This window comes from Panthera onca, chromosome B4, assembly GCF_046562875.1.
Source record: "Panthera onca isolate mPanOnc1 chromosome B4, mPanOnc1 haplotype 2, whole genome shotgun sequence".
In the NCBI taxonomy this organism is placed as follows: Eukaryota; Metazoa; Chordata; class Mammalia; order Carnivora; family Felidae; genus Panthera; species Panthera onca.
Window position 1 is genome coordinate 7926996 of NC_138345.1, and position 72089 is coordinate 7999084.

The 72089-nt window shown below is 39.0% G+C and overlaps 1 pseudogene; it reads right to left on the reverse strand.

Moving 5' to 3' along the window:
• Positions 1–40253: 40253 nt before the first annotated feature.
• LOC132660410 (U4 spliceosomal RNA) lies at positions 40254–40434 on the reverse strand (annotated as a pseudogene).
• Positions 40435–72089: the final 31655 nt, after the last annotated feature.

Here is a 72089-nt window from a genome sequence, read left to right on the forward strand (position 1 = left end):
CTGTGAGAATATAGTGTTTTTGCAGAACTAAAACACTTGCAAATCAAGCAAGAGTGGTACTTATCCCAGAAATACCTTGGAATCACATCACTCCTCTTTACTGGAGAAGATTTCACTTTGAAATCTTTAATAGTCATTTATTTGGCATGAGATGACTTTTTTTTTTGCTTTGTGTAGCTTATAGCAGGAATTAATATTTCTCTAAAGAAAAGACAGCTCAGACCTTGTAACAGAAAATGATTTTTAACCAATTCTTCGTGTATTATAGTTCTAGAGGGAACATGTAAGACCAAGTACTATAGGAAATCCAAAATCGAGTTTACATATAGATTAAAATATATTAATATAAAATATTAATAAAAGTAACTTGCATTTATGAAGTCTTTCCTATCTTCTAGGTACCATTCCAGACTTTCCATTTATTAATGCATGTAATTCTCACAGCAATCTTGTAAGTGGTTACTCATTTTACAGATGAGGAATCGGAGGCGCTGACTGATTAAGAAACTTACCCCCGGTAATACAGCTAGTAAGAAGGAGCCAAGATTTGAACCTGTTCCACCTGGCTCCAGAGCCCATGCTCCTAACCTGCGTGCAAAAAGATTACCTTACAGCTTTCTTGTCTACAAATGGTAGGAGCTACTTCTGTGGTGGGTGAAATTCAGGGAATTTACTTGTAAGCAGGGCAACAGGAATAGGGGGCCTCCTTCACCAACAGGAGATGACAGCTCCTTTAAACATGATCTACTAATATCTCAGAAGTATTTTCAGATGGCACCCAGTGGGTTCACACCGATGGGTTAGATTTTTTAAATTACAATGCATTTTGTTTAGAAGAGGGATTAAAGTATTTGCCAAAATGATTTGTGTTGACAAAATGGCTTAGTACATTTGGCAGATTTATTTTGGAGAATGGAATAAATTAAGGTGTCTAGCAAAAGATGTGCTATAGCCACTGAAACAATTTCAAGTATTTCAGAAACTCTATTTTTATTCACTTTGCAAAATGTGCTTAGTTGAACTGCCAGTCCCTGTTACATTTCCATTTCTAAGCAATTAATTAAAATCCCAAATCAGTTTTTTCTTGATCATGCCAGCAGGAGTCGGTTACCATGGAAATAGGAAGATCAGTAGTATTTGGAAGAGAGAGAGAAAAAATGGCATGCATCGGTCTTTTATTTTGGAAGCTAAGTGATGGTCTCCAGTAGCTTGTTGGCTCAGCAGTGGGAAGCCCTGCGCGCCCCCCCCCCCCCCCCATTCCCCCAGTAGCGGGAGTGTGGCAGCAACAACTGGAAATTACTGACAGTCTGAGGATTACATTTCGCCCCCAGGGATATCATTTGGCCAGTTGAAAAAGTCATTAACTCGGGTTTTTCATGTCTTCTATCTATAGGTTAGACCCCCCAATGTAATTGATGACAGAGTATTCTGTTGTGGCTAAGCAGGATTTCAGATCAATAATTGGTTATAGTTTTGCAAAGACCCATCAAAACCTATTTATGATTTTTTTTTTTGGTATGTCAAGCCTGTGTACTTTATTTATTTATTTATTTATTTATTTATTTATTTATTTATTTTTTAATGTTTATTTGTTTTTGAGAGAGACAGAGACAGAATGAGAGTGGGTTAGGGGCAGAGAGAGAGGGAGACACAGAAGCAGAAGCAGGCTCCAGGCCCTGAGCTGTCAGCGCAGAGCCCGACACGGGGCTCGAACTCACTAGCTATGAGATCATGACCTGAGCCAAAGTCAGACGCTCAACCGACTGAACCACCCAGGCGCCCCAAGCCCGAGTACTTTAGATAGAAAGCTTATTTCCAGGCAATAGTGCAAACTAAGAATGACCATGATGGAAATGCTCCTTCTTTACATTTTGGAGAATGGAAACTTAGGATAGATATCTGCAGGTATGTAATTAAAATGTAATTCACCAGCACTAACTTAAAGACAGTCCTTAAGGAAGAAAATATAATGAATAATACTAATATGCCTATATTAAAACAAACAGTTGTACAGAAAATCATCTAAGCCTCTTTAAAGACATGACTTTAATGATGTAGATGGTAATAATCACAATAATTTCCAGCATTTATTAAGAATTAACCATGTGCCACACACTGTTCTTAGTGTTTTAGAAGTAAAAATGCAGTGATCTCAGTCATGCCATAAGAGAGATGTAATATTCATAGATAAGGTGATTACCTTAAATCGTTGGAATTTATCTGTGTGAAGAGATTCCATACTCCCCAGTAAAACTAGATGAGTAACAACACTGCACCATACGAGGTCCTGCACAAAAATGTATCTTGGTCTGTTAGCTAATCTTTTTCTCAAAATCATTATGAAAAGTTCCGATTGTCTTAAAAAGAAAGAGGAAGGTCTTCATGTCTTGCTCCAGCATTAAACACCAGTGTGGAAATGTGTCTAACAAGATCTGGGAGAAGCCCTGGTCAGTACAGAGTGATAATAATTAGGGAAACGGGAATTTTTCAGTCAAGTTTTTCCTTATTGCTGTAGGCAATCGGTACAAAGTTGCCATTTGTGTCTATTAAACACTATTGTGTTTTCTTCATAATGAAGTCTTCAAAGGATCTACATGTCTTCTGCCTATAAATATTTTATAGTGATAATGATTTAACATGGGTGTAGTTTTTGTTAAACATTGGAAGAAGATAACATAGCCCCAATTCCCTCTAGTTCACTGTCAGATGAATAGAAGGTTTCTGGCCAACTGTAGCACCTTTGGCAGGACAAATTGTACGGGTGTTTAGAATTCAAGTGCCAAAGCACATGCCACATACCATGTATGCTTTACATCTCAAGCTGCTGGCTGGGTAGCCAGAATATATTTCAAAACATATTTGCACAGTAGGACAGGTAACTTAGTATGTTGATATCTGTTGCTATTAAACACCATCGACATCAAGCTAAACTCTGCCACCACAATAGCCTGGAAGTCTGTACCCATACTTCCCAGGCTTCCTTGACTGTAGGATTCTGTTAGACTTCTTTTTATATCTTTCAAAATTCTACATATTTATCAAGCACACACTAAATACATACTCCTCTACTCAGTAAAGAGCAATCCAAGAAGACTAAGACCCGAGTATTGATTTCAAGCAGCATAAAAACTTACAATGTTAGGGATGCCCAGGTGGCTCAGTCAGTTAAGCATCCAGCTCTTGACTTGGGCTCAGGCCATGATCGCATGGTTCGTGAGTTCGAGCCCTGCATCAGGCTCTGTGCTTGCAGCATGGAACCTGCTTGGGATTCTCTCTCTCCTTCTCTCCTTTTCCCCTGTGCTCTCTCTCTCTCTCTCAAAATAAATAAATAAACTTAAAAAAAAGCTTATAATGTTCCCTGAAGTACACTATTATGTGATTTGAAGGTCTTGAGGACTTAGGTATTTTTGTTGCACTGTTCTCACAATGAAAATCTCATACACTGTAGACAAAGATAAACAGATTGTACAAACCAGCATCTAGTCCTTTAGTTTGCAAGCATCATGGAGCACATGTTATGTTCTAGGCACAATATTAGGTATTGTGGTCTATCCATGCAATTGGCTATTTTTCAGGAAAAAAAGAAAACTTTTTAAAAACACTAGGTGTTGGGGAATGCAAAAATATGTAAGATATTAGGATGAAAAGCAACATACCACAGTTATTAAGTATATGGTTTATTTTTTAAAAAATTTAATGTTTATCATTATTTTTTTTTTGAGATACAGATAGACAGAGCATGAGCAGGGGAGGGGAAGAGAGAGAGGGAGACACAGAACCTGAAGCAGGCTCCAGGCTCAGAGCCCGACGCGGGGCTCGAACTCACAAATAGGAAGGTCATGACCTGAGCCCAAGTCAGATGCTTAACCGACTGAGCCACCCAGGCGCCCCTTAAATAGATGGTTTCTGACACTGATTTAAATTCTTACTCTACTACTTACTATAGAAATGCATCTCCAAAGACAGATTGTCCATAAACCGTTCTACCAGGCTCCCAGGGTACATGTCCCCTCCCGCTGAATCTGCGCTAGCCCGGAGACTCAACTTTTTGAGCAACAAAATGTGACAGAAGTGACTTCTGAGACTAAATCCTAAGAAATCTTGCAGCCTCCACGCAGAACCCTTGGGATATTTTCTCTGGGGAAACCAGGCACTCTCTAACAACTCAGTCACCATGAGACTTCCATGCTATATGGAAGCCTAAACAAGCCCAACAGAAAGCCACATGGAGGGAGAGAGAGCGAAATCTGTCAAGAACCCAGCTTTTGTAGCCATCCCAGCCGAGGCACCGCACATGTGACTGAAGCAGCTAACATCCTTCTCCATCCAGCTGGGCCCTTACATGACTCCAGCCCCAGCTGTAATTTTACAGGCACGGTAAGGGACCTCTCAGCTGAGCCAGGTCAACCCATAAGACAGGATGAAATAATAAATCATTGTCTTAAGCAACCAAGTTTTGGGGTGGTTTGCTGTGTAGAAATAGACCACTGAAGCACTTGAATGCTGTGTGACCTTAGACAAGTTAAATTCTTGTTGCTCAACTACCTTATTGATAAAATGGGGATCATCACAGTACTATATCTTGTAAGGCTGTTGATTCTGGCCCTCAATAAAACATTATCTCTTTTTGGTCTACAGAACTCATATGCCTAGTATGATAGCCATCAGCCATTTGTGGCTGGTGGGCATTTGAAATATGGCTAGTCTAAATCGAAGGTACCCCAAGTATAAATTACATGATGGGTTTTAAGTAGTTAGTGTGAAAAGATATAAAGTATCTCACTAATATTTTAAAATTTTATTTACATGTTGAAATGATAATATTTTAAATAAACTGCATTAAAGGAAATCTTTTGTTAAAATTAATTTCTTACAACTTTTTAAAATCTCTTTCTAAAAAAATCTACCAGTACAGATGTAGCTTGAGTTTGTGGCTCTCACTGTATTTCTATGGGACCGTGATACCCTAAATATCAGTAGCAAGGGGATTTAGCCCTGTAATTTCAGTGCCTCAGTGTCTGGCATATAGAAGGTATGGAAAAAATATTTACTAAATAAATGAATGATGTCTGCCTGCAACAGATATATCCTACTTTACTTACTTACTAATATTTTTACTTTAAATAATTTTAAATAATTACTTACTTTAAATAATTTTGTGGTAGTGAACCCATCTACTCATAGGTAATATGTAAGTGTTTGAGAATTCCCAAGGTATGAATCTATTTTCTTTTTTTGTTCATTCAAATTTATTTTTTTATTCTGAGAGAGAGCATTCATGAGTGGGGGAGGGGCAGAGAAAGAGGGAGAGAGAATCCCAAGCAGGTTCCCCACTGTTAGCACTGAGAGCCCGACGTGGGGCTCGATCCCACGAACCATGAGATCAAGACCCGAGCTGAAACCAAGAGTCAGACGCTTAACTGACTGAGCCACCCAGATGCCCCTGCCAGATATTAATCTATTTGCAAATGCTAGACAGTTGTGTTGTTGTTGCAAATCTTAGGGTCACCCAATAACCCTTCCACCGGAATATGTTCAGATAAACTCTGTTTTCTCATGTGAACGGACATGCAAACATCATAAGAATTCATCAAAAGTCTTGGTCTGATCTGCTTAAACTTAGGAAAACTGCTGAATAAAGACATTATATTTACATTCTTTTAGAAGGCCTTTGATGTTAACTCAAATAGGGCTAGAAGGGGTGACTGTTCTGTGAAATAAAATTGAGTGGTGGTTTTCCATGAAATTCTGCAGCACAATGATCATACAGCCTCTCTCTTGAGCCAGCATGCCGTTTATGTTGAAAAATAGAAGTGAATTTATTGTTACCTATTTATATAGCTCCTGTGTGCTTTGTAGGTGACACAGACCTTTTTATTGCAACTGACAACATGCATGAACTTAAACAGAGACAGGGTGTGTGAGTGTGTAGAGCTACTGGGGACAGTTAGCAGGATTATGGGAATAACTAAACCACCAAATCTGGGAAGGTAGAAATGAATTCTGGAGACTCTAGGGACTGGGATCCCACCTTCAATTCCCATCCTGGCTGTCTCCCGGGATGTTTTCTCAGCTCATCCTTTGTGTCTGCATCATCCTCTGAGACCGACTGCTGCATGAACCTCGAATATGTACCAGCAGGTACCTGGGGCCACAGCTTCCCAAATTCCCTATCAGAGAATAAAAGGTCACTCTCCTGATACACGCATTTTGAAATATCCTGGGAAATAACCTAGCGTGGATTCTACATCCACTGCTGGATTGTCACTGTGGGCAGGGACACAGTTTCCACCAGAATCACGATATTGGAAGGACCAGGCGGGAGGCAGTTCCTTCAAAAGTGGGATGCAACTTGGGGAAGAAGGGAAGGGGACAGGTGCTCAGTAGATGAAACATGACAAGTGCACCGTAGTATTAGCAGTAGTCATTATATTACTTGGTTTCACATTTTAGTGCTGATACACGAATTCATCCCCATGGCGAACAGCTTACCAGTGGGAAAGTAGCTACACCTCTCTTACAGAGAAACATTTTTCATTTGAAATGTGTGCATTTTAATATCCTATTTAGTTTTGGATATTTACCAATGAGGAAGGGAAGCAAGGATGTTTTCTGTTCCTGACATCGGGTTTAGCAGGGCAGGAATAATGTTATCTATTAATGAGCAGAGATGTTAGCTGAAGAGGTTCTGGCCATGTTCCAGTTTGGTTAATTAAATCCTACCTGCTTAAATTCTGTCTTTATTTTCAAATGAATATTCACTGTTATTCCTCATTTGAAAAATTATTTGATGTTAGGAGTCTTGGACCACTAGCTTATTTGTGAGGTAAAGAATTTCCGTTTACTCTGAGTTCAAAATGTCCTAGCTCCTGTTCAATATTACCTTCCTTTTGTGGTGACTTTGAGACATTTCTCTCAGGGCTATAAAGGCGGAACTATGTATTTTCCCAACGATAGCACACCTTTTCAAATCATTTCTCTACTTCTCATACTGATGGCAAACACTGAAACACCATGCTTTTGCAAACCAAACTTGATCTGCCCCATTAGATGCAGTAAATGTATACGGTAATACCTAGAGTAACCGGCGATGTCTGAAATAAGCATGTTGCCAGGTGACAAAGCATCAGATCAAAATGACATTGCCTCTAATTAGTATTACTGTGTGAGGACCTGTTTCACGGAATCTATCGTACAGCGTGCCAAGTCAATACAAATTGCAGTGTAAATAAAAGATACGAGTCGTGAGTTATTTTTCTCTTTTGTCATTGTGATAAGAACGTTCAACGTGAGATCCGCTGTGCCAAAATTTTAAGTGTGCCATGTTGTCAACCATAGGTTCAGTGTTGTACAGGAGATCTCGAGAACTTACTTAGCTTGCTTAACTGACATTTACGCCTGTTGATTTAGCAAACCATCCCCTCCGCCCCAGCTTTTGGCATCCACCATTCTACGCCGTTTCTCTGAGGGTGGCTATTCACATTCTTCATGTAAGTGGAATCGTACACTATTTGTCTTTCTGTGACTGGCTCGTTGCACTCAGCGTAATGTCCTCCAGGGTCATCCATATTGTCATGTATGGCAGAATTTGTTTTTTAAAGCTGAATAATATCCCATGGTATGGCTCTATAAATATATGTATGTGTTGTATATATACACATATCTATATATACACACTGTATAGGTAAACACATGTATACACATATATACATTATATGCTCATACTTATAAATGTCTTAATTTGGATGAGCCACATTTCAAGAGCTTAATAGCAGAGTATCAGACAGCAGAACTATAGATATTTACCTTTAACAGCTAGGAATATGGCAGTGTTACTGAAAGGAAAAAAAACTAGAAGAACAGAATTGTAGGGGCTTGAGTGAAAAATTCTCTTTTAATCCTGTAGGTTTATGATGCATATTAGATATCCTTGAAGAGCTGGAAATTTACAGTTCAGTAGTCTTAACAGTTGGTCGGTATTCATTTATACAGATATAATATAATTCATGTAAATAGTTCCTTACCAACAGAAAGTTTAGAAAATTATGCGGATGTAAACTACAGCATGATGAAAACTCATGGACGTGTTAGCTTTGCTAACTTTCCAAAATATTCCTTGAGATATTATTCCTAGATGTGGAATTCATGGGTCTTAGCATTTCCTAACTAATTGCTTTTGGTAGGTTTACCAAGTTTCCTCCACAAATGGTAAACACATTTATTTTCCCATTTGCAGTATAGAGCAAAGCTATATTCTACACTTTCTCCTTACCCGTATTATCGGATTTTAAGCCTGCATAATATCTTGCAAAGCCCGATTACTCTGATAAAGAATCTTTGGGCCGGTGTTAGCAACACATAATGAGTAGGAAAGTGTCATTCCATAAGAGGCTCTGGTTCTAGCAGGGCAAGTCCCATAAGAGGTATTTTCAGTGAAACATACGAAGTTTTGCTTGTTTTAATACTTTAATTTTTTCTTGAAAGCCCACGTTAGCTATCAATGATACAAAAATTTCACAGGAAATTAGCTCTTTTTGTGTAGATAGACGTGGGTCTATAAAAAATACTTTTTAAATAGTTATTTATGTGATATTTGCCTCTGAAAATGATTTTTCTTCATATACAGGGCACTGAGTTAAAACAAAAACAGATCTATAAATTACTGTTTCCAACAAACTATATGACCAACTTTTGTAAACCCAGAGGTCTACTTTTATTATACTTGTGTATATCCCTGAGTTTTCACCTTTTGAATCCTTTGCAATTACACTTTCCCTCAATTCATTAAGGGCTTTCTGTTGAATACTCAGAAATCAAATAAGCTAGGATTATCAAAAGCACCAAATTTTGATATTTGGGAATATAAGAAAGACCAAAAATATTCTATCTACTTGGAGAGACTGCTGAAGCCAGCCAACACAAAAACAAAAACAAACAAACAAACAAAAAAACAACCACCACCAAAGATTGAATTAGTGAATAAATGAAACTTAGGCTATAACAAATCAAGAAAAGCTTTTCTATGCTCGGACTATCATGGATAAAACTCACAATAATCTAAACATTGCAAGTATTTTGACGGAAAGAATCTATGACACTTCTAAATATTCCCATAGTAAAGGGAACTTGGAGATCCAGCTACCTTTGCTGGTCAAGTATCTCAGCTAAAACAAAACAAAACAAATAACGCTATTGAAACACAAATGGTCGTTGTAGTGTCAATGATGCAGACAGAGACAGGATATACATAACTGTTGTACTAGGATCACTAAGGCACCAGTCCCCCATTCAGTAACACAACAGACACATGTAATTCCAAAGTCCAAGGGGATTTTAATCTATGTACTGGGGGAGTATAGGGGCTGACAGATGCCAAACGGGCTATATTCTAACCACAGGGATTATTCTTACCCCATGTTGTTGATTCATCTCTTCTCTTTTATCTGAGTATATTTTAAAAACAATGACATTGAGAACTTTATTTTGTAATTATGTCAAATATATGTCAGTAGACTGCAGCAAAATAAAGTCCTACTTCCATTATTCGTAAAATAGCCAGCACATCTTACTGGTCTTGGATAAGAATCATGTTAGGATAGTGAGTATTAGACATGTTGTTTATTTTTAAAACTTAGAAATATTATGTGAATATTATTGAAACTTTCCATCAATGTCTACATATCAATCGCTTCTTTGCTCCTGGGTTACATTTGATGCTTACTGCTAAAGAAGAAACATGCAGAACGAAACTAATTTCTGCAGAAGTGTAGTCATGTATTTTGACAAGTTGTAATAAAGAAAGTTTCCAAAAGTTGGTGTAAGCCATCTGAGGACAGATTCAAATTCACCCATGATATGAAAGTAGGCACTCTAGAAACTAAAACTATTTTTGCACCCTGTCATATCCAGATACACATGCTATGGGGAAAGGGGGAGCATAAGTACATCTCCAAGCTGAGAAAAGAACCAACTCTCCTAGAGTTAGCTGAGTTTGAAATGTCCTGTTCTAGTGGCATCAACACGACGGAGGTGAAGGGACCAAGAAAACAGTGGAAAATGCACAGTGCGGAGCGATCACGGTGACATCTGGTGCCAGGAGTCACAGGAGTGACGAAACAGAGCCTCAGAGGAGAAAGGTCACTTGCTCGAATCCATTTACCGGACTGAACTGAGCTGGCGTAGGGACCCAGTTCCCTTGATACACAGAATATACTCTCCACTATTTCCTGATGAAGTTCAAATGGCTTTGATTTGTAGGAGTAACTTGATCATTTTCTTGGACCAAAGCACAGAAAATTGTGGCATACAACACTACCATTATATGCAAAGTAATTGGCCATATTTACACATACAGTGTTCAGCTTAACCGAATAGTCGTTCCAAGACTAGAAAGATCAGGTGCTGATGCCCAATATGAATGAGGAGGTGTAGATAGTTAGTGTGATCTACATCTTAGGATATATTTTAATAATGAGAAGCATATCTTCAGGGAACTGAAGGGTCTGAATATGTATACGTGCCGAAGAAGGAAATTTAAGCTTAGTCTAGGAAAGAATAGGCAGGGGATGGCTCATAATAATGATTTCCAACTATTTGCTGGGCTGAAATGAAAGAAAAAAAAAGTGAATTAAACATTTCCTGTGTATCTGCAGAGAACAGAAGTAGGGAAAATAGGTGAGGCAGAATTTAACTCATTAAAATTTTTTGGCAATTAATAGCTGTTCAGAAACGAAATCAACCATGGTGCCTGGACTCATTTAAATTCATGATTTTGAACCCCAAGAGAGTCATTTATACTGTCTTGATAATTTTCTTCTGAGTCTCTAGTTAATTATTCTCTCATTCTCCAAATGTCTTTTTCATTCTTCTCTCCAAACACCTAACACCTCTTCTCCCCTCTTCACTCTCGGCCAGTGTCCCTGCTTTTCACTTTTCTGAGATAATTAAAACATAAGAAGACAGCTTCCAGACACCCCCACTAACACATATATCTACCTACCACCGTCTATACTCAAACACTTTGCATTTTTTGTCTGTTATCATAGCTAGCTGTACTTTTGGTCAAATCCAATAGCTCTCTTTTGGCACTACAAAACATCTCCTTTTTCCTAGTGAGGGACATCACTCAGCAACTTCCCCTTTATCTCCTACATGTCATTTTGCCTCTGCTCTATCATTTACATAACAGTACAAAAATACCGTCTCATCTCTTTTATCAAACACACACACACACACACACACACACACACACACACACACACGATTATCTTTCCTGTAGTAGCGACTACTTATTTCTTTTCCTCTCCTTTGCTCCCCTAGAAAGCACTGCCTATACTTATTGAATCCAATTCATCTTTGCCCTTTCCCTCATAAACATATTTAAATCACTCTCCTACCCCGGCACCGGTGCAACCAAACTGCTATTGTCAAGGTTGGATGATCTCCATGATGCTAAATTCAATGACCGATTCTTCCTTTTCCTGGAGCCACCAGCAGCACTGACCACAGTGTATCACTTCCTCCTCACAGTTGTGCCTTCTTTACCTGGCTTCTGGTTGGCTTCCACTCCTTTACTTGGCTTGCCACACTGACGTGGGCTTTCCTCCTACCTCTCTAGTCTCATCTTTTCCATTTCTTCCCTTACTTTGTAGATTCAGCACACCCCAGGGCCCAGCCCACAGACCCTCAAATTCCAGTCTCCCTTCTCCGGCAGCCTGGCAGTGTCTTCATTTGCATGTCTCGTGGTCACCTGAAATGCAACACATTTGAAATGGAACCCCTGATTTCCAGATACAAACCCCTTGCCGCCAGCTTGTCAATTGACAGCATCTCCATTCTTCTAGATGGTTCCAACCCAAACTCTTGGAGTCATCCTTGATAACTCTCTTTCCCTCACATTGCATATATAATTGGTCTGAAAGTCCTGTTTGGTCTAATTTCAAGATATATCCCAAACCTAATGACCACTGCTCATCACTTTCATTGATACTACTCTGGTTTCAGTTACCATAATATCTCACCTGGATGTCTGCAACAGCCTCCCTAACTGGTCTGTCAGAATAGTCTATTCTCAACAGTCTAGCCAGAACGAGCCTGTAGAAAACATAGAGAGGGGGCTCTCAGTCCTGTGCTCAAGACACTGTCCTGGCTTCCATTTTCAGTGTAGAGGGCAAAGCTGTTTCTTCTGCTATAATGTTCTTTCTTCAATCTCCCTTTGCTAACTCTCATTCCTTCCTCCAGCTCTTAGTCAAATCTTATATTCTCAACAAGTCCCAATGTGACTCCACTATTTAAAATTGCAATCTATCCAGGCACCTGGGTGTTTCAGTCGGTTGAGGCACCGACTCAGGTCGACTCAGGTCACAATCTCACGGTTCATGAATTCAAGCCCCACATCAGACTCACTGCTGTCAGCATAGAGCCCACTTTGGATCCTCTGTACCCCCCTCTCTCTGCCCCTCTCCTACTCACGTGCTTTCTCTCTCTCAAAAATAAACAAACATTTAAAAATAAAATAAAATCAGGGTGCCTGGGTGGCTCAGTTCGTTGGGCATCCGACTTCAGCTCAGGTCATGACCTCACCACTCATGAGTTCAAGCCCCATGTTGGGCTCTGGGCTGACAGCTCAGAGCCTGGAGCCTGCTTTTGATTCTGGGTCTCCCTCTCTCTCTGCCCCTCTCCCACTCATGCTCTGTTTCTCTCAAAAATAAATAAATGTTAAAAAAATTTGTTTAAATAAAATAAAATAGGGACACCTAGGTGGATCAGTAAGTGTCCGAGTCTTGAATTTGGCTCAGGTCATGATCTTGCAATTTAGGAGCTGGAGCCCCAGGCAGGCTCTGTGCTGGCAGTGTGGAGCCTGCTTGGGAATCTGTCTCTCCTTCCCCCTCTGTCCCTCCCCCACTTGTGTATGCATTCTCTCTTAAAATAAATTAACATAAAATAAAATAAAATAAAAATAAAATAAAATTGCAATCTATCCCTGTACTTCAGATTCTCCCTACGTTGCATACTCTTCTTAACAAATTCCAGAGTATATTACCTACAAAAATAGGTGAAACACATCTCTTTATTGGCTTTACTTTTTATTGTCTGTCCTATCCAACCCCTCCACACACATAAGCTCCTCAGTGTAGGAATTATTATTTCACTGATATATTCCAGGTACCAATAATAGTAATAACTAAATAAATTGAATGAATAAATGAATAAATGAATGTAGAAAATGATATCGCTGCTATTAGAGAAGCAAAAAAAAATTCAAAGTGATAAAATTAGACTACATAAATCCGCAAGTTTTCTCAGTTGAAGTATTCTATGATGAGGTTTAGAATCATTATGAAATAGGAATCAACAAAACATATCTTATTTAAAAAAATACTTACTATCATAATACTGTCACCAGGTAAATGTATTCATAGTTTTAAAGACATATGCCCTTCAAGAAATGTATGCTCTCCTAGCTCCAGAAATATGGACTGAATATACTTTTTTCTATTCCTGCCACTAAGTATAACTGAAAACTCTGGACACAATACATGAAACAAACGGAAGAATATTCTGAAGGGCAGAGGAATGAAGGAAGCTTAAAATCTTGAGACACAAGGAAGAACACAGTAACGAGTTCCCTGGGTTTTCTTTTCCCTCAAAACAGCTGCAGCCAGAAACCCAGAAACACCAACAGATACAGGTGCAAAGCTCCAACAAAAATTACTCCTTATCCAAAGGGCCAGGAAAGAGGCAGCCTAGCAAGTGAGATAACTGCTGAGAGCAACTGTCCTACTCAAGGCAAACACCATAGAGAGCACCTGTGGCCCCTCCCCACCTCACTAGGAAAGGCTGAATGGGAAGCCCAGAAGTTCACCCTATCCACGTAGTTGCCTCAAGTCCCCTTCTGGGGTACAGTCAGAGAAGGGTAAGTAGGGAGCTGAATCTTTGATTCCTACCGGGTAGTAACGACCCTCCTACCTTGAGTCAGGGGAGACTATGAAGGAAGCAGTAACAAGACACTTCTACCAGACAGAGAGTGGAGGCTTACTGGGGAGCTGGGACCTCTGTTGTGCCCAGCAGTGACGTAGCATTAACTCAGGAGGAGTGAGGACCTGTACTTACACCCACAGCTGGCAGTAATGAGGCAGTACCCCTCCCTTGCACAAATGGAGTGATGTCAAAGGAAGCCAGCAGAAACAGAAGGCTTAAATGAAATACAGCTTCTCAAAACGTAATATGTAAAATTCTCAGATATCAAAAAGCAATCACTCATTGTACCAAGAACCAAAAAGGTTTCAAATGGAGACAAAGAAGACAACCAATGGATGTCAACATCAGGATGACAGGGATGTTAGAATTATCTGCAAAAGATGCTAGGGCAGCAATCATAAGATTGCTTCAATGAGTAACTACAAACACATTTGAAACAAAGAAAAAGAGAGATCGTCTCAGCAAAGAAATAGAAAATCTGAGCAATGAATTGGAAGTGTTAAGAACTAAAGATAATTTCTGTAAAATAAAATAACTAGAATAAAAACTGGAAGGGCTCAGCAGCAGACTGGAAGAGACAGAGGAAAGAAGGATTGAACTAGAAGACAGAATGAGAGAACTTAATAGGAATAACAAAGAGAAAATAGACTGGAAAAAAACAAAACTGAGAAAGCCTTAGGGACCCGAGGACCTATAACAAAATATCTACCACCCATTTCAATAGACTCCTGGAAGGAGATAAAGGGCAAAGATAGAAATGTACGTGAAGAAAAATGGTTGAAAATGTCTTGATTTTTGGCAAGATATATAAGATCACAGATTCAAGAAAAACTCACACAAACCCCAAACAAGATAAACCTAAAGAAATCCACCACAAGAAACATCAGAGTTGAAAAATTTTAAACTACAAAGAAGAAATCTTGAAAGCAACCAGAGAGAAACAAAACCTTATCTATACAGGAAAAACAATTCAAATGACAGAGGATTTCTGATAAGGAAATCATAAAGACCAGAGAAAAGTGACAGCATTTTTCAAATATTGAAAGAAAAGAAGAGTCAAGTCAGAATCCTATATCCAGTAATGAAACCAGTAATTCCTTCAGGAATAAATGGAAAAATCAAGACTTCCTCACATAAAGGAAAAGAAGAGACTATGTCACCAGAAACTTACCCTAGAATGGCTGAAGGAAGTTCTCCAAAAAAATAATATAAATAAGTAAGTAAGTAAGTAAAAGAAGGTAATTTGGGACATCAGAAAGGAAGAAAGAACACAGTAAGCAAAAATACAGGTAAATATACCATCTTTTCTTCTTCTCTTGAGTTTTACAAATATATTTGGCAACTGAAGCAAAAATTATCACACTGATATGGTTCTAAATTAATGTGGAGAAGATATTTAAGACACTTATATAAAAATAGTGTAAGGTAAAGAGACATGAAGGGAGATGAATTTTGTACACTTCACTCAAATTAGGTAAAATTATGCCACTATAAATAAAAACATTATAAATAAGTCAAATGGAATCTTCCCTTCCTTCCTTTTTATCTTCTTTGTTTTCTTTCTCTTTTTCTTTCTTTCTGGCTTGCTTGCTTCCTTGCTTGCTTTCTGCCTTCCTGCCTCCTCTCCTTTCCTTTCCTCTCCTCTCCTCTTCTCTTCTATATACTGGTATTACTTCTTTTTTAAAAAATTGCATCTCTAATATTCTCATTAACTTCTAAATTTATTATTGTACTCAAATTAGATACGGTTGATACAAATGTTCTTATTAGAATTACAAGTGACTTTCTCTCTTAGTATGCAGCTAATTTTTACATATGCTGTATGGATCAGTTATTGCTATAATGATTTAAAAATGGTGATTTTTCTCATTTTATTCCTTCTACACTTATTAACTGGCATTCTACTGTAGAAAAGAGCTTTCCTGTCTCCCTTATCTGGTCTATGTACCAATACATGTATAGGTTTACGTTTGTTTACTCATTGTCAGCTTAGGATCATGTGTTCTTATTTTAATTAACAGGTTACAACTCCTTATTGTCATTGTTATACTCAAACTTCCTACATTTGGCCAACAGCAGCCCTTTCAGACAGACGTTTTTGTCCCTTTCCTAGGTCTTCATTGTTTGAGCCATTCATTAGGTTTTGGCACAAAAAAAATACTTTAGAATCATCTTGTAATTTTCTTCTCACTGTCGTAGAATTTCCATTTCTTCAAGTTTCTGTTTGTGAGAAATGGTACATGATGATTCCATAGTGTCAAATGAAGTCTTTCAATGAAAGATGAATATATTAGTTCTCTCTCATTTCTTTTCCATCTGTAGAAATATTATTCCAGTGTCTCCATCACAACTCTACTCATGTCTATATCTATCTACCATATGCACATTTAGCTTATCAAGATGATAGCACTGATACTCTGTTCTCTGAAACAATTTCAATGGACATCTAGATAGATTTAGTGGTAATCACCGAAGTTTTAACACAGTGTCTGTATTTTCCTCTTTATCGGCTGCATTTGTTAACAAGTAGGCCTCTTGTTCTTTCATTTTAACACGGGGGCAATATGATTTTTCTATGTATCAAGAAGTGTGCCTTTGCTGACAGGTGAAGAATACACAGTAAGAAAAGGACAGGAACATTAGGCAGACCGGCCAGGAGGCTATTGTACCAGTCCAAGAGAGAAGTAAGAGACAAAAGAAGAAATCACAACTATCTCCCAGGTTTTGCTTGGGCAACCAGATGGACAGTGTTCCTCTGTGAATGATACGGAAACTCCCACTTCAGCATGTGAGATCTGTGAAGTTCAGTAGGCATGAAGGTAGTAATAAACAAACACTGTTGGTCAGGGTAGAATTCAGGGCACTCTAACTCCAGGCGTCAACAATAGGATGATGTGATTTAAAGCCATGAGACTTGGTGAGCTTCCCTAGACAGAAGTGTTGACAAGGAAGAGGATCCAGAGGCTAGATATATTTCACATAAGCAAACTAGAGTTATAAACAGTACATAAGACCAATTAAGTAAGGGGTGAGTATTTGTTTTCCAAGGATATTCACTTGATGAGCCTTTAAAACACTGATTTTGCTGAGAAGATTAAGTCATTTTTCTAAAAATCCAATTTACAGATCATTTTTCACGAGCACATCCAGATTAAAAAGAGGTTCAATGTCACTTAGGACTTAATGTGGGATGATAAAGACATCTTTCAGAATCCTCCCATTTCATTACCTGTTTTCTGAAATGCACAGCCATAATTTTGCATTTCCCCCCTCCTTTTCAAGCACAGGTACCTACCTAGGATTTCAAATAGAGGAACCTGACGAGTTCGCGTATTCTTGATTTCAGGCAATGTGCAAATCACTAAATTACATGGAATACAACAAAAGTTTTAAGGGATTTTGTATTTTGCTTAAAAAACAGTGATGGTGAGAAAAAGCGATTTTCCATTAAAGGCCACGTCTGGACACGTGAAACCATGAACGTCTTCAAAAGTCCACTAAAACCTGTGCAGACAGAAAATAAAGCAAGGGGAGTGGCTGTCTCATTCTAAAGATGGAGATGATGTGCAGCACCCTGAGGACATGTTCTACTGTTCCAAAAACTGCAGTTGACCTTGATCTGAATAGTGCCAACCAGTTCAGTTGAAAATTGGGATGGAGGGAAACATGATGTGATTACTGTATTAGAAGTGCTATTTTGATTTTCTAATAATTAACATAAGCCTGAAAATTGAATTCAGAACAATAACTGGGGAAAAACGACTTCACATTCACCCCAATCTATGAGAGCGAAAAGCCAACAGCAGTCAGGGGCACATATCATACCTGACCAGAAGAAAACAAATTGTTCCACCTACTCTATCGTGCTTCATTCAGATTTTCCAAATCCAGCACATCAGCTGGGATAGATTTATGTCTAGTGCAAACACATGACCATTCATACATTCTGCCTCTCTCGGGTTCCTTTATTTAGGCATATAACTTTGCGGTTTTTATCTCTGCCAAAGATCCATCTGATCTGATGTATCAGAACTTCGTATTTCACAACTGTAGCGGGGTGTGGGGGAAAGCTTTCATGGAGAGAGAGAAAATTTGAAACAAAGGTTTTTGTTATCAGAAAGATGCATACAAGAGGATTAAAGTTTTTCCTTCTAGATCCAATCTAGATGCAATATGCATCATGCAGCCTCAGGCAAACCACATTTCCATTGGAACAACCAGCAGGAATGGTGATGAGCTTATGATGGATGGAGGCCTGCTTGGGAAGCAAATGAAAGACCATGTTTTTACCAGTCAAATAAAGTATCTGAGAGTAGACTGCCTTATTTCCTTTACGTGGGTAACAGCAGTAAAATTCAAAAGGTTGGTAACGCTCTCAGCTTATGGTAAACTTGGTTCTCAGCCACTTATTCCCCAGTTATGAGGAAACACGCTACTATTAATTCAGATTAAGCCAGTCTTTGGCATCTGTCAAAGACATGAGTCAAGTTACAGGTAGCAATAGACTGCCGGAGTCCCCCAGAACTCAATAGGTCTACTATTAGATCTCGCTTCAGATCTTGAGAAACGTGTGTATTCTATTCTATTCTATTCTATTCTATTCTATTCTATTCTAGTCTATTCTATTCTAGTCTATGCATCCCAGTACAAGTGCTTCGACCTGTCTTTCAACTGGAGACCTCCATGAGTTGACAAAAACAAAGTATGAGTAAGGAGGTACATCAGGAAGATGAGTTAGGGTCAGATGGACAGTAAGGCAAATACTTGGGATACTCATATCAACCCAATCGGTTCCTACTTAAATTTTCTCTGAGCTCCCCACGTATCTTTATTTAGGATGTGAATTTATACTGAGTGCCACAGCCCTTGTTCGCTGACTAGGACTTCGTGACTCTGGTATTTACTACCTGTGTATTAAAGTAGGCTGATGATAAGTCCCAAGGTGCCTGACAGAGTCCTGGCTTTGTCCAGGTATAAGCATCACTAACATCCCGTTCATTCTCCAAAGTCCTCCCATTTGGATAATACATTTTATGGTCACCTTATTTACGGGGAAGTCTGTGGTAGGGGTGTTCTGCAGGGAACCGGATCATAAGATGTCAAGGGAAATATTGAAACAACTTCCTCTTATCATCATAGTACAAGTGGCGAAGAAGTCAAGCTTTCCTGAAGAGTAACGTTAGCTTGAAATTTTTTTTCTTTTTCTACAAGAAACCAATATGCTCAGGGCAAATGCAACAGGTTGGGAGGGCACTGGCCAGAAGGGAAGGTCTGCCTTTCTGGAGCCTGATGCTAACGAGTGGAGCAGCAGTGACGGGAGCAAAAGCAAAGCCAGGGCACAGCAATCTGAAATCACAGTGGGTGGTAACTGAAGGGCCAGGTAATGACATCATTTCTTCTTGCCTGGGTGTACATTTTTTAATGAGGCTTAAAACGGTCTCAGAAATTGCAGGGTAAATGCCAGGAAATAATCTAAATCTAGGATAAGGGTATTTGTAACATAAGCTGAAAGATCGTTAGAAACAAGTTCTGGGAAACACTCGGTCTCTTCTTAGAATGGCCCACCCGACAGCATCATGTAAAATTCAGCTTAGAAGAGCTTATTTAAAAAAACAAAATAAAATTACATTTGAGGTGGCTGGCTGGCTCAGTCGGTAGAGCATGCAACTCCTGATCTCAAGGTCGTGAGTTTAAGCCCCACGTTGCGTGTAGCGCTTACTTAAAAATAATTAAATAATTAATTAAATGAGAAATTTAATTTCTATCTACGGCCAGCGTCCATTAGAATTGAAGCTTTAAAAGTGTCGGAAGCAGCGGAGGGGAATATGTTGCACGACCTATGCCAAGCCAGGCTGTATTTATCTTAAGAGATAGCATTTCCTTTTAAAATATATTGGATTCTATAACTCTTTAATGAAAAAATCAGTTTCCCAGTAACAATGGCTTTAGAAAAGCTCCAATCTCATTTTAGCTTCATTAGAGAGAAGGGGTTGACCACATCTTCCAAAATGGCTGTATGTGTCCATAGTAGGTCCTGGCTGGGGTAGTTTGCTAAGGAATGCTGGGTAGCGCCTGACCTGAATCCTCAGCAAAGAAATATGCATCCTGGTCAGGTGAGCAGTAACGTGAATAACGAAACTCAGAGGAGGCCATCCAAGATTCCATTACATGTAAACCTTATTACAGAAAATTCTGACTCCACTGAAATAAGCAAACAAGGAAACAAATCAACAGAAGGCTCTTTTCTCTTTCTGTGAAGACCTAAATATGATCATCAAAACAGGTCAGGAGAATCCGTGAACTGAACCACCAGTATGAGAAATTAGAAGGCGCCTATTGAGCAGATGCAGACAGAGGGCGCTGCTTATGAAAGACTCGGACATCTTTAGGTCTCGCCTGTATGATCGATCGGTACTCAAAACACATCGTGCTTACAGCTTGGGCATCCTGAGTGGAAAGCTTTACATAAATTAGGAATTCATTTTGTGGCATGTTTTTGTTTTTGAAGATTTTATTTTTAAGTAATCTCTACATCCAGCGTGGGGCTCAAACCTACAATCCTGAGATCAGCAGTTGTATGCTTTACCGACTGAGCCAGCCAGGCACCCCGTTATTTTTTGTCATTATATTCTATGTTAGTTCACACGAATAAAATAAAATAACAGACTTGGGGAAGAGTCACACTTCCTCTTAGCCTGTTGACTAAGCCTATTGACTCCAACGAGTCCTGATTGAAAAGCATACTAATTTTAAGGAAACTGTCAATGTTTGACTATGTAAAACTTTTCAAATAAAATCTTACTAATAAAAAAAATACTCCTATGTAGAAAGAAAAAGTATAAGAAAAAAGATCCTTCCAGAAACACTGACCTAAGATATGGTAGACGACAGAATAAACAAACTCAGATCACAAAAAGTAACCAAAGAAAACAATGATGAACTACGTTTGGGTCATTTCAACAAGTACATATTTGTGTTTTCATTTTAGAAATCAAGGGTATGTCTCCTATAACATAGGCAGCACATTATAATTTGTACATGAATTTCCTCTGAAATTGAATTAGAAATTAGAAATTTATGCATTAACTACTACTCAAACATTTTTGTAATTTATAAAATGTCTTTTTCTTCCCCAAATTGATTATTTTAAGAGAATCAAATTGAGTCTTTTTGAAAAGAAGGGGTCAATTGTAAGGTCGATGGATGGTAAGTAGACTTTTGGGGGGTAATCATTTGGTAGTATATAAACTACACTTCACATGTCAAATTATAATGCTGTATGCTTACAACATATATAAAACAAAATAGTCTTTTTTATATATTTAGGTATTACGTATTACCCATGTACTCAGAGGCCCTATAGTTTTACTGTCTTATTGATTATTGGCTGTTCTTTCTGGCAAAAGAATATTGCATCTGGACTTGTTCCATGAATTCAAAAGACCTCACATTGAATTTGATATTTAGACCGCATTTGGTGACATTATAAAATACATCTGGCTATTGGATTTTTATAATATTTAATCTCCAAGGGAAGCATGAGAACGAAAATGTCAATCTGTAAGACATTTTGAAAGAGCTGTTCATTTTCTTTAAGCTTCATCATGATACAAAAGGCAGTAATCCTTAGAGAACCTATTTTTCTTCCACAATAAAAAGAATAACAATGATGTTACACTTATTTCTTTAACTCAAGTTGAAGCTGTCTAAAGAGAATTGCAGTGTGGAGAAGATACTATTAACTCTTTGATCTAGAGAATGGTTAGCCATAAATGTAATGGCATCATAAACTTGACCCAATTATCATTTTGTAGGCTGCGTAATTCTAGCACTGATAAATCCTAATTGTTGTTCTCAGCTTCACTGTCAACAGTTTCCTCTGTACGTCCAGCTTGGTCTTTGCCACATCAATATCTTCACCTTTGAAAATATACATATACACTATGTCATTCTCACCCCACGCTGAACTAGATCAATTCTCTCAATATCTTCCGGGTACTTCCTCATTTAGCTTTTTACTCAAGGTATGTCACCCACAGGTTACTACATTTTTCGTCCCCAACATAACAGGATGTTTCAGAATTTCCATATTGCTAAGTAAGCCTTCTCTGTGTCACGGAACAGTTAGGGTTTCCACTGATACGTGGGTCTAGAAATTGTTTCTCTGCTCTTCAAAAGCATTTGGTCTTTTGTTAAATGCGACGGCAATATTTAATTTCTTGACTATTTACTTTGATATGTTAATAGGTCAATCTGAATCAATGTTTTCATGGAGTTTACGTGGTCAGAAGATGAAGGCTATTTTAGTTTAACTGATTTTATAAAAAGACTGATGTAATACCATATCTTATTAGGTGTTTTATAAAAACATTTTAGGATTATATGTACTTACCATCAGATATCGGTGAGATGCTTCAAATAGTGGTAACTACTGTTATATATGCAAATAATGCAAGATTGGAAAAACACCAACATATTCAAGTTCGGATTCCACCAATTAAGATTTTTTGATTGTATAATATTTATAGACTCCTAGCTTAAGATGTTATCTTTATAGTCAGAAAGGTTGCATAGTAACATGGAAACTATTTCTGATATAATAGAAATAGCCACTCTTTTCTGAGCACCTACTATGTAACAGGAACTTTATACCCACCATTTCTTAGCTTTACCACAAAGCCTTCACGTATGTACTTCTGTCAGCCTCACGTTACAGATGAGGAAATAGACAACCACACAACTTGGAGAACCTTTCCAGTGTCACACAACCAGTACATGGTATGAAACGCTGAAACTAGGGCTTGTGAGTTTTCAACTCTGAGAGTTTTCACTGCAGCGTCCACTTTTAACGCCCCTGAAAAAAATTCGAAGGCAAAGCGTACGTGGGAAATGATGCATGCACATCGACACGGTTTAGAAAACAATGCAAAACTTAGCAAGTGAAGATGTGATGTCATAGCAAGTATGATTATCAAACATTTCCTTTCTTTTAAAAATTTTCTGAAAAAAATTTTTTTGCAACAGCTAACACTGGGGAAAACAAGTAAAAGCAAAAAAGCACTAGGGCAAGTTCAGTATTGAGGCATTCATTCCTTTTACACGATGGACTTGGATTAATTAGGTGAAGTTGGTTATCATTTAATTTTTCTTAGGCGAAGCATATAAAAACCTGCTCGGGACTAAGTAGGCATGGTTGTTCAAGGAAGCGGACTTCTCGATGACAACCTAAAAAAGGACCTGATAGGAAACGAGATGAGCCTCAAAAGACTGGTAATATTATGTTTTTAATAATGAAAGCATTAGCACCACAATTGTTAGAATTTTATCTGTTCTATCGTGAAATAAGGATCTAGATAGTATGCAGTAATTAAAGATTGACTTTGATTTAGATAATCCATTTTAATTGCATTTTTAATTGTAGGGAAAATTTTATGAAGTACCATCTGAAAATGCTGATGTAGAAAGCTCAACTAATCAAGATCATGCCGTTATATTTGAATTACCAGAAAGGGACCATGAGAAGTAAGAGTAAAATACATCCCTCAACTGCACACAAGTCCTTGTAATCTCATCTCACCTCCCGGAACAATGCAAAACAAATTAAAGCTGGTTCACAAAATGTCATACAATCTGGCAGCAAGATTTTAATTGATGAAGAAACGGCTTTTTAATGATTCTTTAACAACTACAGAAAATTTCTATTACTGGGAGTCATGAAAAAAACCACCTTAAGGGGACAAAATTATTTCTACCAGTTTTTTAATCTTTTTTTTTTTTTTTTTTAAATCAATTCAGAGGTCCCCTGGACACCTTCTGACCTATTCAAACTCTACTCTGTTTAATGTGGTTGAAAGGATGGGCACCCGACTTGTTACTGGGAATGTTTCCCCCACCTTTCCCAGACCCCCACTGCAAAAGTCTTTTAAAAAATATGTCTGAAATTAGGAAAACACAACTTGCAGTTACCAGGTTTACTTGACCTGTATCACCACTTCCCACTGGCACTGTCTTACCTAGTGTGGCTATTCTCATGAATCCAGTGATCAATGTTAGTCTTGAAATGAGTTTGGATATATGAAATTTGGTTTTACTGGTACCCTTTCCATCTGGTCTTCTTTTGTTTTCCAGTCTCCAATGTGGCACTTGCCACACTGTATTTTTAAAATATAAATTTATTTTCAGTCTTTCCCACTAAAGCAGGGGAACACAGTATGTGTTCTATACATATTTGGATGTTGAATAGATTATGATTTTCTTCTATCTGGATTCAAATTGGATTGATTTTCTTCTATTTGGATAGAATTAATATGAATTTGGATTCATATTAATAGCTCTCTATGCTTCCCACAAATACACACACACACGTGCGCACACACACACACACATAAGCACACTAATTAAAGGCAATACAAAAATATTATCTTTGCTTTGGATATTCCACATATATTAGAGTATATCTGGAATCTGACTATGATCCTGGCTCTATGACTAATCTATGTAAGAGAAATTCATTAATAATCTTTTAAACCTTTATATTTACAGTTTCCTTTCTTCAGAATTATGACAGCAGTAAAAATCAGGCTATTGTTAAAATAAAAGTTGCTATCAAATAAGTTTTGAAGGTTGCTAGAAAGAAAAACTAAAGGAAATGGAAAGAAGATATAATTCAACTGAAAATGAAAATGAAGTAATTCAGATAATGTTTAATAATGGTTATTGGATTGTCCTAAATTCTACATTTTCCATGGTTTGACTGGAGTTAAAATCATATTCTCAATCTATTTCCCATCTCACAGTTCCATCCAAAATAGGTATTAAACTTAAAAAAAAAAAAGCATACATTCACCTGGAAAATTTAGATTACAGGAAAGCAAACTCATAATAATCAAGAAATATTTAAGAAATTATTTCTCTAATCTCCTAATGTGTTTTTAATCACATATTCACTACTATAAATGAAAACTAAGAAGTAAGAGTGTCCAGATTGTTTTTTTTTACTTAAGTATTTACTTAGCAAATATTATAGTTTCAGCTTAGGGTTTTATGCAATGAGCGTTGGGCAATGATATTCTCACGTTAGTATAAGTGAGACCCACAGGCCACTGTTGAAGGTTCGTGTCTTTTTGTCCCACCCTTGGAAGGTCTGCAGCGAGGCTCAGCCATCTGGACAATAATAACATTATCTAACAATTATATAACAATAGAGAGGAAGTAGGTACCACTTGGTGTCACAGAAAACTCTCATTACAATTGTTTCACCTATCACCAAATTGACTACAATTAAAATTTCATCAAAACACATGGGTTAAGCTGAGTTTCTACCTAAAATCATCGCAGCAGCAGCAATGTTCTTCCGTCTACTGCTCAGTGAGATGAAACACTGGGTATTCAGAGAGTTTCCACTTGATGCTACTTTTGGAGGATGGTGTGGGGGAGGTGGTGTTTCTGAGCCCAAATTAGCCCTTAATGAAGTTGCATTCTGGAGGGCATTAGAGAAACATCTCTGGTACTATAATAAATCTTACGTGGAATTTAAGAAACAAACCAGATGAACGTAGGGGAAGGGGAAAAAAAAGAGGGAAGCAAACCACAAGAGACTCTCTTTTTTAAGTGTATTTATTTATTTATCTTGAGAGAGAGGGTGAGACAGCAAGCAAGTGCACGTGCATGAGTGGGGGGAGGGGAAGAAACAGAGGGAGAGAGAATCCCAAGCAGGCTACATGCTGTCAGCAGAGCCCCATGTGGGCCTCGAACCCGTGAACTGTGAGATCATGACCTGAGCTGAGACCAAGAGATGGACGCTTAACGGAATGAACCACCCCGGTGCCCCCAGAGACCCTTAACTATAAAGAACAAACTGAAGGTTGTTGGAGGGAGATGGGCAGGGGGTGGGCTAAATGGGTGATGGGTATGAAGGAGGGCCCTTGTGATGAGCACTGGGTGTTGTATGTAAGTGATGAATCACTAACTTCTACTCATGACACCAATGTTACACTACATGCTAAGTTAGAATCTAAATAAAAATTTGAAACAAAAAATTAAGTAAAACGTGGATTTAACTCTAAAAAATAACTTTAAGAAGAAGTTCTATAACTTGAGAAGGCAGTTTGTGTTTGGGAAGTATCAAGGCAAGAAACGCTACTTATGTTAATGTAGGAAACACATCAAAGCTCAAATAAAGTAAAACAGGATGCGTATTACACTTTCAGATTAAGGTATATCATTCTTAAGGAGTTCGATATAGTAAAGATGAGAGATTTTGATGAAAGGTGATGACGTGTTTTTTCCGTCACAAAAACTGAAAGAAATGTCAGAAAGAAAAAAAAAAAAAGGTAAAATCTCCATTAACATTGAAACTGAGGTATCGACATACCACAGATCTTTAAGCATTATCTCTTATAGCTTGTGTAGATGAGAATACTTTCTTCTTTATTTATTTCAATAAATATTTATTGAGTACTTATTGTGGGCATGCAGAGTAAACTCATCCATGTGCCAGAGATTTTTAAGGAATGTCTGCTACATTTTGCATACTTTGAGCCATATTACTTTCTTCAATAAATATTTATTGAGCATTTATTATGTGCAAGCAGAAATTCAGCACCCTCAGAAAGTGGTTATTGTCAGGGGAAACGAACGGAGATCAATATCCTTCATTATGGAAGAATGAAAGCTGCTATCTGCTTTGGGCCCAGAAAAGAGAGGGATGTTTCTACCTAAAGCTGCTTTTCGGGCCACAGGTGGCATCCTTCAGGATCCCTTTGTTTGGATGGAAAGGTAAAAGAGCAAAACAAACCTTGCCACTAGAGAGCCTTTTCCCTCTCCCTGACATGGGGGATCCGTACAACCCGAGGTTTCCTGGGTTGGGAACTGGAGAGTCTTGAGAATCACGTAGTGGGGCTGGGAAGTCCTACTTGTCAGGCAGTGATTCCCAGAAAGAAACACACACACACACACACACACACACGTTAGGGCTACTTTTCTTTCTTTTGTGAAAACAGGGTCAAAGTATATGTGATTTGGCTTCTTTCATTAAAATATATCATACAACTCCTTTGAGCTCAATATTCAATGTTATAAATATGTCAGTCCTTCCCCAAACTGACCCACAGTTTCAATGCAATCCCAGTATAAATTCCAAAACATGTCTCCTTCCCACCCAGGTCCTGACAAGCTCATTCACCGACAAGCTATAGATGGAAGAGGAGTGCCTGGGTGGCTCAGTCGGTTAAGCACCCAACATCAGCACAGGTCATGATCTCCTGGTTCGTGGGTTCCACCCCCACTCGGGCTCTGTGCTGACACCTCAGAGCCTGGAGCCTGCTTTGGATTCTGGGTCTCCCTCTTTGCCTCTCTCTCTCTCTCTCTCTCTGTTGCTCTCAAAGATCTCTCTCTCTCTCTCTCTCTGTTGCTCTCAAAGATAAATAAACATTAAAAATTTTTTAAATAAAATAATTCAAAAATAAATCAAATATAGATGGAAGAGCAAAGAACAAAAAATAACTAAGATATCTGAAGAACAAGGGAGAGCTGTGCTATGAAATGTCAAGGTTCATATCAAACTTTATTATTTTACAGACTGTGCTTTCAAGAGAGAGTGAGAAAATTAGACTCCTGAAACAATGTGAAACACAGATAGATGATAGATACATAGGTAGATAGACAGATTAATAGATAGGTCAGATATATGTCAGGGATGGCATTAAAAAGTAGCGGTAAAGGGGTGACTTTGGCTCAGTCATCCAACTCTTGATTGCGGCTCAGGTCATGATCCCTGGATGGTGGGATCAAACCCTGCGTCGGGCTCCGTGCTCCACACTGAGCGTGGAGCCTGCTAAGATTCTCTGTCTCACTCCCTCTGCCTCTGTCCCCTGCTCACTCTCTCTGTCTCTCTCTAAAACAAAAATAAATAAATAAATAAAATCAAAATGAATTTAAAAAGTACTAGGAAAAATATATGGTTCTGGGAAAACCAATTTTCCATCTGTAAGTGGCAGATACCATAAAATATTTCTATACCTTCCCAGTAGGGAATATTTTAAAAATATCAAACAAAATTGGAAAGTACAAAAGATATATTGATAGATGTGCCTGCATAAAATTTCAAAGCTTTTGTTTATTTATTTATTTTTTCTTTCTTTCTTTCTTTCTTTTTTTTAATCAAAGCTTTTGTTTAGAGACAGCATATAGAGAGTAAAAAGGGAAGCCACAAACCAGGGGAAGATCTTTTGATCACATAATCCCAGCAGATAAAAAATGTAGCAAATCACGGTAGTCAATAAGTAATAAGCAAAAAACTTGTAGAAAAATAGCAAAATATGTATGCAGGTATTTCCAGAAAAAGCAGTGCAAGGCAACCCATAAACCAGTGTAAAAATTCAGTCTCTCAGTAGCCTGAAAAGTGCAAATAAATATGGCAATGAGACACCATGTCAGTCCAACTAGACCGCGAAGACCAAAATTTAACAATACCAAGTGCTGGTAAAGATGGGGGGGGGGGCGGTTAATGGGAACACTTATAAAATGTTTATAATAGCAGAAAACTGCAACTTTTCTACATGCATCAACATAAAGATGGAAAAATAGATTGTGAATAGTCAATTAACAGAATTCTACAGACATCAGCACGGAGCCGTAGCTATAGTCAACACGCATGGCATTGGAGCCATAGTGTTGAGTGAAGAAACAAGCTACAAATAACACTAAAAAGTCACGTCATTTGTCTTAGTCTATAAAGGCTCCCATAACAAAATACCATAGACTGGGTGGCTTAAACACAGAAATTTATTTTCTCCCAATACTGGAGGCTGGAAAGTCCAAGGTCAAGGTGCCAGCTACTGAATTCGTTCCTGGGAAGAACACTCCTACTGGCTTGTAGTTTGTTGTTTTCATGCTGTGCTCTCACAGGGCAGAGAGAGAGAGAGAGAGAGAGAGAGAGAGAGAGAGAGAGAAGGAAAAGGAGATAGAGACAGAGAGATAGAGAGATTCCCCTCTCTTCTATATGGCTACAGTCCAATTGGATTAAGGCCCTAATTTTGTTAACTCAAAAATTCAACCTCTGGTCACACTGTGGTAGGGCTTCAACATATGATTTTGGAGAGACACAATTCATTCCATAGCATCATCTTTATGAAGTTTAAATACAAGCAAAAGCAGACCAATATATTATGTAGATACTCAAATATCTTTAGTAAAACAGAGGAAATAATACAACAAAGGAAAAAGAAATGCCAAATTCCTTGACGATGCAGGGGCCGGGGCTGGGAAAAGGCATTCATGTTGATTCATCATTACCGACGATGTTCTACATTTGAATGAGGCAATTTGTGTTTATTTGGCTATTATAATCTATAGTTCTTTTTATTTCTTAATAAAAATGGGAAAATATTTATAGACTATTCCCATTTGGTGAACAAATTGCATATTTGTGAAATGCATTTGGAATGATACACACAGAACCATGTTATTACAGCCCATACTAAATTGATAACTTTACTTTCCTCTGCATGGTGGGATTATGAGTCATTTTTCTTGCTAATTAGTTTTTTTTTCTATTTTTCCTAAAATCCATGTCTTGTGTTAAGCGCTGTTTAAAGAAAATCAAGGTAAAATGAGTTCACGTGGAAAGACCAGACAGCACGCAAAAGGAACCTTTCAGTACCACATTTTCCAGGGAAACTCTACCTGTGGTGCACCAAGGTAGAGTGAGGGTGAGTGGTACAGACAATGCCGAGGGCTGCAGGGGCTTAGGGCTGTAGTCCTCTCTGCCAAGGCTCTTCCCACGCATTTAAATAAAACTGGATTTTACTGCTAAATAGCTCAGTTATTAGATGGGAAATTTAGGCAGTTTTCGCTGCAGGTATTTCTTCATTTTGAGGCGTGACTGCTTTTTGAGTACCTGTCAGATTAAAGGAACCAGCTTCCTAGGTTGGGTTTTATTTACTGTCATTATTAACGATCCAACGGATGGAGTAAACACAGAGCCATTTAAGCCGGGAGGGATTGCTAACACCTGGGAAAACAAAAGAAGTCAGAAATTTCAGTCCTGTTGCCCGACTTCTGAGCAACAGCTCAATTTAAAATCAGTCATTAAAATTCGACAACTCTCAAATTCATTATTATTTTTTTTTTTAGGGCGCACAACACTTTTCACCACTGTTGTTTTGCTTTTAAAAGATTACAGAAAAAAAAACAATCTCTTTATTTATAACTTTTCTCTAAGGAAAGGGCTTCACCGTACCTTACAAGATATATATTGAGGGTGATGATGTATTGCTTAGTAGGGGGAACTTTTTGACCTCAATGAAATGCATTCTAAGTAATTACATTGCCTGAAGGCTGCCTCTAACTTTGAAGTCCCAGCAACCTGGAAGGAAACGTCAGGGACACAGACATGAGCCTGCATATGAAAGGACCTATGGGTTTTCAAGAGCTATGCTTTTATCCCCATGGAGGATGGAGATCTTCTACAGAAGTTCCCAGCCATGAAGAATCACAGATGGCAATGCTGACCTACACAGGAATGGGGAACACTGAATATACAGCATGCATAAAAAACAACAACAACAACAAACCTGCTGGGAGTACAGATGGTGTGACAAACGATATGTGCGTGTTGTGTATTTACAGCTAACGGTCATATGATTTATAGTCAAGGGACAGCATATCCTGTCAGGACCAGGAAGGACTTTTGGAGAGGCTAAAGAAAAACAAAGTATTTGCTACAGGAGACTAGACTGTGAACACAAGGAAACAATAGTTTGAAACGTGGAAGTAAGCTTGACCTTAAGAATATCTCTGTAGTAGCACTAATAAAGCACAAAGATGAAAATAAATGGACAGGAACGCTTGCGACTGCACAGAGAACCCAGTCTTCAAGAACACGTATGGAAGACACACACCCTTTGGTACAAAGGCAAAACCCTGTAAGAACTGTATCAGAAAGGGCCATCACCAGAATACACTGAAACTCAGAAACGTGAAAATGTGAACCCAAGGACTTATTTCAAAATATTTTGATTGAGGGAAGAATCATTGCAGGTTTGTGCAAGTATGACTATTCAATTCCCATATTTACTTCCTTCTTCATCAGAATATGGTATTTTGTTCGAAGAGGTACAACGGCTTTAACAAGGAAGAGATTCACGACGGAGGCCTTGCTAAGTGCGCATGACCATTTCACGTTGGCTCCTGGCATAAAGGAAGGTGGCATTTGCCAGCCACACATCTGGTTCTAGGCGATTCAAGGTGGGACATGTGCTGCTCACAGATGTTTCTGCGTGGGCTCCCAAAATCTCTTACGCCATCCTAGGTTTTCTTTCTCTTCATTCTTTCGACAACAAACCAGAGGCAAGAAATCCAGCAGAATCTTTGAGGTCTCAAGGACACAAAAGAGCCACTGGATGGAAGGAGCTGGACCCTCCAGTCACCTTTTGAGGGAAAGGCTTCGGGAGAACCACCTGCCTATAAACATTTACATTGGAATCTACATAAATGTTGACTACGTTAAGCCATTGCAATTTGGGGGGTTGTTCATCATAGCTGTTAGCCTACCCTGTATTGATACCAGATTAAAATCTCAAATAATAAAAATGCCCTCCCTTTGATAAAATTTAATGTATTTAAAAAACTTGCAAATATATTTGCAGAATAATCTTTTTGAGAGAGAGAGCGAGAGAGAGAGCACATGAGCCAGGGAGAGAGGCAGACGGAGAGAGAAAGAGAGAATCTTAAGCAGGCTCCACGCTCAGCACAGAGCCCGACGTGGGGCTCGATCCCACAATCCTGGGATCATGACCGGAGCCAAAATCAAGAGTCAGGCGTTCGACTGACTGAGGCAACCAGGCTCTCCCAGAATAATCTTTAACAATTTTTAGGAAATAATGGGCAATGCAAAAAGTACCAGAAAGCTATAAGTTGACTAACACAAAGTTTTACGAGAAGAAAAGACAGATTGGTAAACTTTACGTCAATTTCAGGCAAACAATGCGAAATGATAATTGAAAAGATAACTTGCGAGTAGATTAAAGGGGAGTACTCATTAGGTATCAGGAGTGAACAAGAACAAAATGTTCTACCTTGTTTTCCTGTTTGAAAATAGATTGTAATATAGGGTCTTTTCGTGGATGACATGACCAAGTGTGCAAAAATATGTCATCTAGTATACTATAACTAATGTTTGAAAACATAGTTTTTAAAAACTATGGGGCTTTTAAGACAACTTGCAATAAAATGGATTCAGTTCTGCCTAGCCTTTATATCAGGATTTATAGTTTATGAAGCATTATTGTGCACACCTTCCCTTTTGTATTGTATGACAAAGAATTGATGAGAACACTGATCCCCAGAAAGGAAAGGTAACTCCTTGAGACCACACAGTAAGTTGTAGCTGGGATCAACCAAGATTTTTTGGACTCTTAGCACAGCTCTCTGGCTACTACATCATTGTGCCTCTCGTCTAGAGTCAATACTAAAATTGCTTCGTATTTATTTCAGTGTTGGGTAGTGATAAAACAAACATGCCAGTCAAGATTTCTATTGCACAGTATCAGAAGAAGTTACTCTCTGATGTGATGCTTTATGAACTGAATGTTTGCTTCCCCCAAAACTCACAGGTTGAAACCCAGATCCCCACCATATGATGGTATTAGAAGGTAGAGCCTTCATAAGAAAACTTAGGAGTCAGTGAGGTCACGAGGGTCATAATCCTTCATGAATGGGATCAGTGCCCTTATAAGGGTCACCAAAGAGCTCGTATCCTCTGTCTGCTCTCCATCATATGATGATACAATGAGAAATCCACAGTCTGCAGCCTGGAAGAGGGTATTCATCAGGACTCAACTATGCTGGCACTGTGATCTTGGACTTTTAGCCTACAGAACCGTGAGAAACCAATTTCTGTTTTTCATCAGCCACCCAGTCTGTGTTACTTTTGTTATAGCAGCAGACATGTTCTACTAAAGGAGCCCATAGAAAATGGGAGCTGGAAGGACTTGTTTTATTCTATCATCTGTGGGCTCCATCCACAAAAACGTGTCTGTGACATGTGTGGCTGGGTGACCCCCAAGAGCTGTGCCAATGGTAATATGCATAATGGAAAAGAGCAATCCTGGAAGGCCCTACCATCAGGGCTCTTCCGACCTTGGAGGCACTGACCAGCTCTAATCTACCTCTGCTGTTGGCTACTATAGAGAAGGAAGTGTGTTCTATGGAAGTGCTTGTTATATAGTGTGTGAACAAATGTGTTTTGTTTGAATGCTGGGAAAGGTGGATGCTGTCATCGGATCTTTGCAACTAATACCAGAATCTTCTACCTTTAGAATAAAATATTATAAAAGCATTAAAATTTTGCCCCATTTTGAACATTTAAATAATCGCTGAAATTGTGAGTGAAGGGGTGAGGGGTGGAAGGGTGGTCTGAGAAGCAAGGGCAGGGTCACTTCATGTGGGGCCTCACAGGTCCTGCAAATGACTGGCTTTTCTACTGAGAGCGATGGGAAGTCATGGAGGTGTTTCAAACAGAGGTATGGGGCCACCTGGGTGGCTCAGTCGGTTAAGCATCCAACTCTTGATTGAGGCTCAGGTCATGATCTCGTGGTACATGATTTTGAGCCCCACAGCGAGCTCTGTCCTGGCAGCACGGAGCCTGCTTGGGATACTCTCTCTCCTCCCTCTCTCTGCCCCTCCCCTGCTCGCACTCTCTCTCTCCTTCAAAATAAAACAGATTAACTTAAAAAATTTACAACACAGAATGGTGAAGTGGTGTGACTTACATTTTAATTAGTTTACTTTGGCTGCTCTGTTGAAACTGAACTAAAGAGGACAAGACTGGAAACAGAGAGACTAGTTAAAGACCACTACAACAATCCAGGCATGAAATGGTAAGAGTCTGAAATGGGCTCTTTGTGATGGAGGTGGTGAGGAAAGGTCAGATTTCAGCTGTATTCTGAACATCCAATGAAATGATTTGTTGCTGGGTTGAATCTGGATGAGAGAGAGAATCATCAATGCAAAGTGTTTGGGCCAGAACAGGGAGAAGAACTGAATTACATATATTGAGACAAATGGGACTAAGTTTGAGGTGCTTGTCGGACATCCAAGAGATACTGTCAATAGTCAATGGGGTCTTAATTCTGCAGTTCAGGGTGGAGGTCTGGGCTGGAAGTCTAATTTTCTGGTCAGCATCACACAGAAGGTACTTAAAACCATGAGTATGGAGGAGATATGTAGAGATAAACTACAGACAGAAAGGAGAAATGCCTAAGGACTGAACTCTGATATACTTTGAAGTTTAACGGTTAGAGAGGTGATGTGAAACCATCAAAAGAGACTGACAAGGAGTATTTAGAAAGTTGGAACCAGGGGCACCTGGGTGGCTTAGTTGGTTAAGCATCTGACTCATGGTTTTGGCTCAGGTCACGATGTCATGGTTATGAGATCGAGCCCCATAGCAGGCTTTGCGCTGAGTGTGGAGCCTGCTTGAGATTCTCTGTCTCCCTCTCCCCCTGCCCCTCCCCACTCATGCTCTGTCTTTCACTAAGAAAGAAAGAAAGAAAGAAAGAAAGAAAGGAAGGAAGGAAGGAAGGAAGGAAGGAAGAACCATACCCAGGTAGCAAATTTAAGAGCAGTTATTCCCAATTGGGAAATTTCAAATCAAAGTAAGCTTGAAGAATTGTTAAAAGAATACAGTTCATAAAAAACAAAGAGAGAGGATTTTCAGGAATGCCTGACAGCACAGCTACAATGGAAAAATAAACCTCCATGTCCGGCTGTTCTTGTGACAGTGGGGCAGCTGGGAGTGTAATGGGAGTGCGGAACCTGGGGATGGGGAGCCAAGGGCTGGAGGGCAGGCAAATGCACAAATCAGTGACCTTGACCTGTTTCTTTGGCAACAGAGAGCCACGATATGGGGGCGGGCTCCAGCCAAAACAAGGGTAGAGGTGTACAAGTGCTTCCTATAAAAACAACTACAGGTTATAGATCTTTCTGCAGATCTCATTAAAATTATGGATGCTTCACCCCGGAACAGTAAAGATATATACACATTCACAAACCATGGCATTTGTAAGTACAGAGGGCCCACAGAACTCTTAAACAATGGTTCCCAAACTGGTGACGCTTGGATTATACAGTTTGCTCATCAACGCCACCTTCTTCAAGAGAGGAGATTCATCAGGGATTTAAGAGAGCTCCTTGCTTTGGGTTCAGAGCTATGCCGACCCAGCTACTTGGTTATAGTGTGGGATTCTCACTGGTAGAGCTTAGTATCCATCTGCTAATAGAGAGAGACAATAATCATTCTGGGGGCCTGTGCCAAAGGAACACTTTACTAAAAACAATTAAATCAAATTTTAGTTGGGAATTGTTAAAGTCGCTTGAGGCAGTGTCACTTACATGGCCTCAAATAATGTCTCCAGTGTTGCAGAAACAACGATTTTCTCTCTGCACTGGAAGAAGAAGGGCTGGGTTTATTTTTTTCCCCTTCTCTTCCCTGAGCAAATCCCCATAACAAATAAAGTTACACTTCAAGACCGGATTACTCAGACTATTGGCTTTGCATGCCAATGTTTACTTTAAGTAAAAATGATACTTCTGAGAATTCAAATAATATGTTTAAGTATTTCCAGGCTACAGTTCTGCTTGCATTTGTCTTGGCACCACCTCACCACGAATGTGTCAGCTTTAAGAAAGATGACTCTTCAATCATAGTTGAATGTCTTCATCCAGTGTCTCACATGTGCCGGCTCCTCGACTATTGTCATTTGATGAAAAGTTTACCAACCCATTGGCTACACAACTCAATTGTCATCTCTTCTAGAAATGATCTCAATTTTTAAGAAAAAAAGGGAGAGAGGGAAAGGATAATAAAAAATCTACTAAAATAAATGAGGTGCTACAAAATTTATGATGATGGAAATAATCGATCAACAGTCAGCTAACTCTCCCAGAAGACTTCAGTCCCGTCCTTGTCCTCATTTTAAATAAATTCACGGTACAAATGTCAGTAATTGACCACAATCTTACAGATTATGCTAACTTTATTTTAAAGAAAGAACTTTTTTCCCCTTTGTGTTATGTTCTCTAAAGCATATTATCAGATGACGAGAGCAGTTCGTATGTCCTGTGGATATCTACTGTTTGTACTGATGCAATGATTATCCACCTGAAGGAATATAGTATAGGCCATACATCTATCATCTAAGAAAGTATAATTTTTTAAGAGGAGACATTAGTAACCTAACTTTATACTATGTGAAGCTCAAAGATTTTTTTTTTTATTCTAAAGAACTATATTCAGGCTGTGTGGTCAGAATAGTGTGGGAGATATTTTAGGGTAATGAAAGGTGAACATCTTTAATTTCATTCACTTCGATTTTCAGCTATAAAACTTGCATGATCGTGGATATTATACAACGAATATAAAAAATTTAAGGGCACTCTGATTTCCGATACAATTATTTTGTAGCCTTTCCTGAAATATAACTGAGTTTTTTTTTTCCATATGAGTTTCTTAGTTACCTTACGTAATGCTTAAAAAATATTTCCCTAGGTTAAGAAGCTCTTTCCATGTTTAAGTAAGATTCCACTTGGGTAGACCAATTTCTCCGTATTTTGCCTTCAGTTGCTGTTGAGGACAACTATGTCCTGTTCCTTTGAGATATATGTTTATAAATATTAGGGATCCATCTTTCTGTTGATAGGCATAGGGAATGCCAAGAATTCTAACTTCCTAGAGAAAGTAATATTATAGAAACAGAGAGTAGATCCGTGACTGCCTAGGGCTCAGGGTAGGAGCAGAGAATGACTAGAAGGTCATGTGAAACTTTGTAAGGTTATAGAAGTGTTCTAACGCTGGACTGTGCTGGTGGTTGCCCAAATGCGCAAATTTACTAAAAATCATCAAACTGTATACTTAAAATGGGTAGATTTTATGGTTATATATTCCTTTGGCTTCATATAAATATATGAAATATATTTACACATATGCATATACATAGCATGAAATATATGAAAAATATGTATATATATTAAGCATGAAATCTATCAAAGATTGTGATACCATGTAATTACCACATAATTACAAAATCTTAAATTAACTATAAGTTCTGAAAAATAAGATGGCTTGTTTTTCATATTTTTAGCTGCATTTATGTAACACTACACATTTTTAAAGATTATTCTGCTTTATGCCTATTTATAAACTATGCCTTCAAAAGATAAAGCATTTCTGGGACAAAAAAAACCCACTTCACTATAGATTAATTTATTGGACAAAGTTTAAAACCACTTAGAGATTACTTGTTTGTGGTCAAAGAAAATTCATCTTTCCTTTCCTGCCTGTAAATTAGGAACTTTTTATTCTCATGCTAGTCACTTAATATTTATGGCTCTCTGCCTTCCAGGCATTGTAAGGATGGTTCATCCTGGCCTCAGTGTGGGTGGACAGTGTCATATGACCAGTTCTGGCTAGTGATTTGTGAGCAGAAGCCATGCCTGTCACTACTCTGCTAGAGAATTTAATCTAGGTTGTGAAATCCACTAGAGATCTCTCTCTGTATTCTTACTTGGAGATCTACATATATTGTGGGATCTATAAATTATGTATATTTATATATACTTAATATATATCATATTTCATACATCATATATATACATATATATGTATATACATATATATACACATACATATACATATATACATATACATGTTATATATGTATATGTATGTGTATATGTGTGTGTGTGTGTGTGTGTGTGTGTGTGTATATATATATATATGTATAGGGAGAGAGAGAACACCAAACACTTGGCAATGTTTGGATTTGGCAATGTTTGGTGATGTAATATAACAGAGCTTATCCTGAATGATCGAGGAGGCAAGCATGTAGAAAGGGAGTTCAGTTTAGAGATGAATTGAAATGGTCTACATACGAGATGATGTGGTCTTAGCCAGGGCAGTAGAAGCAGAGGTGGTAAGAACTGAACAGATCTAGAATGTAATGTGAACACAGATGAGTTGATAAGCCTGCTGAGTTGGACTAACTGAATGAGAGAAGAGAGGAGTCAAGGGTGAAGACAAGGTTTTTGTCATAGCAGCTGAGACTTGGAGTTACCAGTTACTGCAAAGAGAGGGTCGGTAAAGGAATGGGTTTAGAGTGGAACAGCAGGCGTTAGGTTTCGACAACATTAATTTCACGATGCCTGGCAGGTGTTCAAGCGGAAGTGCTCGCTGGCAGTGGTACATTTACGTCTGGAGTTAAAGAGTGAAGCCAGGGTTGGATACATGAACTTGTGAGTTATCCGATCAAAGATGCCATTGAGAACCACAGAACTACATGAGACCACCCAGGAATGAAAGAGCTCAGAACTCAGACTCGGGCAAACCAACGTTTAGAGTGGCAGTTCTCAACTCTTTTTTTCTTCTCCCCCCCGCCCCCCAAGACCCCCTCTACACACTTAAAATTATTAAACTTATATGTATGTGGTTTATATCATTACATATGACGTATATAATGCGTTCATAAAACGTGAATTCTGATACTTACTTCTATGTTCAGTCTACTGGGATATATGTCGTTTTGATTGAAATATATGAAGAAAACCCAGCTGCACAGAGATATGTAATCGAAAAAGGGAGAAACAGTTGAATAGATAACCTTCAGATAATTGTACATATTCTTCTTTGAATGAACATCCAAACTAGACAAATGGCAGTTTCTTAAACATTAGTAACAATGTGGATTATGAAATCATATCTGTCACATTAAAATGTTTTGGTCTATCTTACCCTTTGAATGGAACTTTGACCATGTGAGTTTATAACATCAAACATTGGGTCATTTGGAAAATATTGTTTCACTGAATTATGCAGATCTGCCAAGTGCCTACCACACTGACAAAATCACATTAATTATCATTATTACACGAGAGAATTATAAGCTTGATTGGAACTCTGTGAGGCTTATGGTGGCCAATGCAAGTTTTTCAAAATTCTAAGTTTTACTGGAAAGCTCAGATTTTATCATTGGCAAAAGATACCGTCAGAGTTTTCTTGAGGTGCGGAATCCCTTTATTGATTTTTTGGGAAAATTTCTATGGACAATCTTAAAGGAATGCGATGTCTCCTAGTACAATTTAACACAGGACGAGGCATAGCAGTTACCACCACTGCTTTTCTTCATTACTGCAAATGTCGAAAGAGTCCAAAGGCAAGTAATATCTCGCTATTATGAGTTTTTGTTTGAGTTTGAGGACCTTTGCAAGCGTCTCAGAGATCCCCAGATGTCAGAGGACCATACTTTTAGAACCATCAGCTTAGAGATTAGCTTCAGAAAGTCTTCCAGGTATCATGAGTATAAATGGCATATCCGAAAAAAAATCTTAACAATCATGCAGTCTATTGTTGTGGACTTCAACTTTTTTTTTAATGCAAATGTGACTACGTTCCTTTGAAAAAGTGGAGAGATTCTGAATGTAGTAAATACGTTCATGGGATAGAAAAATGATCATGCTCATGTAAATGAACTGTCTACATAATGAAGTATATGAATTAAACACTTCGTGCGGTTCTTATTCTGTCCTAAATGATGAATAAAAGGAAAAGTTGGTCAAGTTAATTAACACTTTGTTAAAGAACAAAAATGGCATAACAGTAGATTTAGGAATGACTGGACACTAAGATAAAGCATTAAGTCATTAATTTGGTTATCTTGTGAGGACTTTGGGGAGAGTCCTAACAAGGTCGCCATGACTTTGGCAATGACCACAACTATACTGCGCTCAGTAACTTTAAGGGAAGAAAAAAACATATAAAGGAAGAGGGAGATAAGAAAATTGGATAGGTAATTATGCAAAGGTCTTAAGTAAGGGTCAGGTGATTTTCAGAAGGTCAGAAGGCAAAGTGTGTAATCAAAATGGCTGAAATAATAGTTAACCCTAAATGTATTGTCACTTTTCAAACTGACATCAGAGAAAATTTAAAAGGCTGATAATGGTTGTAAGAAGATAATTAGAAGGATAGCCATAGACCATATTAAAGGTAGCCAGATAGCAATGCTAATTAAAAATGTATACAATCTAGGAATACAAATGCACAAAATAAGAACACTAAAACAAATGCAACAAGTTAAGAAAATCTAGAATTAGTCACGATGACATAATTTAAGCGTCCTGTGTGATATCAATTTGAATCTTTTTGTGGGTAGGTTACTTACACTGGTGACCTTTATTATTTGAAGAAAAATTTCTTAACCTTCTGAGATGATTATTCTTTCTCTATTAGTTGACTTTTATAATTTTTTTTAGTGGGTGCCCATTTCTGTGCTATGACTATGTAGAACGTTGGAAAGCATTTTTCAAGTTGTCACGGCAGGGTATTGGGAAAAGTTTTTAATTAGCAAGTAATCGCTTCTCGGATAAACCTCATTGGCTACGACACTGCCACTGCGCAAAGCTTGGAAAGCATTTTTGCAATAAGTAATACCAGCTTACACTTGGACCTGAAAACTAGGTTTTACTGTTTGAAGTTCTCAAATGATGAAAAGCACGGTCACTGTCATTGTGTCTCTTAAAGGACAGTAAAGGACAGTGCTACTCTTTTGAAAACCAATCATGGAAAAGCAAACATGCTTGGGGCACTTTAGTAATTAAAATCCCTTGGGAAAGGGTCCAAAAAGGATGGAACACACTGAAATCTGCTTCATAGTGAATCCAGGCGTCCTTCAGAGCCCTTTTTTAATCTGCAAGAGGTAGAGGTTGTAGGAAATATGTACAACTGTTGAGGGTTTAGGGATGGGCTTACCGTAGAGCAGAGGAATTGACTAGTCCTTTTCGACAATTACAAAACGTTATCACAGAAATAGAGATTTGGGAGGTTTTAAGTCAGGGGACATTCAATTCTCTAAGGTTACTAGAAGCCTTAAGTTATGGTCCTCTGTGCGTAGAAGGTAATAAAGATGTCTTGTCTTGTTTGTGTAATCTTACATTTATGTATGCCTCTATATTGAAAGTTTCACACCCAGTCCTGTTTATTGATAAGCTGATACATTTCTAGTCTTCTCTTTAATTCCATCTTATGATAAAATAATTTATACCCTGATTTCATGCCATGATGAAGTCATCTGCATGGCTCTTCTCTTTTTTTTTTTAATTTTTTTTTTTTACCATTTATTTATTTTTGTGACAGAGAGAGACAGAGCATGAACGGGGGAGGGTCAGAGAGAGAGGGAGACACAGAATGTGAAGCAGGTTCCAGGCTCTGAGCCATCAGCCCAGAGCCCGACGCAGGGCTCGAACTCACGGACCGCGAGATCGTGACCTGAGCCGAAGTCGGACGCTCAACCGACTGAGCCACCCAGGCGCCCCTTTTTTTTTTAAAAAATTTTTTTTAACATTTATTTATTGAGACAGAGAGAGACAGAGCATTGCATGGCTCTTCTCTTAAACATCATTACGCTAAGCTGCAAAGAATTTAGAGAAAGGATGACTGGAAAAGAGTGTTCCTTGAAAAACATTACTTTCATATTGTTAATGATATTTTTGATCCCTGCAATAAACCTTTTGAAAGTATTCACATCTAGCCACCAACCCCCTTCATTTTAGGAACCGACTGGATTATGATAAATCCATCATGTTTTTTTGTGTGTGTTGACAGCATGCACACAAGAAATTATTTTTCAACATATTAAGTATTTTCATAATAAGGTGTACCGAAAGTATAATTCCTAGTAATCCTGAGATACTTTGTCAGGCACTGCTTTCTACAGAAGATAATATCATTTACTTTAAAACTTTTTAAAGATTTCTCCAAGTTAGGTTAAAAGAAAATACTGCTCTCATATAGTTTAAAGACCCAATAGTGAATAGAAATATACAATTTGGGGTTAAAATATGATGCAATGGTGTTCTTCCCTTAATTTTTGAATTACAATCCAATTTGAACTGCTGAAGAAAAAACAGACTAATAACACCAGCTTTTCCAATTGCCGATCTCCATCCCTTCTCCCCGTGTTTACCCAAAGATTCAAGACCATTGTGAAAGTAATCTAATCTATATATTCCAATACTGCGATGCCCACTTCTGGGGCTGAGGAAAACACAAGCACGTATCGCTCTGTAATCTGTGAAAAGACAGCGCTCCTTGGTTTTAGACATTGTGAAGACAGATAACAAAAAAGTTTGCTAAATCGTTCAGGTAAAGATGTTGCAGTTCCTTCAAATGCATAGGATTAAAGGAGAACTTTCTGAAAGTGAAATTTAAAAAAAAAAAAAAGGAGGTAAAAGAAACAGTGTTTCAAACTGAGGATAGTTCTTCCCTCCGTAACATTTACAAATTCCTCTTCGCTGCCCTTTTGGATTAAGTAAAGCTGGTTCCCATAGAAACCGACTGTCTCTGATTTCACAGTCTGTAACACACAAATACCTCAACTTCCAGGAAACAAGGGTGATAGCTCCTCAGAGCTCAAGGACAAGCAGGAGGCTTTGGAAGCACACCTGCCTGGACAGGGGAAAACCACTGAGCTCTAATGTTAAATAAATGGTGCTTGAAAAGACTCACTTTGCATCAGAGAAATAACGTGAGCACTTATCAAACGACTTTCCATAGCCCATCAAGTTATCACAGGCAACGATGAGAACCTGTGATCCATAGAACTTTGTAAGAACTAAAATTCTTCAATCTGCGTGCCACCTTCTTGACTGAGGCGGTACTATGCCAGTGTTTATTGAGTTCCGGAGTCAGCTCCCTTGGGCCCAAACCCTGGATCTGCCACTCCGGAACTGTGTGATCATCTGCAAGGTGCCAACGCTTTCTAGGTTTCTGTTTCATTATTTGCATAATGGGGTGAGGGGAATATGTTCCTTGTAAATTTGTTGAGAGGATCAAATGAGTTTATTCATGTCAGATGATTACGAACACGGCCAAATCACATTATGGACTCCACACATTTAACCTATTAAGAATTTGTCCCAAATCTATTTAAATCATAAAATACTACATACTCTTAATTTTTTTTTTAACATGTATTTATTATTGAGAGACAGAGCATGAGCAGGGGAGGGGCCGAGAGAGGAGGAGACACAGAATCTGAAGCAGGCTCCAGGCTCTGGGCTGTTACAGCTCGAACTCACAAACTGCGAGATCATGACCTGAGCCGAAGTCAGACGCTTACCCGACTGACCCAGGCGCCCCAAAATAGTACATACCCTTAGGCTAATTTTGGAAAGTAGAAGAAAACAGACTGCCTTGCCCTTAATGACATTAATAATATTAAAAATGATTCATATATTTGAAATATTTTCTTTTCATGTCGCATATTTGTTTTTATACATACGTGGGTATACTTTAATGATATAATTTGGTTTCTTGCTTTTTCTGGCTCTATAAAATATAAGGATTCGCTGTTATAAATATCCATAGTTCATAATATTCCATCAAATTGGTAAGGTGCCCCTTACCGTTTTATGCTAATACACTTTATCACTTTGATATTTATAAGCATAAGTTAGCTATTCCCTTTTTAAACTGCAGGTGATTCCAAAACAAAATTATGTAAGGTCACAAACAAAATTTCAAATAAAAAAACAATACCATTATTGGAATTTTACTACAGAGTTTTATTAACATGCATTCATTTGTGAAGAAAAATGTATTAATCATATGGAGTATCGCCATCCAGAAACAACAGATGTAGTAGCCTTTATTAAAAGTTGTTTTCATTCCTCCCATAAAGATTTGGGTAGTGTTTTCATCTCCACTTTTATCCACTTCATTTTTTTATAAGTGAAAAAAATTAATAAATGCAATACAGGGAGGAGTTTGATTATGTTTATCTTGTAACCGATCTTTTAAAATTTATGCATGGTTTTAAAGGCACCGGGGTGGCTCAGTTGGTTAAGCCTCTGACTCTTGATTTCAGCTCAGGTCATGATCTCACGTTTCGTGAGATGGATCCCTGGGTCCAGCTCTGACGGTGCAGAGCCTGCTTGGGATTCTCTCTCCCCCTTACTCTGACCCTCCTCCCTGCACATGCTCTCTCTGTCTCTCTCAAAATAAATGAATAAAATTAAAAAAAATAAAGGGGTGCCTGGTGGCTCAGTTGGTCGGGCGTCCAAATTCGGCTCAGGTCATGATGGCATGGTTCGTGAGTTCAAGCCCCACATTAGGCTCCGTGCTGACAGCTCAGAGCCTGGAGCCAGCTTCAGATTCTGTGTCTCCCTCTCTCTCTGCCCCTCCCTTGCTCGTGCTCTCTCTCTCTCTCTCTCTCTCTCAAAAATAAACAAACATTTTAAAAGATTAAAAATAAAATAAAATTTATGTATGGTTATTTTGGGTCTAAGGAACTGCGATGCTTTTACACCTCTGTCTTGTTTTCAGACACTAGCCTCCCCAGGTAATTTTGTGTGGTTTTATTTTTATATGTCATATTTTTCATTTTCAAATTCATATTTTCATCATTCTTTAAGACAAATTTCATTCCTTTTTAAAAATATATATTTTAAGGTGATGTCAGTCGCTTTTCCCAGCTGTCTGTAGATGTCTCTATTCAACGAGAAGGAGTCTTTTCTCTTAACTTCTCTGGGGCAGCGCTGGGCTGTTTGGTCTCACATCCATGACTCAACCTTTCCTCAGCTCTTCTGTGTAGACCCCTCTCAGGCTGGATTCTCACGCTTCTACTGACTTCCAACCGGGAGTATCTGGTGGGATACTGGCGCTGGGGTCGACAGAGAATGCTGGGCTTACAGCTCTCTTCATCTCCGCTTCCAGTGACGATGTGACTGTGGCAATGTTTCATCTGTGACTCTAGCTTTGGCCTGCCAGTTCTGCCATGGCTCCAGTTCCCCAGGGGAGCCATGGACTTCCCGGGCTCCGCTAACATAACCTTCTTCTATCCTTCCAGCCTGGAGGCAACAGTCATTACTCACTTTGATAAGCAAAGGGCTGGCTCACTTTTCCTGTTCGTTCTTAGCTTTCCCACCACCCACTCCCCCACAGCCTATGCTTGTCGCTATTTTAAACTCCCAAGTGGATTCTGCTTCCTGATTAGTCCATGACTGATCTATTACTCCTCTCCCAATCTGCATTTGTGTTTTCTCTTAAATTGTTGCAGAAAATAATGTTTCCTTCCCAACCTCTACCTAAAAACAGGAGATTTCTTATAATGACCTAAAAGGACTTCTACAACAGCCCTCCAGTGAGCAATAGTGAGGACACTTGTGGGGGACCTTGGTGGGAGGGTTCCAGTGGGACTTTTTCTTGCAACATCAGCATCTTTCTCCAAAGCACCGCCATAGTGCGATGATATAAGAATGTACAGAGCTTGATCTCAGGTAGTTTGATAGAACAATTTTACATTTTTACGGAACCGAAAGGCTGTCACTTAAAAATAGGAGTGACCGTGTATTCACTGGTAAATTCACTTTTGCCAATGCCAATGCCATATTGACTGTCTTCACGAGAGACTATAAAATGGAAGGCACCGTTCACTGGAGCATTTCTTTAACACTGCTTGGAACTGAAGACCTAGTATATTAACTTTGTTGTAAAACCAGTGTATTAAAAGTAAGTGTGCAAAGGATATGCCATTGCACATATTCAGAAGGAGGCTTGCTTCTGGGCATATGAATCGTTCCACTGGCAAGATGCCATCTTACATACTGGACCATCAACTCCCTAAGAGCAGAGACATGCCTATGATATTGGCTGCTCCTAGAATACTGCCTTCCACATGACAGATACTCAACAAGTATCTGTTGTATAAAAGCGAATGAATAAATGAGTTGGTCTGAAAAACCAACTACGAAAATTACCTCATGACTGGGTGCTGGGGGAGCTATCTGGTTCACGATCTGGATACTGTCTTTCTTCACCTTCTCATATTTATAAGGAGTGTTCAACTTAGATGAATGGTAACTCGACTTTTGGGGGTGATCACTTTGTAATATATACACATGTCAAAGTAAAATGTTGCACACCTCCAACTTATGTAATAAAATAATGAAGAATAACAAATAAATAAAAGGAGTGATCAACTTAGGGCTACACTGTGACTGTCTCTGCACCCCACACACCCATAATATAATCACAAACTGTATTTCCAACGGAAGTTTCAGAGAGGATGCCATTCTGTAAGTGAAACACACCCACAGCAAAACAAAACAAACTGACAACAACAAAAACACTAATCTCTTCCCCGCACAGCGGGGTCTTATTTAATGGCTGGCCCAAAGCAAAGCATGGGTTGAATGGACGAAGACTGCAGATTACCTGAGAGTGAGGGGAAAAAAGCTAGTTGGCAGGTTTTCTGCCTTTCTGTTTCTTTTGAACTTATCTCATTCCTTTACCACTTTCTTAAGAAACTTCAGGGCCAGTTGAAGAATTAACTCCTAATAAACTGAATGACTAGTTTTCAACAAGTGTGTACCACCTTTCTGATGACTAAACACTCAAAGTTTTATAAAAATACATTAGAGCCATTCCATGGTGATTTGGGTATGGCAAAGCTTGGGTGGATCTAAAACAACCCAGTTACTGACATCTTGGTTCTTTGTTTTGTGTGTTGGAGAGAGAGAGCATGAGTAGGGAAGAGGGTCAGAGGCAGAAGGATAGAACCTGAAGCAAGCTTCACGCCCGACACAGGGCTCAATCCCATGACCTTGGGATCATGACCTGAGCTGAAATCAAGAGTTGGACGCTTCATGGACTGAGCCACCCAGGTGCCCCATTTGTTTGTTTGTTATTTTTGTTTTTTAACAGCATAGTCTTCGGGATTGGGACTTTTACACTGGAATATTGCCTTGGAAATTCAGCAGAAGACAGGCTGGTACCGCAATGGACAACTGAGGTCACTGTAATCGCCCCCTTGGTTCGCCCGTCACCGGCCCCTTTTCCCGTCTCTTTGGTGATCAGTTGAGACCTACTGTTGCCTTACCAGGGCCTAACCAGGCAACAGAAAAGGACAGCGAATGGGGCCCATTGTAATATTTACCTATCAATCCAGGATACTGTGAGTTTCCTCATCCATAAAACAGAGTTAATTAAACCTGTGCCCTTCCTAATCATAGGGGTGCATTTTGAATGAACAGAATCGTGTTTTAAAAACCCACTGGGCTTCAGAAAGAAAGGGCCTGCATACACACAAGCCATTATCATTGTTAGTGGGTTGACTTACTACTGAAACCACCCCTGCATCGCCTGCTTTCTTTGCGCAGTGCTGGCTCTCACACTGTGCTCCGCACTGCTGACTTTTGGCCTCGCAGGGGTGGAGGATGCCACACAGTGCCGCAGGCACGCTCACGGAAAAATGAGAAAGAGCGGTTTTTACACTGGATGTGTTTCGGCCGTCCAATCCAAAAGAAATTATGCTCTTGTGCGTTCTTTCTTCGCTTCTGACCCAGGCTGCTTTCACTCTCTACACCAACGAGCTATTTTTGAAAAGACATTTGTTTCACGGTCCCGAGAATCCTGTCTGACCCTCTGTGGTCTGTTTTTCTCCTTTTAAAAGTCTTTGTTGCCACTTTTTAGATGCTTGGTTTAATACCATCGGAATGTATCGGAATGGAGCTGAATATGGACTCACTTTTGTGAATTAGTAAAAGCGGGGTAATTAATAATAATGCTTCCACGAAGATATACATTGTGCAGATGAAGGCTGTTTTGGCATCCCCACAACTGGCTAGCAAATTTCTTCCATAAATTGAATTCATTATCAAAAACACTTAGCGAACCAGCCTTTAAAACTCTCATTAAATTTTTTTTGAACCACTTTAATTAAAATCTTCTGAATTCTTAGTGTGTTTCTCTTTCAATTTATGGAGAAAATACTTTAGACTAAACCCGCAGGATTACAAGCCTGTAACAACCACTTTTAATCACAGGACTTGAGATCTCTGTCACAGTTAAAGTCATCTCTCATCATCTTTAATACAATGTTTTGAACTGACAAAAAATGGAAATGGTTCCAATCAGCAAAATAATATTTCACAGGAACTATGACTTATTCTTCTTCCCAATAGCGTTAATCAGATTTCATTTATTTTTATAGCACGCCAGGCATTAGCATTACCCTCAAGACACAGCCCCCTTTCTATTTGTCCTTGGATAAGTTATCTGCTGCATTAGGATAACTTTCTTCCTCAAGATAAATGTTCCCTGATAAAACAATATTATTAACCTGTAGCAATTGCGAGGTGAAATAAATGTAGTTGTCAAGTCAAATTTGAAGTGGGGGAAGAAATGTGACAGATTTAAAAACTGCAGTATTGTTCTGTGCTTCTTTTGAGTTCATTTATCTTCCCAGCTATCGTGTACGACTGAATGGTAGAGAAGGGGTCTGCAAGTAAGAGGCAGTGAGAAGAGATGAATTAGCAGCACGCACGTGTGGATTCTGATGCTTCGAGGGTACCGATAATATTGCACCCTGAGTAATCCTGGCCACTTCACCTCGACTCAGTTTAATGCAAAGGGCCATTGGCTTCTTTCTCAACAAAAGGAGGTAAAAGTGTTTCAGTGTGGTTCTCATGCTCCTTCCCATATTGGATAATACTCTACGACCAGCCCTTCCCGAGCAGCCAGCAGAGGTAATCTCTAAATGCCTTTAAGGGAGCGGGACCCCTATCTTGCTCCGTGGCAATCCACCCATCCCGGTGCCCATCCCATCCCAGCACTGCGCGACTGCCGAGAGCCAATTATGTGTTGTTTGCTGTGCTAACTCGCCAAATTCTCCCAAGACACACTGAGACAGGTCTTGATGTCACCTGCATTTTGCAAATGAAGAAACTGACGTGTAGAGAGACAAAATAGCTTGCCCATGGTCACAGAGCTGACAAGCAGGGTTCAAACTTGAGACTGTCTAATTCTAATTAGGACTAACTCTTTAACTATTAGCCTTGGTGCCACCAGCTGGTCTGTGTGTCTGTCTTCACGAGGCTGGTTTTGTTTTTTTTTTTTTTCACCTTCAATCTAGAAAGGCGAGATGGCAAAGGCACAGAACAGCACCCAGTGTCCACTTCTGGCGAAGCCGGACTCTTTATGGAAGGAGGCAGCTTTAACATGAAATACGTGCAAACTCCTGGGGGTGGTGGTGCATGGGAAGGACCTAAACCATGATGCAGGGACACTCTCTGGGCTTAGGGAGTACATTCTGTTATTCAGAGCATACCAGAGGTATCGAAAACAGCGTGGTGTCAGCAGCAATGCCCTACTTATGTAAGTATTCTTACTTTGCTCGATTAAGGAGGCAATGATTTCAAAGAGGAAAATGGGTGGAGCCGAAAAAGAACAAAAAGGGAGAAAAAGCCAAGTTCATGCATGCGTAAGCAATATAACATTGTAATCTACTCACACATTGCATAACCTGAAAACAAGTCGGTATTTTATTCATGGGATGCAGCATGGACTATGTGAAGTAGAATAACGGTGTTACTGGGACCACTAGACCTAACAACGCCTTTTTTTGGACGCTTCAGTATTAACAAACGAAATATAAATAATTCCAGAGGTCACAAAAATATTCCCGTGTACCACTACATAAAATTTCTCCAGAAATAGAGACAGCACTCAAAGACAAACCACAACACTATCTACACAGAAAAAAATGTTTATGTGACCTAGGATACAGATTGCAGACTGGTGTCAATGCGTTGTAGAAAAGAATAATACTATTACTTCTGACCTTGCTTCTGGTGCTCATTCATTAGATACTTCAGAGTTCCAATGTGTCAACATTCTACTGTATGATCCACCTAAAGAACACTGACCAAGAAGGAATTTGGGTCAGTGTCCTTGGACTCATCTTGCAGAACTTGATGGTTACATATTTCTCTCTTCGAAACCCTCTCCGGGATCCCTTTTTCCCTTTGGAAGACAGAAGTCCTGGGCTGGAAACATGAACATTGAGAGCAGTGGTACCTAAAAGTGGAGGTCTCGGTCTCAGTTCTGAAATTGTACGCACAGTTCCAACAACGCATTGTATCTTATTATTGTATATTCGCATCTGACATGATCAGATCTATATCTCCATTTTATCTCCAGTCGGTATGTATACTTCCAGGTGGAGGGTTCCAGGAGATGTTTCCAGCTCTCACAGTATACTATTTGATTAATTTTCTTTTCTTTTCCTGGAGAATCCCGAATATAAATACTTTCGGCGTGATAGGAAGTACAATTCACGTCGACATTAGTGCGCACTGTAAAATTAAGGAAATGCTGCATTCGGCCCTGGGTCTTCACATCTGTGATCCGGCATTTCATATCATGATCCTGTCTTACTTAACACTGTTTTCTGGTTTCCTTTCCTTTCATTTAACACCTTTGCTCAATTTAATTCCTTTGCATATTCTTCATCTCCAAAGAGAAACATTATCTGACCAGAAAAATCCCAACGAATCCTGGTGTTCAAAAGTCTACTTCCATCTTGGTGCTGTGGCTTGGTATACGCACAAAGTGGTCGGGGATCCATGTGGCAATGATCTGAATTCTCAGAGCCTTGGATGACCATTACTAAATTAAGTGTGTGACCTGTCTCAGGGATTTCGGAAACCCCCTATACAGGGAACTCAAGCTCTTAAATGCACAGAAGGACATTGACTCCAAGCATCAACCTAGGGGTAGGTAATTCATTTGAAGAATTAATGGATTATCTTGCAAGTCAGAGTTGAGCCTTCTCGTGGACCTACAGGGTAGGCACACAGAAACTGCAAGCCTCTTCTAAATTACAAATGGGAGGTGCAGCTATGGCCGAGAGTCTGAGTAGGCAGGTCCTGCATGACTTGGGGGAAAGGTAACTATTTCCTTTGGAACAGAAGTTGAGAGAATCACCACAGCTCTGCAAAAAACAGCTGAAGACACTCCAGCAAGAGCCTTGCTTGACTCCTAATGAGAGGAGGAGTCACCGTAATTGCTTTCTACTTCCTGTCCTCTGACATCTCCCTCTGCTTCCTGTGCCTCTTAACATTGTCATTAACAGGTACACCCTTCCTGTACCTTAATTCCATCCGCTCTTGCGACGATCATACCGGCCCCTTACGCGTTCCATAGGAGCACTTTATTCACTTCAGACTTTCCGATTTTAAAACACTATGAGTTTTATTAGATAGCATTACCTATTTAAATTTTAATATTATTAAATATTAGCTCGGCACTTTCCTACACTGACAACGTGTCTTTCTAAGTGGGGAGCCAAGTAAGAGTATAGTTTCCTCCTGTGTAGTGTGATCCAGACTGGAAAATGGGTGGGACCCGAGAGTCACAACAGCATTTACACAAAAAGCGTGTTAAAAGTTTCAAACATCTGCGCAGGTACTCAGTGTCCCCAGTATTCCCATAACTTTCCACATTGTATCTCACCTTACGCATCAAACATGTTGTATTTACTTGCTTCCTGTGTTCATCTCATGTTTGTGGAGATTTCTATTCTTTGCATAAATTTTTCCAGTGAACTCAGGATAAGGGTGAGTGGTTTTGCTATTACTTTTTAAACTTCATATAAACACTCCGTAGTTTTCATGACATAACATTGGAACGTTTTTGTAATTTTGTACACTCTACGAAATGGCAGCATTTTTCTCTTAGTCCCTTATATTTTGTCTGGTCCACAGTAAGTGCCTAATCATGCCTAAGAGTCACCTCCTAAAATATTTGTGCAACAGCAGATTTTTAAACCATCCTGTCAGCAGATGCCACAAAGGACAAGGGGATGTATTTCCCACACACCGTCCTTTCTGTGCGTGTGTGTGTGCGCGCGTGTGTGTGTGTGTGTGTGTGTGTTCGGACCAGAATGACCTGACTCAGGAAAGAATGGCATGTCTCACAACTGCTGGGTTTTCACTTCATTCAGTCTCCTTTTGCTTCCTATACATTTGTGACGAAATTTGCTTCTATCTATAGACTGTCGCTTTCAACACATCAAGCTCTAACGGAACTCTCATCATTCTAGCGGGTTTGGAATTGAACTGAAAATTATTACAACGTATTTTTCCCCACCTTATTTTGAAAACAGAACCGCATTAAGATGTCAACTGGGGACAAAATGCTGTAACATTATTACTCCTAAGTTATGTGATTTTATGTTCTTTTGAGCTAAGTGCTAGTGTGTGTGTGTGTGTGTGTGTGTGTGTGTGTGTGTATCACTTCATTCAAATGTATTCATATTTATATATACATAAGAACACCAAAATTTAGAGAGCTATATTTCAGATCAAAAAATTATGATAATGACAGATACACCAAATGATGAAAATAAATTGGCTTAAACTTATGGCTCTTGGCTCAGAGAAACAGGTAGTATGAAAAATAAAAGTGGTTGTAAGAAATTGCAAATCAACTAAAAGAATTATCTACTAGAGCTTTTGCTTTCGTTCAGTTTGCTTTAATTAATGACTACTTGGCACAAACTCTTCTTTAGGCAAATTTTCTCTGATATGCTCCTGAAATAACTTTGAATCTGGTCCAACACTCTACTAAAAATAAACCAAAGTAAGAAGGAGTATGTAGGATCTAAGTTCTCAAATGGATTTTGCCCTCTTGAAAATAAGAAGCCCATAAACTCGCTTAGAATACACTTGATATATCTAGGAATAGTTTACTTTTAAGTTAATCCTTGGAATTGGATAGCTCAGCCAACATTCAATTTTTTATTTCCAAATTAATAGGAGGCTGAATTGGTTGACTTGGTGACTGGTGATTTATACCTCTTGGATTTTTTTTTTTAAGTATGGTACAAATTGATACTTCTTTCTTTGCTTGTCCTTACTCTCCTTCGTTGTACCTTCAATTAATTTTAGAGTTTGCTCACAAATACAGAATATGTCGTATATCCATATATACCTTGATCCATTATATTAATAGACAATCCACTTTGCCACTGCCCTCAATGCATTCTCTCATTTTAGCAGGTGAAAGGATGGTTTAGTTCGTCACAGAGGAGCAAACTTTGGAACGATTCTCCCTTTTATATGTAAGAGGATTGCGCAGGAGTTTAAGGAATCGTACAAGTGATATCAGGACAGTGCAGTCAACTTTTGCCCCAGTAAAGGGGATCTTTCAGAGGATTCCTTCCCTATTCCTGTCGCTCTTCCCGGTTGTGGTATCCTGGTGGTGCTGAGGATGTACAGCAGCTTGTGAACAGTTTGTTTTCAGCCAAACAACGAAAGAGATGAGCTATGAGGAAAGGGGAATAAAGTGAATATGTCTCTTAGCCTATCAGGGCAAATTTATATACTCTCTTCCCTCTTTTTTTCCTAACATATTTTTATTGCATAATTTTTGAAAATGCAGAAAAATTTTCCCACCCAGAGGTAGTCACTCAAGAGTAGAAACCCTATCTTTCTGACGAACATTCTGTAGGAACTTCATTATGTGCTGTTGGCAATCTTGTGTTTCTCCCACTTCTGCTATAAACCCGGGAAAAGACCGCCTTCTGGTGGCTTTCGGCTTTGCTCCCTCAATGACATGTCAGCTGCTTGTGAACTGGGCTTCTGGCTTTAATTGGACAGACATTACGTACTAATCTGCTGGCTTTCAAATTAACCGCATTCATGAGTCACAGTAAACATTTTGGTTACTTAACTAAGTAAATGAGCTAAATGAATGAGCTTCTATAACCAGAGTGTTTCTCGGCTTTTATTTTCTCTTCTCCTCTCTCTCTCTCATTCCCTTTTTCTGTTTGACCAATGGCAGGAGAGTGCCATATGATATACACAGGATTTAATTACTCTGGGCTATTTTTCAGAGTATTTGAGTAAGAATTTCAATGTATACTCGCCGAGTAGTTTATCTAAAGCAACCAATCTCTCTGATACAAAAAACTATGCAGAAAGTCTTCTGAGATTAGCTTTTCTCACAACCACCACTATCAAGAATGTTATTTAGCATGGGCTTTTTATGAGAAGTCAGAATCTAAGGGCTTTTTCTTTAGGTCACATCACCACAAAAAACAGACTTTAGTGTGGTATTTCCCTTTTGTAGTTCTCATTATAACCTTGACTTCCTCTCATTAACCTTATAGGATAACAAAATGTACAATTGTCAAAAACAAATGAAATAAGCTGTTTTGAACTTCAGATAAGATTGAATTGGGTCACTAATTCTGAATCAAACGAAGTCTAGTGTGGTTCCGTTTAAACAGAAGCCTGTTTGAGTTCGTTGTTCCTGAGAATCCTTCCTAAATCCCCGATCCCACACCCATCATGTCTCCACAGCCATATATTACCAAAGTTCAGACTTGCATGATGAATGGGTGGTTGGCAGACCTTGACAAAGCAATGGTGGTTTTTTTTGTTTCGTTTTGTTTTATCTCGTGTTTTTCCCTTACCAACAAAAAGGCAGAGAGTGCCCGCTTTGGAAACAACTAGGGCTTTTAGAGACCATACTACATGTCCTGGAGGATGTGGAATGAAAAAAAAACACAACATAAAGATAGGGTTGGAGAGAGCCTAATCTCCCCCTTTGCACTCACAATTTCTGGATGAGGCCACCCTTTCATTCTACTGAGGATTACGCATGTGAACTTACTCCCGATATTATTAACTATATCCCGAAGACATATTTCACTACTACTGCTTGTAAACGCATGTGCTTTGAGATTGGGGAATTAGGAATATTCCCGCTGAAATATGTAAGTGAGCTGGTTTTGATTTTCTGTGTATGGCGGATGCAATTGTCTATTTCACCTGGTTAAAGGTTTCTCTTGAGTATTGGTGCAGTGACACTCCCAGGTGCCATTTTGCAAGAGACCCTTGTCTGTAGTGAAATGCGAAGTGACTCAATTTGACAGGGTATATGCCCTGTCAGATCACATGACAGCAGAGCCAGCATAACAATTTCCCCAGAAAAAGTGCTCTTTATTAATGCCACCAGGCAGTAGACAAGCTGTCACCAACAGAGTCATTAGAATGCCCCAGACAGAGTATCCTGATAACTCTGTTTTATTCCACCGGAGTCACTGTGCCACTTCATGATTGAGTGTCTCCCTCGAGTTTAGAAAAGAACTTAGTTCATATTACCGCTGTAAACCCAATACCTGGACATATCACCTCACACCAACAGTAGAAAATGCAAATGACAACACTTTGCACTTTATACAGAATGTCCCGGGAAAGACTGTCAAAGTGGTTTATAAACTAGCACTATCTATTCTGAGGTAAACAAAGGCACCAGAGTATCTAGATAATGGGGTCTTTTACTCAACAGGCCAACTTACAGGAAGAGGTGGGCAAGGAAAATAAAAGCATCTGAGCGTGGTAGTATGACAAATTGGTGTCAACTTTACAAAAGCATTCTGAGACAGATCCACAAACAAAACATGTGAAAACCCGATTTCTAATATAGCAGAGAGGGTATCATTTTCTCTCAAATGACTGAGCGATTTACTTACTAAAAGTGTGACAATGCCAAACATCAGAATCTTTGGGTGGTACCTGAGTCCAGTAACCAATTCTATCCAATCTATGCTCAAGCAGGAATTCTCACTTAACACAGTTAAATTCTGGGACAGTGCTCTGGACTCTCTTGTACTGTTTGTCGAATCAGGGCTCCTCTGTTCAGGAACTTCCATTGTCAGTAAAACGGTGGCTCATAAACTGACCCATCCGCCCACAATTGTGTGGCAGCATTCGCCAAGAAATTATTCTTCATCTGGTACGCACAGATGGAACGAAGTAGATGGATGGCAATATTTAAAGATTAGTCACAGCAATGATAAATTTGCTTAGGAATAATTTCCCCATGTTTCTGCAGTCCTAGGAACTGGGGATTTGTTCATTTAAATGAGCGTACTGAATTTTTTAGAAAGAAACAAAACATTCCCATGGAGCTGGACGGGTATGTTAGAAGAAACCTCTGCAGAGTTTTCCACCTGAGAAAAGTAGTTAAGAACTATTCAGCTGGCCTCAAAATGGAATCGTTGTGAACTCCACTCTCAAGGGCCAGCAGTCGATCTGTAGTCTGTGTCATATTATTTAGCACCCTTGCATAATGATGAGATTTTGTTCTTGCTTTTCTTTGTTATCGTCAGCATAATTTTTTCTCTAACGGGATTTTTTTCCCTTTGGTCTCAGGTTTTAATTCTGAAGTTTTTCCTTACACCTTTTTCAGTTCATACGTTTTTTGAATTACATGGTTTTGCTATAAAATAAAATGTCTGTTGGCTTTCTCAGGGAAGTTTTTTTTTTTTTTTTTGCATGTTTATTTAGTTTTGAGAGAGAGAGAGAGAGAGAGGGAGAGAGAGAGAGAGGGAGATAAGCAGGGGAGGGGCAGAGGGAGGGAGACACAGAATCCAAAGCAGGCTCCAGGCTCTGAGCTGCCAGCACAGAGCCCGATGTGGGGCTTGGCCCCACGAACCGTAAGATCATGACCTGAGCTAAAGTTGAATGCTTATCTGACTGAACCACCCAGGTGCCCTGGCTTTCTCAGGACGGTTATAAAATGGGAAAGCAGAATCCTGTATCAAAATGCTTCCCTTTCCATTCATTGTCTTTCCCCAAAGGGAAATACATTTAATATTTTGACCCATATTCCTTTTGCTATGGGAGGACAGGGATTCAGGTAATTCTCTGCGTCCTAGCAGAAAGAATGCAAAACAAGTGACAGCTTTAAGTGAACGATAATCTTAGTGTCTCAAAGTCTTGGATGCCAGGCCAATATCCCAAAAAGGAATGTAGTAGGGATTATTTACAAATGTAGCACTTTTCTTTGGAAGTGATGGGCTCACACATCTCCCTACTGTGAAGTGTGAAAGACAAAATTTGAGTGAGTGAGTGAGTGATTGAGAGAGAGAGAGAGAGAGAGACAGAGAGAGAGAGAGACAGAGATGTAAGCTCCTTGAGTTGAAAAATTAGATCTACAGTGTCTGCACACATTGGGGTCAGCAGAGAAGACTTACCTAGGTTCAGTCTTAACAAAATCATCAGAGAGAAGATACAAGATACCTTTTATAAATAATAATGGAGAATGATTCTTTCTACTCTAGATCCAACGGAGAAGGGAAAGCCCAGATTAGACATTTTTGACTAAAAGAGATGTAGTCCCCTCAGGGTAGATATTTTGAAGGTAAGCCTGGTCTCTATACAGCAAACAAACATGCTACTTGGTGCATTTTCTTATTAACTTTTCTAAATGCTTCAGAGAGAAGATTCACTGGGGGGATATTAAACCAAAAATGACAATGCAAAAGACAAAGGATTTTTCACCTCTAATTCCTTAGTAAAAAAGTAGCTGGAGAGGTTTATAAATGAAAACTGCATACACATTTAATTAAATATATTGAATATTTGGACTCTCTAGCTTCATAAGTGAAGTGGCTAGGAAGAAAAAAGTTCGCCCTCAGTGAGAGCCATGGTCAAAGCAGTGCTTAGATTTGACAAACCATTTTCTGCCATAAGGGATTTTCTCTCATCTGAAGAGAACCAGGAAAACTGTTACTGTTGCTTTGCCTTTTTGTAACTTTTAACCTATGATTTGTGACTTTCATCAGAGCCATAGTGGTGTCATTAACAGTAATAATCACATGTTTACAGAATCATGGTAATATTATATACAAACAGGAAACAAAGGCTCGGGGAAGTTAAGCAATATTTGTAACTTCAAATACAGGTCTGTCTCATGCTAAACTGTCAAATGGTCTCCTTTCATTTCTTTTTTTATTTTGCTTTCATCTAGAAGTGTATGAAATAACTCTTAATTTGTAAGTTTGTCAACTGGCACCTGCCTACAATGAACATGAACGGCAGTGGGGTGGGGATGTGACCTTACATCAGTTAGTAGATGGGAGAGGAGGAGAGAGTCAAAGGTACAAGGAGACAGGTTGGGAATGAGCCATTGCCAGGCTACGGCCATAGCCCTGGTATAGAATGTCTCAAATTTATCTGTGGGATTTTCAGGAAAATACTTGACTTGAGTCAATAGTCCCAGAACCTCATCTGTGAGGAGTGGAGAGTTAGATGTCGATGGACTATTCAGAAACTATGAAGACTCAAAACCAAATAATTCTAGCTGTGTGACAGCTTTGTCACTGACATTTGGGAGTTGCCTACTCCCAACATCTAAAACACATAATTCTCTTAGGAGGCTGTTTTTAACATTTTACATACATATCCATACAACTTAAACGTCACTTTACCTCCCTGATAATATACAGTATCTTCCATTTATATTTGAAAGCTATTGTTTCGAAAGCTATTTTTGGATTAAAAATGGAAACTAATGTCTTTTACTTACTCATATTTTGGTAGAATGGTAACGTGTAACCCTGCGTCTTGACATTGAAAAGCGCTGCATTTGGATTTACCTGGCTTTAGGCTTCATGTTCATCACCACATCCTCTTTACATCTAAAAATAGCTCATGTCTTTCCAAATGGGTACCAAACTCTCTGATTTCTTAGAATTTGTTTTTCCCCCTACGTACATTTGAAGCCACCCACCCATTTTTGGTCTTTTCATGGCTAAACAGTAGTATTCTGCAGAAATGTTCATCCATCCTTCCTAAGCACCAAAGTTCCATCACCACCACTGCGGAATGGCTTTGATGTGCACATCAGTGAGAGAGCAAAAGAACCCAAGTCAGAAGAGGTTTGAATGTGTGGGGTATGACATTAATCTGCACTTTGAATAATCTTCTCAGGATATGTATACAGGATGTCAGCATATCTGCTTCAAAAGTTGGGGAAAAAACCCTGCAGTCAATCAACTTACTGGTCTACACAGTTTTACACAAGTGACAGGTAGTTTAGCTCAATTTATTATTGTTCTGGGCAATAAAAAGACCAGTCAGCTTGAGTGCGGGCCTATAACCCTCCCATAAATCTTAACATGTACACAATGAAAAAGTGTGCTCAGGAGGGGCAGTAGTGACCATTAACAAACACTCTCATATTTGTTTTTTATTTCTGAATATAGTTGGCTTCCCTAAAATAAATAGTTTGGGGGCAGTTCTAATGATATTCCCATTTCAATAACTTTCGATTTGAATTACAGCGTTTGTTTCAGGCTTATTTCAGTCAAACGATCTATTAATTTTGGAGAAGTAAATCTACCTGCACTTAAGAGTTGGAAACATGTACGTTGGCACTTTTAAACCATTTAGAGAGGAAGTAACTTTTAGAAAACGTTTGATTTTCTTCTATTATTAATGCACATGAGTTACAATGGATCGCAAGCATTTTGCAAATATAGCATATTCAGAGTTTTGACTTAAAATGACTAGGTTTAGATAAAATGAGGCCAAAAAATATGCCTATTAAAATGACTGCTTTTTTTTTAGCACAATTGTCTACCTTTACCACTTGGACATAGTTCACGTGATAACCTGATGACAGCTTTGTCCATCACATCCACTGGGTAAGAATGGGCCAGAGACTCTGTTACGCGTTGAATTGTGCCCTGCCCTCCCAACTCATAGGTTGTAGTCTTAACCTCCACTACCCCAGAATGTGACCTTATTTAAAAATAGGACTGCCGCAGATGTCACGAGGTCAGAGACTTCATGGAACAGGGTGGACCCCTAGCCCAATATTAACGGCGTACTTGTAAGAAGGAGAAATTTGGACACTGACATGCTCATGGGAGGACACCATAAGAAGACGGAGACAGAGATCAGGGTGATGCTTCTACAAGCTAAGAGTTGCCAATAACTTATTGCCAGAAAGTGAGCAGCAAGTAGGGGGGAGAGAAATGGAAAAGATTCTCCCTCACAGCTCGCAGAAGGAAGAGATTCCTAGTCTCAGACCTCCAGTCTCCAAAACCATGAGATAATAAACCTCTGCTCGTTAAGCCATCGAGTGTGTGGTACTCTGTCATGGCAGCTTTAGAAAACATACAGGACCCGACCTGAGGAGACACATTCTCTTCCTTTTCAGAAGAAAATCCTACTTTATGTATCTCTACCTAGTTATTGTCAGCCCCTTCCTTATATACTGCAAAATCGTGTGTGTGTGTGTGTGTGTGTGTGTGTGTGTGTGTGTGTATTGAGAGAATAAAATACACTAGTATGTTATATGTCTATTAAGACTTTGTTCAGGGGCGCCTGGGTGGCTCACTTGGTTAAGCGTCTGACTTCAGCTTAGGTCATGATCTCAACGTTTGTGAATTCGAGCCCCGTGTCAGGCTCTTTGCTGTCAGCACAGAGCCCGTAAAATAAATAAACAGTAAATTAAAAAAAAAAGACTTTGTTCATGCCTCAGGCATTCTGATTTGCACAGGAAGTAGACCAGCAATAATAACACATCATCCTTTTGCACATCTGCTCTTGTCTTTTTGGTCCCAAAGTGCCATCAATAGTCAACGTAGTCCAAATCAATCCGGCAGTGTTAGCAATGTCATCCATACTTCTTCATACGAGTTAAGCCTCAGTTTCCTCATTTGCAAAGGGCCAATTGCAATAATAGTATCCACTTTATTGTATATGTTTTATTTCGTATAAAAACTTCTTTGAAGTGAAAGTTAGGTGAGTAAGTACTTGATAGTATGGTGACTAAATGCTTGATAGATCTTCAATATTTTCCATATTGAAGTTTTATTACTTTCAATACATTGTGTGCAGTGTATATTTTCAATAAGTTACCTTTTAAAATGTTGTATCGTATGAACTCACACCTAATTAATCTCTCTTTCGTCTCTTTAAAGGATACGTACGAGCTTGTGAAATGGCTTGAGGAACAGGAATCAGTTCAGAGAATCAACTGATAACGTGGAAAGAAAAAGTCATCTTTTTGTTCCTTTGCTTTATTATTTTTCATTAAGCTTCTTACTTTGAGGCAATTATAAATTCACATAATTAAAAGAAACGCTATAGAGAGTTCCCATGTACCCTTTATCTATTTTCTGCCCAATGGTAACATCTCCCCAAACTATAGTACAATATCACAACCCAGATATCGCCATCGATACAGTCAAGGGACAGAATGTTTCCATCAGGGCAAGGATTCCTCACCATGCCCTTTTGTGGCACACCCACTTGCCTCCTGTTCCTACCACCCCCTTAAAAGGCAACTAACCTGTTCTCCATTTCTATAATTTTCTCATTTCAAAAACGACATACCAAATGGAATCATGTAGTATGTAACCTTTGGAAGTTGGCTTTGTTCACTCAGCATAACTTTCTAGAGACTCATTCAGGCTGTTGAGCATATCAATAGTTGTTCCTTTTTATTGCTCAGTAGTGGGTAGTAGTGGTAGGTCATAGCACGTTTTATTCACGTATTTGTTTTCACCATTCACGCATTGCGGGACCAGTTTGGGGCAATTATAAATAATACCCATACATCCATGAACCAAAGTTTTCATTTCCCTGCAATAAATGCTGAAGGGTGCAGTCACTGGGTCACATGGTAGTTGTATGTTTCAGTGTTCAAAATAGCTACTGCCATGCTATTACTATAACTATTACGTTATCTGACTGTCCAATAGCCATTAGGGAAATGCAAATTAAAATCACAGTGAGATATCATTACACGTCTATCAGAATGACTAAAAGAGGGACGGTACCAGTGTAGAGGAGGATGCTGAGGACACATATCACTCATACATTGCTGGTGGGAAAACAGTTTGAAAAGTCATCTTTTATCTACATTTCCTGCACTCATTTGCTCTTCATTTAAATCCACCTCTTGAATACCACTTGGAATCTACTGGGGTAACCCAGCTGTGAATAAAGATGCGTATCAGAATTAAGGACAACAACCTACAGTCAATCCTCATTACTCATGGATTCCAGATTTGCAAATGTGCCTACTCACCACAAATCATTTGTAACCCCAAATCAGTACTCATAGGGCTTTCATGGTCATTCAAGGACACGTGCAGAGCAGCAAAAATTTTGACTTCCTGGATGTGCATGCTCCCACCTGAGGTTGAATGAGGGGACGCTCTGCCTTCTTATTTCAGCTCTTAGACTGTAAACAAATGCCCTTTGTGGGGTCTGCTTGGGCCACAGTTTTTCTTATTTTTGCACCTTTTGTTTGTAGAGCTGAAGTGCTATCCAGTGTTCCAAAGTACATGGAGGGCTGTGATGAGCCTTATAGAGAAAACACATGTTAGATAAACTTCATTCAGGCATGAATTTCAGTGTTGTTGGCTGTGAGTTATGTTAATGAATCCGTAATATATACCATGATGTCTTTAAACAGAAACACACGTAAAACAGGTTATGTGTTGATTAGTTGAAGAAGATGTGTGACCAGAGGCGCACAGGAAACTCATCCTGCATTTCCTCTAGAAGCAATGGTTTGATATTCTCTAAATCAGCGTTGCTGGAGACTTTAAGGAACCTGACTACCACAAATGATGAGAAATGACTGTCTTTTACTGTATGAAGGAGTTACAGTTAAATACCAACAACAAACACCTTCCACTGAACCAAAAACTTTCCTTTCTCCCCAAATACTCTTTTTTAGGTACCTGCTCTGTCCAAAGTATGTTGGCAGTACTAGAATAAGTGTGGGCACTGGGCTGGGGGCACCACAATGGCTTACCTAAAACTCAGATGAGCTGCTCCCTCTGTTCTCAAGGAAACAAGAAGGCTGGGTGCCGGGGGAGGGGAGTAGTATTTGCCAATTGGCCACCCTGTGTCTGAGCTTCATTTACAGACAATAGGTCATGGCTGTGGCAACCCTGGTAAATTTCAGGGCAGTTTCACAGATATGCAACCCAAGGCTCAGACTGATCCACTTTCCCAAGATCAAGTAGCCAGGACAGGGCAGAGCTGAGTTGTGCATCGCCTTCTGCCTGACAATGAAGCTTAAACGCTTTCCTCTACAAAGTAGTGTTTCAGGGGTGGTGGTTCTTCAGCTTTATGGCACAAGAGTCACTGGAGATATTTGTTTAAAACAGGAAATACTTGGGCCCCGCTTTCAGAGATTCAGGTTTACAGGTGTTAAGCTAGAGATATGGAATCTACCTTCCAAAAGTTCCTTACCATGCTTCAAAACAAAACAAAACAAAACAAAACAAAACAAAACAAAACAAAGCAACAACAGTATTCAAGTTACTTACAACGAAGCAGTAAAGGATAAAGATCTAAAAATAAGTAGGTGAAAGAGAGAAACTAGTAGAAACAAATGCAATTGTATCGAAAATACTATTTTTTCCCCTGAATATAACAAAACCACTATCTCCCATGAGATCGTTTTCTTAACACATTTTATAGGCCAGTATGATTCTATTCTTAAGGCACACATACTGGATCGCAAACAGAAGGTTTAGTTTTCCTCTAGCTACTCCTCCCCGCAAAGACTCCATTCTCTTTTCTCCATCAGGTAGAATTAGAGGAACCATACATTCCAATTGGGGGGAGGGGAAGTCCTGGTTTATATCCATTTTCCTACACAATTATTATTAGCCCTTCATTTCATTCTCAAAATACCATGACTTGAATGATGTTACATGATCGTTTTAATTAGAAGTGAGACAGCAGCTACACTTGTGGTGAGCATAGCCTAATGGGTAGGGAAGTTGAATCACTCTGTTGTATACATGACACTAATGTAACATTGTGTGGCAATTATACTCTAATAAAAAAACTTGAAAAAGAAGTGAGATGAGTGGCATCTGAAGCACGTATTTTTCTTAAGCTCTATAATGAAGGTGAAATTTTCACCTAGGGGAATATCAGTTTACTCTATAAATTTTCATGTATTCTTTTTAAAGTTTATTTATGATTTTTCAGAGGCAGAGAGAGACACAGCGTGAGCAGGGGAGGGGCAGAGAGAGAGGGAGACACAGAATCCAAAGCAGGCTCCAGGCTCTGAGCTGTCAGCACAGAGCCCATCGCGGAGCTCCAACCCATGAACCGTGAGATCATCACCTGAGCCGAAGTCAGACACTCAACCGACTGAACCACCCAGGCATCCCAATTTTCATGTATTCTTAAATCAACTAATCCTAGAGACTAATTTACTTGCTTGTAAGATATAGGTTAAATTTACTCCCTTCATAACTAAAATACACATATTATTAGGATCAGGGTCCCTGAGCTGTTAGCCTCCCAGTGTGCTTTCTGTTTCCTGGAGGTTGTGTCTAGGGATCTTTCTCCAGTACTCATTGTTCTCCAAAACTCTGGAGGGAACCAGATGTGTGAGTGGAGGTTGCATCACCTATAAGATTTGATGAGTGCCACCGATTTAAAATAGCAGAGTCCAATGTCTTTGAGTCTCCTTGGATCCAGGAAGATAGAACTTGAAGTGAAGTGCTAACTAGGTCAAGACAAAGCTTGAATATCAGAATAACCAACCCTTCTTCATACTCCTCTTAGTGAGAGCTCCTTGGGATATTCCCGTGTGACTCAAGGGGCTGCCCTAAACCTCTTGGGTGAAGATGCCATCAGGGGTTCCCCCAGAGAGTCCCCAGGGACTGGTCCTGGGGATATCCAGGACAGAAGGATATAAAATGGGGACAGTGATGTCTGTGGCCAGCGTAAGTTTCTGAACCTGTGGTTCCTGAAGGTCAGAGCTCTGATTCCCAATTTCCAGCTATGAGACACAAAGGCAGCTTTTAAAAAGCTTCACTGTGGTTTGTTTCAGCGGCATGAAGCATCGAGTCCATAGTCAACTGTTCCAAATAGAATTCTATGATTAAAATGGTTTATGCCACTGAAAAAAAGAAGAAGTTTTGCCTGCCACATGATTCCAGGACTGGATTATGATACTGGGAGAAGACTTCTCTTCCCATTGATGTTGCAGAGGTAAACAAAGAAACAAAACCAGATTTTTCTGGATGGTACTAAAAAGTGTATTACAAAAATGACACAAAGACATGATAACAGGTGTGAGAATCAAATAACCTTGTAGTTTTAAATGCGGACAACACAGAGAATGACTTTAACTGCCGTTACTTTTTTAAAGATAAGAATATATTTTCATCTGTTTTTGCTCTGAAAAGGAATTCCTAAAAAGTAGAGAAAATAAAACTTGGGTTTTGTTTCATTTTGTTTTGTTTTTACTAACTCCAATCCCTAAATTGGTACCTTGTTTTGATGGTACTTAAAGGTAGGAAACGGGTAACAATGACTGAAAATGCAAGAGTTCATTCATCACTTTTCGAATCATTTTTGTCTATTTTTACAAAGGCCAGAGGTTAGTGAGAAATAATCGGTTTCCTGGGAAACTTCATTAATGTATCTACATACCAAAAAAGGCTACACGTTCAACTAAGTGCGTATTTTCCAAAACTCCAGTTAATACCTTCATGAGTATGAAGGAAAGACTGATGTTATATGAAGACATTCTGTGCAACAGACAAGTTCTGAAATTGCTCTTATCTGTCTCATCTTCCAAAGCGGAGTGAGGCCCATTAATGTGGGCATTGAAATCCCTGTGTCTGTCCATGTTACACTCATCTGTAATCACTGATTCTCAGGAGGAATCCCAGGTAGGATTGTGAATTATTATGTTTAAACAGTTTCTGGAAATGATATGCATTGCCACTGGTGAGTTGATTCATTGTGAAATGGCCAGAGCGAATTTTAAAATTCTGATTAGGCAGTTGGGTCTTAAAGTCTTAAGATCAATTGACTAGTGGATTTTTTTTTTTTTTTTTTTTTGGTCATACTTTCTTGCCCCTTTTCAGTGTCCTCTTTTCTTCTTGGTGTTTCACAATGTCAGGAGACTCCACGTTTCTCATCATGGGAGGTGAGGGAAGGAAAAAAAAAAGGACTGATTCATAATGCCTTCGAGTCTCAAATGCTATCACTTGTGGAGTACTCTACATCTTTTAAAGAGGGTGGCTAAGACAACAATAACTCCCCCAAAAGGGATATGCTCAAGGTCATCTTAAGTGGCCACAACCAAACGGTGCCTTAGGTCTCTTCAGCTGGCTGCGCAATTTGGTCTGTTGGAAATTACTCACAATTCTAATGTCTAGGTCATACTGAAGCAAGGTCCTAAAACACAACCTGGTTAGAACTGTCAATCACAGTGTTCCTTTCTGACAAAGTTGATGAAGTAACAATATTTTCTCATGTATGGCTAGGAAAGGATGGGAGAAGAGGAAATTAGTGCTAGCCCTAGGTAACTTTGTTCTTCCAGAAAATAACACTGTTCATCCAGAATCTACCTAATGTACCTTCTAGTTTATGATTATATGAGTGCTGACACTCTAAGGGTTGGGAAGATACTTACTGGTTCTCTTTAATCTGATACCTGTGTTGAATTCTAGGAATTCATGGCATTTCATGGCATGATTCCTGTGTTGAATTCAGGAATTTCATGGCATTTCAGCCATGAAAGTTTGAATTTGAGTTGAGGGGTAAAGCAAATTGGGTGGGTTGTAGAAGGATTTAGGAGTTGGGAATCCTAAGATTTTGCCGTGTGGGTAATGTCCAGAATACAATGTAAACATTCTCCTCCACCATCTCATAATTCTGCCAGGTTTTCAGGTGGACAACTGGGTGGCCAGCTAATAGCATTGACAGGGTTAGAAACCTGGAAAGGAAGAAAAGGGATGTTTTGGGGGTGGTGCGGGAGTGTGGGTGGGTAACAGAGATGTTGGAAGTAAGAGATATCTCAGTCTGGGCTTACTGAATTTGGGCACCCACGGGGAGAAGTGAAGTAGGCAGTTGGATATTTTTGCCCTAAATTTCAGAGAAAAAGATAAGGAGAGGAATGGGCTTTGCAGTGTTCTTGTAGGGAAGCTGATGTACGACTAAAATCTCTTCTAGACCTTCAACACTTTTTTTTTGGGGGGGGGGGGGTCTGTGGTTAGCCATATGAGCCATAGGAGTCTCTGAAACAGTAATTTAAAACATTTAAACCTTAATGCGTTTTTTGAACAAAGAGTTCAGATAGGAATGATTTTTAGCTGAGTACAGTATGTAGCCAAATGTAATACAAAGGTTAAAACCACACCCTGAGTATAGGCATGTGACTTTTTTTTTTTTAATCCTGGACAAAACACAATGATTTATTTTCAAATGATGTGTACGTGTGCATGTATGTATATGGGGAGGGATTGGTTTTATAAGCATATTTTAAAGGCTCAAAGGGCTTATAGACATCAAATGGTTCTTCAAAAACAACAACGTAGTGATTGAAGTGTAAATGAATCATGAAATATATGGATTAAATATGCCTGGATTTATTACACATAATTAGAAATTTAAGACTTGCTTTGGGCAAAGTATGACTGAGGTTTTTTTACTGAACCCCAAACACCCGGAAACATTGAAACATTAAAATATCAAATCTTTCCAAGTTTATAAGACCTGAGATTTCTATAGATCACATTACTTTCCTTCAGAAACATATTAACCCTTCAACTTAAAATTTCTAAAATACAATGGCTAGGAAAAATAACATTTTCCTTAAAAATTCAAATAAAAGTGGGTTTGCTTACAGATAGATATTAAAATACGAATGTGATAAGAATTTGACTTGCTTGACAGGATCTGAGTATAAAATGAACTAAACGCTGTAAGAATGGACATCTGATTGAATAACTGTCAGCCTCTCACTGAAAAGATAAAAATTAATGGCACATGTAACAAACAAAACACAATGTAGGGATTTGGGTTGAGCATGGGCTCAAACAAGTCTATGACATCACAGTACTGTTATTTGTTAGCTATCTTTACCTTGGACTGACTAAAGAATTAAAGTGTGTGGACACTCTACTCCATGCCAGTCAAATCAGGTGTTAGTAGTGTGTTCACCACATATTCTAGGACTTTGTCTGGGGAAGATCAACCTCAGTCATGGGTAGACGCCAAGCAATTCCTTATGTAGGAAAAACTGAACAAGGTCAAGAAGACAGCAAACTCCAGAAAGTCATAAGAACTACCAGAAACGTACCTGGAGGGGAATAACCAAGGAAGAGGCAAGATTTTGATTCATAACAAAGAACTCTTCCTTGACTAGAATTACCAAAATTGGGATAAGACTATTATCTACCATCCGGGCAACGGTAATCAACCCTGATCACAGGTCTTCAAGTCAATATTTGGATTGTTGTAAATATGATTTACTAGCACCTAGAAATAAAAGCCCCCTGTCCAGTGGTGTGTATGTGCACCCCGTGATTTCCAAGGAGAGTAGAAGAGTTTCAGCTTCCACAAATGACCTCACCCTCTCCTGACCTCCCACATTTTATTCACAAGTTTTAATAAGTGAGGGCCCCTTGTCAAGGAAACTGGCAAGATGTGACTGAAGACATTTCAGGACAATATCTGAGAAATTCTGTTACACTGGGCCCGAGAATCAAGTTGCATCCTTTAATATATAGGTATTTTAAAATCTTTCCCTTCTTTCCACAATCCCACTCATAAGCCACAAAATCTGTCCGACTTAAATTGTGAAACATACATTGAGTAACCAATTGATTGGTCCTCAGGTAGCCCCCAGATGTCAGACCCATTAGGTTCTTTTTTTTAAATTACTTTTTAAATTTATTATTCATTTATTTGAGAGATAGAGAGAGAGAGACAGAGACAGAGACAGAGAATCTTAAGTATATTCCACACTCAGCATAGAGCCCGATGCAGGGCTCAATCTCATGACTCTGGGATCATGACCTGAGCCAAAATCAAGAGTCAGACACTTAACTGACTGAGCCACCCAGGTGTCCAGAAGCTCTTAGATTCTTGTGGAGAATTTTTTTCCACAGGCAACAACCCATGTGCTCATGGCTACAACAGCACTTTGAGCTCACAGCAGTTGTGAAAGAGAAAGAAGGTGTGTGGCTAATAAATTATTTGAGATTGTCATTAATCACAATACATGCCATGCCATACCTGGAATCAGTTTTCATTTTGTTGGAAATCTCTTTTGCTGTGATTTTGCTAAAAGGAGCTGCTTTGTCTTGAACCATTCACATTTTTTTTTTTTTCAGATAAAACTCCATTTTCTGGCCAAGCGCTTGAAATAAGGTAGTCAACCAGTCACCGTTGGATGAAACATCGTATGTTTGGGGCTCCTGAGTGGCTCAGTTGGTTGAGCATTCGACTCTTGATTTTGGCTCAGGTCATGATCCCGGGGGAGTGGGATGGAGTCCTGAGCAGGGGCTCTGCATGAAGTGTGGAGTCTGCTTGGGATTCTCTCTCTCTCTCTCTCTCTCTCTCTTTGCCCCTCCCCAACTCGGTCGCTCACCCTCACGCTCTCTCTCCTTCTCCAAATAAATAAATAAACAAACAAACAAACAAACAAATAAATAAAAACACATGTGCGAGGCAGTGGTGGGGAGGGTGACAGAGAAAAATGAACATTTATTGAACACCTCCTCTACGTGTTAGATACTTGCTCTAATTTGATCCAGATTTAACTTGGAGAGATAGGAGTCGTAATCTCTATTTTTGCAGATAAGGGAACTCGTCTGGAGAGAAGTCTAGACTGCATCATGTCCCAGTTGCTAAGTCCATGTGGGCTCTACAGGCCACACTGTAATGCAAAGATAGCGCACTTTGTGGTCTTCTGGCGCTTACTACATATTTAACGTATTACTGCCTTTATTTATAATGATTCATTTCAAAATCTTCTAAAGGGAAAATGAATAGGGATTTATGTAGTTCAATTTTGTACTTAAAAGACTTTGTATAATTCTCAGTAGAGCCTAGAGGTCCTAAATGCATGCAAGAATTAGTGAGCAAATGAATACAAGAATGAAAAAAGCATCTCACATGTATATTTAAATGCTCGAAACAGAATACCAAATTCTACAGTTGCATGGAAGAAAAAATTGCGGGTGAAATTTCCTTTTTTTTTTTTTTTTTTTTTTTTTTTGAGAGATAGATGGGGTTGGGAATGGCGCAGAGAGAGAGGAGGACAGAGAATCTGAAGCGGGCTCTGTGCTGACAGCAGGAAGCCCGATGTGGGGCTCAAATCATGAGATCATGACCTAAGTCAGATGCCTAACCAACTGAGCCACCCAGGCACCCCTGAAAAATCCTACTGTAAGACCTCTGACGATAATGTAATATCTCTAATGGCTATTATTCCATTAAAAACTGTGAAAACCTGAAAACAAATGTATGTGTATGACTGAATGAGTGTTTGAGAGAGAGAGAGAGAGAGAGAGAGAGAGGGAGAGAGAGAGAGGGAGTGTCAGGGAAGGTTAGGAGATTCCTTTGCTTTGTACTCCTTCCCGATGAATCACAAATATATAGTCCCAGTCACAAAGTCTTGCTTTAAATTTCAAATATTACTTTTCTGTTCAAATAAAGAACGGATTCATATTTCAAATTAATATTCAAATGGTATTTGGGGGTGACTGGGTACAATCAACCTCTCAAGAATACATCTAAGAAACACTTTCCGTCCTGGAACAGGTATCTAAGGAGCAGATAAAGAGTAGAGACAATTATAGCACGGATGCATCTAACAAAGCAGTCTCCCTTCCTTCCCTTCTTGCTTCCCTTTTTCTCTAGGGATGTAAAAAGAAAAGAAATCATTAAAATTTTTATTTTGAATATAATGCAATGAGCATCATTTTTTAACCACCTAAGTACCTCAAAGGAATTCAAAGAAAGGAGGGCTACAACACAAAGAGAAACCTTGGCCGGTGGAAAGTGGGGAGGAGAGAGGCTTCTAGCAAATCAGAAAGTGAAAAAGTGTTCTCACATCAACTGCTACCCAGATTACAGGGCAATACACTCCGTTCCCACAAACATGTTTTCCTTTACAAAATATTTACCATTTGAAATCTTTTCTAACCGAACAGCCATATGTCCTGTTTTCTGACACATCTGTGTCTATATCTGAAGTTATTTTCAGCTTATATCTAATATTGGAGGGGAAAACTTCAGTATCTCTAGATTTTATGTAATGGACACAAGTTTTATATAGTGATTAATCTTGTGTTTTCTTCATTCCCCTACACCTCTGTGCTCAAATGGAACCTGTGATTTTACTGCCAAATCATTTGTAAAAAGATGTATAACAGCATGAAAAATAAGAGGCTCTATGGTACATGATATCACAAATGATTTGAAATCAATTAAAGAATTTCAGTAGTTTTGTTCTACTTAAAAATAAAGGTAGATATACGTTAGGAACAATGCTATGGTCTTATTTTAAGCAGCAACTAAGTTGTAGCTACGTTGTACTGTCGTTCTTACCAGTTGGAAGGGAATGTTCTAGACCCACACAGACTAATTTCCATTGAAAAAGCTACCAAACTAAGTAATTTAAAATAATTCATTCAGATTACTTTTGCTAATGCAAGTTTATAAACACATTTAATTTGTATTCCATGGGACTATCTTTACATGTGGTAACATTGCTAGCTAACCTGATTCTGTGTTTTCATATATGAATGATATATGTTTTCTTCTTTTGTTTTTCTATCTAGCATATTTTATCTGCCGCCCTATGTACTGATCTACCTATCCATTTTGGTCTTCACTCCTAAACTCATTTGATGTGCCTTCAGAAAATAAAATTAAACTTCTATTGCAGTCACATTGTTGGAAAAATACAGATTAGCAGGAACACATATTCCCAGAAAGGAAGTTATTACAAGTAAATGTGTGTCATGAAGTCTGTACTATAGCTGAAGGTCATGGTCATTTACTAAAGTCATACCTTTAGTAGGATAATATGATATTGGTTGTTCAATAGGAATAAAGATTTTACTCCTACGGAGCACTAACAAAATTTTCCCTCATGAATTCTTTTGTCATTTGGTGATGTAATGATGTGTGGGCACTTTAAACAAAACCCCTCTAACTTCTGATGACATTTACACAGCTATTGAAGATGCACCAAAAACACATTATATGAGAATGTGAAATGCTCTTGTCACAGTGCTATGTTCTTGATATTATTAAATTAAATACATGACTTCTACAAATGTGCTTCATATTGGTTAGTCCAGTCTAGTAAGAGATTATATGGAACACATAAATATTTTGCATTTCAGCTTTTAAATAGGACACAGGTTTTATTACATGGTATACCAGACCTTGCCATTTCTTGGTGCTTCTAATAGGACAAGTTGGTGAAAAAAGTCATGATAACCTGGATGAAACTTGGCATATCTCAGGGGCACCTGGGTGGCTCAGGTAGTTAAGTGTCTGACTCTTGATTTTGGCTCAGGTCATGATCTCAGGGTTGTGAGATTGAGCCCCCCCATCAGGATCAATGCTAGGGACGGAGCTGGCTTCAGATTCTCTCTCTCAATCTCCTTCCGTCCCCCCAC